At 43.1% G+C, this 72,089-nt stretch overlaps 1 protein-coding gene across 5 annotated transcripts; it reads right to left on the bottom strand.

The window, feature by feature from the left end:
- Window positions 1–18,983: 18,983 nt before the first annotated feature.
- LRRC8C (leucine rich repeat containing 8 VRAC subunit C) lies at window positions 18,984–70,377 on the bottom strand. 5 transcript variants are annotated; one of them, XM_030206111.1, is made up of 4 exons: window positions 70,300–70,377; window positions 38,009–38,138; window positions 29,291–29,432; window positions 18,984–21,248 (listed from the first exon to the last, which is right to left on the bottom strand). In XM_030206111.1, exons 3-4 carry the CDS (start codon window positions 29,426–29,428, stop codon window positions 18,984–18,986), a joined length of 2,403 nt encoding a protein of 800 aa, XP_030061971.1. In that variant the 5' UTR covers window positions 29,429–29,432; window positions 38,009–38,138; window positions 70,300–70,377. The 5 variants fall into 5 exon arrangements, with proteins under 5 accessions (XP_030061971.1, XP_030061973.1, XP_030061972.1 ...); XM_030206113.1 differs by lacking the exon at window positions 70,300–70,377 and adding an exon at window positions 69,736–69,864; XM_030206112.1 differs by lacking the exon at window positions 70,300–70,377 and adding an exon at window positions 69,637–69,714.
- Window positions 70,378–72,089: the final 1,712 nt, after the last annotated feature.

Here is a 72,089-nt window from a genome sequence, read left to right as displayed (position 1 = left end):
GGCATCCAAATGGCAGATGATGTTTAATGTAAGCAAGTGTAAAGTGATGCATATGGGAAAGAGGAACCTGAACTATAGCTACGTAATGCAAAGTTCCACATTAGGAGTCACTGATCAGGAAAGGGATCTAGGTGTCATCGTTGATGATACTTTGAAACCCTCTGCTCAGTGTGCAGCGGCAGCTAAGAAAGCAAATAGAATGTTAGGTATTATTAGGAAAGGAATGGAAAACAAAAATGAGGATGTTACAATGGCTTTGTATCGCTCCATGGTGTGTCTGCACCTCGAGTACCGTGTGCAATTCTGGTCACCGTATCTCAAAAAAGATATAGTGGAATGAGAAAAGGTACAGAGAAGGGTGATGAAAATGATTAAGGGGATGGGATGACTTTTTTTTTTTTTTTACATTTGTACCCTGCACTTTCCCACTCATAGCTTAGCAGGTTCAATGTGGCTTACATATTATATACAGGTGCTTATTTGTACCTGGGGCAATGGAGAGTTAAGTGACTTGCCCAGAGTCACAAGGTGCTGTCTGTGCCTGCAGTGGGAATTGAACCCAATTCCCCAGGACCAAAGTCCACCACACTAACCACTAGGCCACTCCTCTATGAGGAAAGGCTAAAGCGGCTAGGGCTCTTCAGCTTGGAGAAAAGACGGCTGAGGGGAGATATGATAAAAGTCTATAAAATAATGAGTGGCGTGGAACGGGTAGATGTGAATCGCTTGTTTACTCTTTCCAAAAATACTAGGACTAGGGAGCACACAATGAAGCTACAAAGTAGTAAATTTAAAACGAATCGTAGAAAATATTTCTTCACTCAACATGTAATTAAACTCTGGAATTCATTGTCAGAGAATGTGGTAAAAGCAATTAACTTAGAAGGGTTTAAAAAAGGTTTGGATAGCTTCCTAAATGAAAAGTCCATAAGCCATTATTAAAATGGACTTGGGAAAAATCCACTAATTATTTCTAGGATAAGCAGTATAAAATGTATTGTACTGTTTTGGGATCTTGCCATGAACTTCTAACCTGGATTGGCCACTGTTGGAAACAGGATGCTGGGCTTGATGGATCTTCAGTCTGTCCCAGTATGGCAATACTTATGTTCTTATATTTTTATACTCTTAGTGCTTCTTTTACAAAGCCACACTACCAATTCTCAGTGCGGCAAATGAGAGGAAGCCCATTCAATTCCAATGGCTTCCTCTCATTTGCAGCATGGGAATCACTAGCGCAGCTTTGTGAAAGAAGCCCTGAGTTTTTTTAAAGCTATTGGGATCGCTGATATATTAGGTATGATTACATAAGGCAGTATGACATCTGGTGAAATCGAGTGGAGGCGTAGCCTAGTGGTTAGAGTAGCAGGCTGAGAACCAGGCAAGCCTGGTTAAAATCCCACTGCAGCTCCTTGTGACCTTGGGCAAGTCAGTTAACCCTCCATTGCCTGAGGTGCAAACTCAAATTGTGAGCCCTCCAGTAACAGAAAAATACCTACTGTACCCAAGTGTACACTACTTTGATAGCTTTTGGGCGTGTAGGTGGTATAAATGTCATGATCATTGCAGCCGTCCGGGCTGTGCCACATCCAGGTAAAAGGATGAAGATCCCACCTGGTATGGTGAAGACATCCACGGCATTATGGCTGAAACATTGATTCCACTTACCTGGATACAGCCCAACCCGGACAGCTACAATGATCTTTCCAGGAACTTCACCAGTAGCCCTCCTATGCATTTATAGCGTTCCTATACATTTATAGTCCCTGGGGTAGCCAAGTGGCTGGCTGTTTTAGCTTTATGTAGTTCTTTGGGACTAAAAAGGGCCACCATTAGCCATGGCCTGCTGACATCAACACTGCATGAACATGTGGTCTTAGACTGCTCCCAGAATCCCCTTGCCCTGTTGGCTTTTCCTGCCAGTATCACAGCCTAGTGCTGTACCTAGGGTTGTGCAAGTGGTGCACAAAAATTGCTTTCAGTCTCACTGTATGCTCTCATTAGCAGTGTTGAAGTCGGTAGGGCGGGAGGACTCCAGTGGGTGAGTTGCACAAGGCACGATTATAGCTCAGTATGGTCCTGTCGCAGTCACATATGCAGTTTCAGTCCTAGTGGTTGTCTCATTTCTCCACAGCTGTTGTCAGTGTGGCTTCTGCCTCCTTCACAGCCTGATGGGCCTGGCGCTATGGCTTCTCCTGCCACTGTGGCTGAAGCTGCCGGGAACTAATAGGAATGCTGGCTGATCTCCCAGAAATAATTATGGTCCTAATTTTAAATGATTTCACTGTGTAAAGGGGTCATCCACAGATCCTGATTCTCTGGCTTTGTAGTACTGTCTGGAATGGAATTGTAACACTCAAAGCCTTCACTGTACTACTTATTTTACCAAAGTGATATGACCCAAACAAAGAAGGTCTAGATGGAAGAATCCCAACCACTGACTGCCTTTACTCCTAATACAATTCATAGGGAGAACTATCAAGTAATGTACTGTAATGGGAAATGTGCTACCTTCAACAGTTCTAGCAGTTCAGAGGGCAAATATGAAAGCCGGTCCCATGTGTAAAACAGCATTTTAAACACAGAAATGGAATGTGTACTTTTAAGTTTGAAGGAAGGCCCCCAAATGTATTCCCAGAGGCTTGTAATATATGTACATTTATATTTTTAAAGATACTTTTATTTGAGCAAATCCATGTGTGCACTTGCAGAAAATGGATGTCCACACATTTATATGCACTTTTTCTTTAGTTTTCAAATTACTACTACTACTACTACTTAACATTTCTAAAGCGCTACTAGGGTTACGCAGCGCTGTACAATTTACATAGCGGGACAGTCCCTGCTCAAAGTCAAGTGAACGGTCAAATTGGGGCAGTCTGGATTTACTGAATGGTAAGAGTTAGGTGCCGAACGCAGCAATGAAGAGGTGGGTTTTAAGCAGAGACTTGAAAATTTAAAACAGGTGCAAAATCTGGGGATAAAAGGTACCAATAAAAGTTTGCACATAAGTGGGCAGGATGAAAATTGCCCTCTAAGGGGGGCAATTCTATAAGTGGGCACCTTCATTTAGGTGCTCCTATGCTATGTGATGAGATCCTACTATATAATGGCATCTGGGTGTCTGGATTCCATTATAGAATACCAGTGTAACCCAGTATCGATCTGTTTTACATTTACATGCCCAGAGTTACACCAGCCATAGACCTGGCATAACCGTGGACTCCTAAATGCAGCAACAGCATGAATAATTAATGTATTCTGTAAGTTGTGCACTGAACTGGCAGCCATACTCATGCCCCTCCCATATGAATGCCCCTCTGCATTTATATGCTATGCCACTTACACATGCCCTTTCAGAATAACAATTAGTCACTTTGCTGCCACTTAATGTAGACTTACCACAAACATGCCGGTATTGTGTACATCTGTGTGTGCAAGTAGCATATAAATGAAGGCATCCAGTTACAGAACTGCTCTTTAAGTGGGTAATTTTATTTATTAGGTTTTATTTACTGCCTTTTTTGAAGAAATTCACTCAAAGTGGTGTACAGCAAGAATAAGTCAAACATAAGCAATAGACAATTACAGCAGTAAAAATATTCAAATAACAGTACATGTATGGCATAATATACTACATTAACAAAAACCTAAGAACAATTCCTCATGCAAAGCTTAGCTTTAAACAAAAAAAAAAAATTGTGGACCTCTAATTCACCTATAGAAATACTACAATAGCAACATTCAATTCTTTCCTTTTCAATGTTGTAGTGCACAATTTTTAATTCCTAAATATCAATGCTAATGGGAGGAGAAAAGCCTCAGCAGTCATAAGTTCATGCTGTGGAAATCAGGCATTGTCCAATCAACTCTGCCATTGCGACAAGGGTACCACAGCTGCCAACTGACCAACACTAATCATTGGCAAAAACCTCCCCCCAAAATTTTTTTCAGTTCTAATTACTTATTTCACGATACTTGCAGCAAACTACTAAATCTCCTGTGCATAACTGATGTCCAATAGCACAGTAAAACAGCACTTAGCTTTCAACGTGCTCTGTCTCTGACCCGATCCCAATGGGGACCTGTTTCACCAATGCAGGCTTCTTCAGGGGAAACTGAAGGTCATATAAATCATCCTGCTGTCAAAAACTCCATGTTCAGTGCCGGCACTATGTTTTGTAGTGTACTTGAAAATGACAGAATTCACCATGTAAACACTGAAGTACCTGCCTGCAGTAAAGATTGGTAAACAACTACCTGCAGTATCTTGTGCACCAGTAAACATTAATGCCCCACTTACTTACTTCTCCTACATAATTCTTCACTACCACCTTTTCTCCACTCACTTTCTACTCTTCCTTTTGTTCTCTGCAAGTTCCCTCTGGTCTGCTTTTACTTTTCTTGTGTCATTCTCTACAAAGGGCCACAGCTATCCTTCCCTGTGCCCCTCTGACCTTGCTTTTTGTATCTAATTTTTTGTGTCTTTGTCTGCCCTTCCCCTCAGTATACGTATTCCTCTGTCCTCCCTCCCTTAGGCCCCTGATTTTCTTCTTTTCTTTCTTCTGCACCTGTATCCATCCCCTCCTGTGTTCCACTGTCCTCCCTTATGCCATGTGTCTTTTCCTTTCGCTCTCCTAGATCCCCTGCATCCGTCTCCCAATTTCCATATATACCTCTGCTGTTTTCTCCATCTCTTTAAAAATTAAAGTTGTGGTTTGTGCTTCAGAAGCACCACATGGAAGCATTATCAAAGGCAGTCATCTCTCTGCTGTCTGACCCATGCTTCAGTGTGCTGCTCTGACTGGCAGCGGGAAGGATAAGAACATAAGAAAAGTGATGTGGAGTCAGACCAAGGTCCATTGAGCCCAATATCCTGTCTCCATCTTAAGTATCTGGCTGGTTTCAAAATATAGATCTATTTCTCATAGCTCGTAAAGAGTATTGACCATAGTATGACATACATGAGGAAGGTGGCTGTTTTCCCCTGAAGCTTTTAAAAGTGATAGAACACTTCTGTTATCTTTTTGAAGTCCCAAGGAACCCAGGAGCTCTCTCTAAGAGCCAAAGTTTGAACTCAACAACTTGAGGACTTCTCAAACATGGAAAATTCCCAGGTATGTACAAAGAACCCCCTACCATCAAATTGAAAACAGCTCTCAAGAATTTTTCTACAATAAATACAAACAGGTTTTGCTTTTCAGCCATGTCTCTTGCACAATTTATGAAGTAATCAAAGTAATCTGCAAGACAGCACCACAGAAATATTTTGTATCTGTTGTAATGCAATAAACAAAACTTTATTGTTTTTGTAGTATTGAAGAAATATCAGTAACAAACCTTTGGGCACTGATATATATATATATCAAGTCTCATGAAACAGAATTCATAGATACACTCTTTTAATTCTACTAGTAAAGACAGGAACTACAAAGTTAGTTGCCAAATAAATAAATAAATATAAAATGTATAAATGTATATTTCTTCATTTAAAATTACATATTTATTTTTATTCTTTTGATTGACAGGGGCTCATTTTCAAAGCACTTAAATTTACAAAGTTCTATAGGTTACTACGTAACTTTGTAAGTTTAACTGCTTTGAAAATATGCCATGTTGTACTAAACAGAAGACATGAATGTTAGGAAATACCTTTATCATGAGATCAAATGTTATCCTTTTGCAAAGGCACAGCTGAAGCATAATTCAGAATTTCCATTATATCTTTAGATATGTTAGAAAACAAAGAGAGAAATGGAACTCATGCAAGTGTTTTAAAAATCCCTTGATATAAAACTGGACTGTGTATATTTTGAGAATTAAGAGTCAGGAAACACAACAAATCAGAAACATAAGACATGTACACGTTTTCAAACACTGTATTATTCCTTTTTTTTTTTTTTAGCATCTTCACTACAAGGCACGGACCCGAATGAAACACTGGTCATTTGAATGCCCACTTTTTTTCTGCCTTCCACCAGTAACAACATTTTGCATTTTTGTAATACTAAACAATATTCAGGGTGAAGCAGGCAAAGTGATATCTGTATACAGAAGCTTGCAGCTAGGCAATCAGATTAGCTTGTATGGGGCTTTTCTGCAGACCTGTTATCTGGATCCTTCACATCTTCTTCAATTCAGTTTAATAAATGCTACATCTACATAATACTGTTGATCTTAGTCTACTTCTTTATTTAAACAATACAAGCATTGATAAAAACTGTTTATCCTTGAGTAAAATAGTTTGCAAAAGGTTCTATATTCCAAACTGAAAGCAAATATATATATATATACTGTGTTTGAAATAAGTAGCTGAATAAATATTAGGCGTGTATGTGTACACGTGTATAACTGTTCTAATTGTAACATTATAAAATGAAGACAATCTGTAAGTCTTCTTAGAGTCATTCTGTAATGTGTTTTGCAAATATACCCCACTAAGTAACCATATACTATTACCATATACAATATTTGCTGTTATCAAATGATTCATTTTCTTGATTACATAGAAACACAGAATACAGTGGCAGATAAGGACCATAAAAGCACATCTGGTCTGTCCAATATACTTCCCATTGTAATGTTACAGAGTCCAGCTGATTTCTACTTTTTTTCATTTGAGGTTCAGCAGTTAAAAAAGCATTATCTATATATATATATTTTTTTTTTTTTTTTGAACAACAGAAACCATTCAAACTAGATGTTGGAAAATATAGTGCATGTCTGTTCTGTAGATTCTGTTGATATTAATACTTGAGGGAAACCAATACAACTCTTAAGCACAAATGTTAATACTGGATAAAACAATATGATTTCAGGAGCAAAGAAGTTAAGAGAAGGTGATACGTTTATCACTAACTCTAGGGTATCACCTATCATGTACGTATATGTGTTATTTTACAATGCATCTTATGTCAGTCAACAAATATAATGGTATGCTGACTGCACATCTTAAGGCATTTGACATTCACCAATAATTACAACATTCTTATGTACATAATGACAGGTAAACAAAGGAAGCATATTTGTTTTCCACAGTGTACAGTGTTTTACACAGCAATTAAAATATAGTAGTTCCTCCAGCAACTTCCCGTTTCTTTACTTAGATTTGTTTACCATAATCCTCATCATGATGCCAACTAAAGTGTTTTGCAAGAACTGTACCATGGCTGTACTGATATTTGCTAAGCAGATAGCAGATTTTGTTGTATAACTTGAATGGATGGCATATTTTCATCTTTCCTTAACTTGTAGAGGGTAATGTTACAACATCACCTAGAGGGCAAAACTGTACTTATTTGCAACCTATTTTGTAAAACACATAGGTGTCTTTACAAAATACTAGAACAAATCATGCAGAAATACCAGGTAAAATGCACCCACAGATATTCACACCTGTTCAGAAAGTGTGTAAAATCTGTGTTATCATATAAATCACACATAAAGGGGTGAATCCTATATATGATGCTAAAAAATGATATTTTTAAAACTGTGCTTAAACTTAGGTGAGCATAAGAATATAAGAATAGTCATACTGGGACAGACCAATGGGCCATCTAGCCCAGTATCCTGTTTCCAACAGTGGCCAATCCAGGTCACAAGTACTTGGCAGAAACCCAAACAGTGGCAACATTCCATGCTACCAATCCCAGGGCAAGGAATAGCAGACTATGGACTTTTCCTCCAGGAACACATCCAAAACTTTTTTAAACCCAGATACACTAACCGCTGTTTCTACATCCTCCAGCAAAGCGTTCCAGAGCTTAACTATTCGTCAGTGGCGTACCAAGGGGGGGGGGCGGTGGGGGGCAGTCCGCCCTGGGTGCACGCCGCTGGGGGGGTGCCACGCGCCTGTCGGCTCTGCTTGTTCTCTGCTCCCTCTGCCCCGGAACAGGTTACTTCCTGTTCCGGGGCAGAGGGAGCAGGGAACGAGCGAAGCCAACAGGCGCGCGGTACCCCCCCAGCAGGTAAAAATGCACCCGGGGGGTGTCCTTTCACCGGGGGGAGGTGCCCTTTCGCCAGGGGTGGGCGGGGTTGCGCTGCACCCGTGGGGGGGGGGGGGTGCATCGGCGATCCGCTCCAGGTGTCAGCCACCCTAGGAACACCACTGCTCTTCGTTCCTCCTATTTGTTTTTAAAGTATTTCCATGTAACTTCCTTGAGTGTCCCCTAGTCTTTTTACTTTTGGAATGAGTAAAAAAAATCGATTCATTTCTACTTGTTCTACACCACTCAGGATTTTGAAGACCTCAATCATATCTCCCCTCATCTGTCTCTTTTCCAAATTGAAGAGCCCTAACCTCTTTAGCCTTTCCTCATACAAGAGGAGTTCTATCTCCTTTATCATTCTGGTCGCTCTTCTTTGAAGCTATTCTAATTCAGCTATATCATTTTTGAGATACAACAACCAGAACTGAATAAAGTACTCAACGTGAGGTCAACAAAGGAGCGATACAAAGGCATTATGGTATTTTTGGCCTTATTCACCATCCCTTTCCTAATAATTCCTAGCATGCTGTTTGCTTTTTTGGCCATTGCCACTGCTCACTGAGAAGATTTCAACGTATTATCTACAATGATACCTAGATCTTTTTCTTGGATGCTGACCCCCAAGGTGGACCCTAGCATCAGGTAACTATAATTTGGATTATTCTTTCCAATGTGCATCACCTTGCATTTGTCCACATTAAATTTCATCTGCCATTTGGATGCCCAGTTTCCAATTTCCTAAGGTCTTCCTGTAATTTTTTACAGTCCGCATGTTCTTTAACAACCTTAAATAGTTTTGCGTCATCTGCAAATTTAATCACCTCATCGTTCTGATTTCCATATAATTTGTAAATATGTTAAACAGAACTGGTCCCAGTACAGATCCCTGAAGCACTACCCTCTGTTTTCTGTCCAATAACCAATTCCTAATCTATAACAGCACATTGCCTTCTATTCTATGACTCTTTAATTTTCTCAGGAGTCTCTTATGAGGAACTTTGTCAAAAGCTTTCTGAAAATCTAGATACTCCACATCGACCGGTTCACCTTTATCCACATGTTTATTCACACCTTCAAAGAAATGAAGCAAATTGGTGAGGCAAGACTTCTCTTGGCTAAACCCATGCTGACTCCGTCCCATTAAAACATGCTTATTTATGTGTTCTGTAATTTTATTCTTTATAATAGTTTCCACTGTTTTACCCGGCACTACACTGCTTATGCCCAGGAACTGCATCTAACTTTATGTGCGACCATTTGCACCAACTGAAATGTGGTGCAAATCTTCACAGCTAAATTAGGTATCTATCCCCATCTCTCTATATAAAAGGCAACACCAACGTTCTATGAAGCCTCCAGCCGGAAGTGTGAAGGGGGCGAGATATCCGGTTTCCATATGAGTGTCTGCCCTGCCCTCTCTGTAACACAGTCAGTGAAGGAAAACAGCAGAGCACGAAATCAAATCGCTGGCTCTGTAACAGTGAAGGACTCAGAGGGGGGAGGGGAGAGAGGCCAGAGGGCAGGGACACACACACTCCCACATGCACTCAGAAGAAAACATTGCTAGCCCCCGTTTCATTTGCATCAGAAACGGGGCTTTTTTACTAGTTATTCTATAATTACCCACATAAATTTTAGGAATGTTCTCATTCCGACCATGTCCCTCCCATTTCTGTGCCTCCTTTTTGAACTTGTGCATAAAATTTAGGTGCAAATCCCACAGCTAAAGTTACATGTGTATATTTTAATTAAATCTAATTAGTGCCAATAATTGTTAAACAAGCCAATTAGCAATTTTTAGCAACATTTATAGAATTCAGAGGAAATTGTGCATCTGCCCATGCTCCACTCCATAACACACCTACCCCAAATGTGTGTACATTTACACATTGGTGTAATTGTTTATGAGGCTTACCTAGTACAGTAGAGATAATAGAATTGCCCATTTACTGTTGGTTAAGTCCAAGGCAGGTGGGGGGCAATTCTATAAATGTGCACCTATTCTAGAAAGGAAAATAGACACTTACTTTCCTTTTTAGAATACTAGCCTAACCGGGTATATATGTGCGTAGGCATTAGCTCTTACTCAGCCATAATGCATATGTGTGTGTGCCTAAATGCAGTATTATATAAGCTAGCCCCCAGATTCTATATATATGGAACCCAGATTTACGCACCTAAGATGCGCACACAATTTAACTGAGTAACGAGCCCTTAACTATCAATAATTGGGTGGTAACAAATTATCACACTATTCTATAAGGCATAGCACCTAACTGTACTAGGCCATAACTTAAATCGGTGCATGGCCAGGGGCGTTCTGAAAAATTGCATGGTTAGTTATAGAATATGGACTCAGCACGCCTAGTGTTGGCACCAGGATTTACATCAGGTTTCAGCAGTAGTAAGTCTGATGCCCAAAGTTATACACAGAAATCAGCGCTAAGCATGATTCTATAAAGGGTGCATGCTCTTTATAGAATCATGCTTAGTGCCGATTTTTGGGCACGCAATTTTGAGCGCCATTTACTGAATCTAGCTCTATCTGTCTAAATGTGAGTCCTGCCCATGCTCCATCCAGAATCCACTTATATGTACACCTATACCTTATAACTCTCCTATATTGTAGTTAAGCCCCACCCAGTGCATCCCAGGATGCACCATGTGGGGCAGGGCGATGCCATTTTGAAGGTGTGGTGCCCGGAGAAGCAGGAACAAATGGGTGTTGCTCCTGTTTTCTACACGATATGAGGGTCTGGGGGGCTTCTACTAGACCACTAGAACACTAGGCCAAAAATGACTGGAGGGGCACAATAACATGCGTGCAAACCCAGTGCTATCCTCCTTTTAGTGCTGGTATTAGATTTCAGCATCGGCCCCAGAGTGCCAAAAAAAAAAAAACCCATTCTCTCTTTCTCACCAAATCCAAGGCAATAGTTATGAGACAGAGAAACTAATATGACAACAGATAGATTGTATAGCCATCCAGTCTACCCAATTTGCTTCCTGGTAGAGTACCATAAACCCTAATTGATCTCTCTTTTCCCCTATGTATTTATGCTTTTTGGTCCTGATATTCAAAGAAGTTATGCGCATAAATTGGCCTCTGAAAATTTTCTAGGGATGAGTGAATAACTTTATACTCAAAATTGTACTAAACTCATAAATTTAGGGGTTATTTTACCATAAGTTGTGTTATTTTAGCACAGGGTCTCATTGCATAAAAGGTGACCCTGTGCTAAAATTAGCATAACTTGTGATAAAATAATCCATCGTCACTGTAGCCCACATTGATACTCCCACCCTTAGAAGTATAAAAGGGAGTGCCACCGGGGAGGATTTAGGGTGAAGAAAAAAGTTGGCAGTTTAGTACTACTTTTCAGGATTAGATTCAAAAATTGGAATCCTAAATGTAGGCACATGAATGGCAGACCTGAAGTTATAAGCATAACTTTTTAAACTCCTAAATTAAGATGAATTTTCAGCTAGAAACTTAGGCTCATAAATGTGGCTGAAAATAGGGCACAAATTTAGGAGCACAAACTAGGACCTCAGCAATTTTGAATACTGGGCCTTTTATTGACTGGACTGACACGGAGACGGTTAAAACTGAAAACTGAACTAATTTTTGTGACACGTTTCCAAATAATGACACGTCAAGGACATTAAAAGGCACACAAACTTGTATGAAAATAATATGCATACCGAATCTGATAGCATCTTCAGGAAGACATTGGGGTGGGGGGGAGGGGAAATACCTCTAAGCAATAAGCTAACAGATTCCCTTAACTTCTGCAGTACAAGTTGTACAACTATCATCCACTGAACAGGGAAATATGATTATACTTCACCAAATTTTAATACTACAAGAAACAGCTATTCTAGTACATGATGAGATCAGTACACTAAGCAGGATTCAATTATTAAAAACCAGGCTTTCAGTATCATGACTTCCAATTCAATTACCATACATGCACAGGGTAAATTAATATTTAAGAAGACTGGCTAAGGTTTTGACTGAATTCTTTGTATTTTTAGAACTCAAGTAGCTGTGCTGAGCTACAAAACCTCCTAATGCCTCACTGCTAGTTTCCAGGTCTTTTTGTTTTCATAAATTAATGATGACCATGGCAATATACATAGAATTAAAAGTATAGTACCCTTTCAAGAACTTGTAATAGTCTGACTTTAGGAATAAAAGCTAGGTTATAGGTATGACCACTTCAGAAAAAAATCAGCAACAACATTAAGGAACTTATTTTTGAAGCATATGAACATCTCAAAATGTCCATTTGGATATCCATGTGATTGAAATGTCCAAATCCTGATTTTGCAAAGACAGAAAAGGAACATCCAACACTGCAGTACATCTAAATAGGAGGAGGGCTTATTTTAGGTATGTTTTGGGCAGGACTAGGGAAGGCCCAAAATCAGGGTGTCCAATAGCGATTACCGAATGGGAAGAAACGTTCAAACCTAAAAAGGATGTCCTAAATTAGGGGCGATGCACAAGGCTTACAGTGCTTCCAACATTTGCTTTAGGCAGGTTGTAGCCTGTCTAAAGCAAACATTATTTTGCATCTAATGCACAAAGGGGTTCTGTGCCCCTTTTACTGTTCCCCGTACAACCTACCACCAACCCTATACAAATTACAACAAGCTCATTAGTATTAAAATGAGCATTCCGAGCAATGCACACATTTCTGTGCACTGAGCGCCTACCTTTACCATGCAAACTTTTACAGCAGGTCTGGAGCTGTCCTTATGGAAAGCAGTCTGCTTGTACTATATAGTGCAAGCAGACTTCTCCCCATAAGGTAGACCTCAGTGCACAGACCCAGCACCCCCCACTGCCCCTAAAAATTTAAGGTATCACTGGTGGTCCAGCGGATTCCAACCCGCCCTCCCCCCAAAGCCTTAAAACCCCCCTCCCAACCCCATCCTTGGTGGTCTGTGGACTTCTTGACCCCCGCACCACCTGGCATCCCTGGTGGTCCAGTGGACCTCCCCCACAAAAAAAGAAACTGGTAGACAACCCCTCCTAACGGGTCCTGGGCTGGACCCCTTGGTGGCCACTAATAGCCTTGGTGGTCTATTGGGATATCCCTCTACCCCTCAGACCCTTCCACCTACTTTGACATAGGAGGCAGGAGGTCCACCCACTTCCAAAATGGCAGTGCCCAATCCCTGCCCGGTACATCCTGAGATGCACTGGGAAAGCCTAAGCACCATATAAGGAAAAAACTCCTTAAATGGTGCTTAGACCCCTCCCAGTGCATCCCAGGATGCATCGGGCAGGGCTTGGGTGCTGCTATTGTCAAAGCGGGCAAGCCCAAGGTAGGAGGCTAATGGTGGCCACCAGGGATCTGTCCAATGTCCTTAGGGGGTGGGGGTTCAGTAGGGGGTCAACTGGATTGCCAGGGATTTTATTTTTTTTTTAGGTTGGGAGTCAGGAGGGGTCCACTGGACAATCAGGGAGCTGCTCCAGGAAACCGGGGGTCAGGAGAGATCCAAACATCCCCGGGCATAAGCACCAGAGCTGTGCCTACCGCACAGCTTTTGTGGGCATGTGCCAGAAACACTCGGACCCCTTTACCAACTGACCGATGCACAACACTAACAGCTTGCATATAATTTGCATGCTGCTAGTGTTACACATCAGTTGGTAATTCCGACTCATAAATGATCTGGTGTTTTTCCAGCGCTGTTCCTTACAGCACCGGAGTTCTGTGTATCAGCCACTCAGACCTGTTTCAGTCAAGTGTAGGGTACAAGAGGGTGATCTGATTGAGAAGTTGACCACTAGAGGGATTACGGCATGACACCTCCATAATCCCCTAGAGGCTGCCGTCCCTTTCCCTCTCCCCTAAAAGTGAAACTGAAAGGGGATACCAGGCTCAATGGAATTACCACATATTAAATGCGAGAAAGCCCATTTTATACCTATAGGCTTGGAGGAGTGGAGTGAATGGAGGAGTAGCCTAATGGTTAGTGCAGTGGCCTGAGAAGCAGGGGAACTAGGTTGACTCTAGGCAAGTCACTCAACCCTCCATTGCCTCAAAATAAGTACCTGTATATAATATAAAAACCATTTTAATTCTAACCATAGAAAGGCAGCTTATTTCATAAGAACAGTGAAACATTTAGGTCAATTTTCAACCAAATCGCAAACTGTGATAATTTAAGTGCCTGTGATAGTGCTTAAATTAACACATATATTCAGCGCTACCATCTGTATAGGTAGTGGAACTGAATATAAGAATAGTGCAGTGACCAAACTGACATGATTCATTTAACTGAGGCCTGCTGTTCAGCATGCCTGATCTAAATCTGTATCTTGTCCATTTAGGGGCTGAATAGCACTGCTAAAATAGATATTGATGCTGACCACCTTATCTGGATATTCAGTTCCAGACACTATCTGGATAGTGGTACTGAATATTCAGATTTGTTTGACTGCTGCAGCCTGTGTTAAAAATAAAATGCTGACCGCAGTGGTTGAATATTGACCTGATCGATTTTACTGCTGCCTCTGCCCCACCCCCTAATTTGGTCACTATTTATATAGATACAATTTGGCTACATAGTCATTTTGGCCCCTTTTTATCCATACACATTTTGAGAATTCTACAGGTGAGCAAGCTTATGAATACATTGCTTGCCTTGGAATATTGACTTGATCAAAAATAGCAACAGCTCTTTGACACTTCAGCAACACTAAAATATTTATAAAGTTTGATTCTGGTCCTTAAGGGGAGGAAACTACTAGTAAAGCTCTAAAAACTGTTTTCTAGAGTATTTATTTTTTTTTTACCACAATGATGAATTCAGGATTAATTTAAAGGAAGGGGTCTTACAGAGTGCAAAGTATAAAAATAAAATCTTTACCCATTGATTTAAGTCCACCAGGTACACTAATACTTTCTGAGAATGAGAGGGAGAACCCAGGAAGAGGGAGGAATAGGTGAAGGGGACTGGGGAAGAGAAAGGGAGGTTTATGGATTGATGTAGATGAAGATGGGGGAGGCAGTAGTAGAAAGGAGAACAGGCCCATGGATAACAGTCAATTTGGTAGAGAAGGAAAGGGACAAGTTCCTGGAGGAAAAGTTCATAGTCTGCTGTTAAGATAGACGGGGGGGAAGCCACTGCTTGCCCTGGGATTGGTAGCATGGAATGTTGCTACTATTTGAGATTCCACATAGAATGTTGCTGCTATTTGAGATTCTACACGGAATGTTGCTGCTATTTGAGATTCTTTATGGAATGTTACTACTATTTGGGTTTCTGCCAAGTACTTGTGATCTGGATTGGCCATGGTTATTCTTATACTCTTATGATGCCTCAGTACAGCAAACAAATTTCAGTTCTCCGATATTCTGCCTGCAGTGGTCAGCAATTTTGAAAGTGCAGACTTGGTCCTTGATATTTGGTGCCAGGCCTAATCTGGGTTCCAGCACTGAATATCTAGGACTTTTTGTATCCACTGGAAATTATCTGGGTCTGACCGATATTCAGTGCTGGTACTCAGAACTATCCAGGCAAGTTAGGATTGCTATTTCTGTTGCCCTATTTGCCCAGAGAGCTATCCGGGCACTGGCACCAAATATATACAAAATATTTTTTTTTAAAGGTGTAAATCTGTGCATGTACTTGTGTATTTTATAAAATATGCATGTACATTGCAACTTCACCCCTGCTCTGCCCAAACTATGCTCCCTAGAATGCCAATGCACAGCACACATATTTCAGGCCATCTTACCACATGTGTATTTACATGCACATATTTGACCATGCAATTTTATTCAACTCATTTTCTGTTTGTAAAACATGCTTTACACACGGCAAATGCTTTATAAGATTATCCCACATGCCTTCATTCGCAACTACCCAGGGGCTTTCTCTATGTTCTAACCTCTCTTTCCCTCCCACCCCTCCTGTACAGTGGCAAGGGCCATGGACTGTGATTTCAAAATCCTGTAGATATTTGATCTAGGTTTGGCCACTAGGTGTTGTCATATGACTAGCACTGCCTCTCTCTGCATCTGTGACCACTGCTTCTGCAGTGTCTTCCGCCCCAGCCAAACCAAGGAACAGAAGCTATGCATAGGAACTGAATCTGTGTACATGACCACACAATGCACAGCCACTGGCCCCCTCCCTATGCCTCTGCTAAAGGCCTATGAAATGGGGACAGACATGCACTTTCTCAAATACCAAGGGCCCGATGCACTAAACTTAACGAGCCAGCAACGTAGTTTTTAAACCAGTTCTAGCCAGTCTAGCGAGCAAGTAGTAAAACAAGACACGCACAAAAGGGTTCTCCGAGTCATTTCCTGTCACGGTAGCAACTAACGAAAACAGAATGCAAATGATCTAAAAGTTATTATAATGAGATCATTAGTATAATAATGTGCATGCAAGGCAGATGCACAGCTGTTTTCCGACCCCATGCACCGTGGAAAACCTAATGGGAGGTCTGCACCTCTTGTTAATGCCTGGCTGGGGCTGCTGTGAGCGGGACCCATGCAAAGATCAAGGGAAACCAGAGAGAAGAGGAGGATGCCCATCACAAAATCGGAAGAAAAAAAACGTCCAAGTGCTCGTCAGGGACGTCCTTTCAAGTGCCTAACACTTGGATGTCCTTCACTCAAAAAAAAAGGACGTCCCTGACGAGCACTTGGACATTTTTTTTCTTCCGATTTTGTGATGGGCGTCCTCCTCTTGGACATGATTTTCTTACGACTAAGGTGCCCAAAATGACCTCCGCATGCAGCAGAAAGAGAGAGCGGGACCAAAGAAAGAGAGAATCGGGTATCAGGACATGCGAGGATGCCCAAATCAAAACTATTTGGATGTCCCTTTCGATTATGCCCCTCCAGGTCTCTCTAAGCCAATCACAGCGCATTTAGCTGTCACTGGTGTCAGCTAAATGCACTGTGATTGGCTGAGAGAGACCTGGAGGGGCATAATCAAAAGGGATGTCCAAATAGTTTTGATTTGGATGTCCTCGCATGTCCTGATACCCGATTCTCTCTTTCTTTGGTCCCGCTCTCTCCTTCTGCTGCACAATGCCCGGCAATTTATTGGTTGTAGACAGCTATTATACACGCAGCTAGTCTGCATGTATGAAGCTGACTTTGATATGCGCAGAGCAGCCAGCATAATGCCTGGCTGCTCTGCACATGCTCAGCTGGCCGACTGGCTTCCCCTCCTTAGGAAGGAAATCGCGTGCAAATGAGCTAACAGCAAACAGCTCATTTGCATGCGATTTCCTTCATGCATGCCCGCTTTTTCCCAATTCGCTAGGGGATCGGTAAGGGAAGGGCTCCTTCCGTGGAGTTAGTACATCTGGCTCCAAGAGTCTTGAACAGGTATTAAGCAATGAGCATGAGTAGTTAGAGAAGATTGAATGTCATATATGGAAAAGACAGTACGGTACTGAATGAAGGTATGAAAATGAATGATTGCCACTGTCTCATGCAAAGGAAATAGTCTGTAGAGTTGAGATGGGCTCCGATATTCCTGTGAGATTCCTCTCTTGCTCATGAGGATAGCTGTAAACTATGTCTACCTGCCCCTAAACAAATCCACTTTGAAACTATAAAAATTACTCAGGTACAATGACATTACATGATTAAAGGCAAATGAATTATTAATACAGAGTTGCCAAGAGGGAGCAAAGTTTTAGTGGGAGATTTTCAGTACATGCTCCTTGTCCTATCCAAAGCTTGCCCCAAATCTGCCCTTGCCCACCCCCCACCCCAACCATACATCCCTGGAACAACGCAAACCTCACCACCTTCAGATTTGTCACCCACTTACAGGCCTTCTCTCCTCAACTGTAAAGACTGTTCTGCAGCAGTCTACACTCCGTTTTTCTCTGCCAACACTGTGAACACTTCATATCTCATGGGTCGACATTTTCCTGCCATTGGTTTTGCAAGATCTGAAGTTTAAACATTTTTTTTTTTTGTGGTGCCAGCATGAGCTACTATCTGCTGTGTCTCCCACACCTATTACATTGGGTAATAGCTCCTTGCTCTTGCACCAGAAAACAGGAAGTGGACTTCCAAAATGGGAGACCCCCCTCCCCCATCCAATGTGGGAAACTTGGCAGGTATATAAATGGGGAAAAACATGAGTTAGGAGCACACCAACACAAAACAGCAAGACAATGCAAGAAAAAGCATAACAAACAATTTAGGGCCTGATATTCAGCTCGTGGCAGTTGCCATTTGTTAAGCCACTTAACAGTCCCAGGCTAAATTAAGCCAGGATAGTCAATGCCGAGCTATGTCTGGGCTCTGGAATTGAATATCCAGGTACGTGCGGCCAACTGAAAGTTAAACAGGCACCAGCTGATATTCAGACCAGTGTCTGGTTAGCTCGTCAGATAAACTTCGGACAGTTTTTGTTTTTGCTTCCTAACTTTATGCATTTATTTAACTGATTAGTGGCCTGAATATCACCGCTAGTTGGTTAAGTGCTGGCACCACCCAAGCTACATCCCAGACCACTCCAGCTCTAACCCGGAAAGTGCTGCAGTGGTCACAGGCAATATTCAGCTCAGTGGAATTTAACTAGGCAGGAGCCTTTCCTCCCTGGTTAAACCCTTTGTAAATATTGTGCCTTTAGATTCAATCCGTAGAATGTAAGTCGGAAAGAAAGTATTATTGTGAGATGATTCCGTCAACTGAAAAAGGCTGCTTCTTGTAATAATTCTATTCCACTTCCATCTGCTATCTGACATACTAATGATTTTCTGGAGTCCTTGTTAAAAAGATGAGATAAAGTCAGTGCACTCTTCCGTCATCATGGCTGGCACCCCCACACAGGAAACCGAAAATGCCGATGAGACTAGTAAAGTTGCACATTGCAAGGCAAATTTTTGTTAATCCAAAAGATGTATAGCCCCGTTTGCCTCGACCATGTAAGCATATTGACTGTTTAAAAAACCAAAAGCATCTTGTATGTTAGTAGTGATGCAACATTAAACTACTCTAATTTCATTTGCTCCCGGACATCAGAAGGCAGTGTTTCAAACAAGGCGTCCTCTACAATAAATCCATTTTTCTTTAATGCCCTACACTCACCAAGTTCAGGTGGCAGAGTTTCAAAGTGATTACCTTTAACATCCAAATATGAGAGAAAAACCAAATTCCCAATTTTTGGTGAAAGAGCACACAAGTTATTTTTTCCAATTTTCAGTGTCTTCAGTTTCTTGCAAAAATAAAGTTCATCTGGTACACTCTCCACCTTGTTACAAGCGATAGAGAAATATTGTAAACTCTGGAGCACACCTATTTCAGGAGGAATGAATCGAATATCATTATAGGATAAGTCTAAATATCGGAGTTTGTTGCATAGAAACAGGTGGGAGGGAAGAACCTCTATTTTATTGTGGCTAAAATAAAGTCGTTCCAGACTACTTAGTTTTTTGATATGCTCTGGGATATATGTTATGCTGTTATACCACAACTTTAGGACTGTGAGCTTCCGCAGGTGCTGAAAGCTAACTATTTCTTCTATTGATTTAAGATTATTTTCTTTTAAATCCAGTTCTTGCAGAGTAAGAAGGCTGAAAACGGCATGAGGTATACGTTCCAAATCACAATGAACAAGTTCTAGATCTGTAAGGTTACCCATTTTCTTCAAGTTATTTAACATGACCAGCTTGGTGCCATCATTATGGACACACAGCTTCTGGAGGTGACTGGAAACATCTACAACAGGTTGTGGAATTTTGGCTAAGTTGCTTTTAATATACAGAATTTTAAGGCTTTTAAGTTCTCGAAAAGACTCAAGTGTAATATTCTTGGAAATATCAGGGCTTGAACAGCCAATTAAGTATAGCTCTTCCAAATTTCGGAGTCCATACATCCAGGGAGGAAGCTCTCTAATGTCGTCAAATTTGACTCTTAAGATCTTCAGATTCTCCTTCAGAAAAGCCAGAGCTGCACTATGAATTTTCACCGAACACTGATACAAAGAGAGCTCTTGAAGATTGTCAAGCTGGGCAATTGTTGCTGGTATCATAACATTGTTTATAATTTCAAGTTTTAAAGACTGGAGTTCTGTGATCTCAAAAACTGTATCTGGAAGTCCAGACAACATAAAAAGTTGTATTTCAAGTCTATTGTGCGCATTTGTTTGCAGTCTTTGTCTCAGTTTGTCTGTAGTCCATTCGTTGTTTAAGTTTAGTTGCTTCAATTTGTTTTCACTGACCTCAGACAGGAATACAGCAAATCTTTTGGAATACAAGGGGTCATATTGGTCTATCATATGAAACATAAATGCAAAGTCATTTTTGACATCTGGGATATCATCAATTCCTGTTTCCTGCCGAACATATTCAAAAGAATACTCTTTTAGAGAGCGATAAAAAAGCCAGTATAAAGTGTAAAGGCACGTTAGACCATAGACACTTACAAAGCACAAATAACAGATGGATAGTTTGGAGAACAAATGTGCCATGGTATGATTACAGGAAAAATTTTTATAGCCTGTCATGTCTTGTATATCAACATTGCAATCTACAGTAAACTGTACTTCTGAGACTAGTGCGCTATTGTAACCAATTATAATCAGAAATTTTATTACTTTTAAAATAGTTTGACGAACATACATGGCATACAGTAGATCACCTTCTTCAACATGGAGTCTAAATTTTTTCACCTTCTCAAACAATGCTTTTGCTTGCTCCCCTTCTTTTTTATCCAGAGCACCTGCCGTTGTCTTATCAACAACAAATTTTTCAGGTATTGATTTCAAAGACTGGGTCTTTACCAAGTTGCCTTCCGAAGTACATGGATTTGTATTCACTTTAGTTAAATTGTTCTTCCTATTATCTTTTTCTTCAGGTTCTTCACCGGATACTTCAGATAAAGCTCTTGTTGTCCAAGGGGAATCAAAACACTTGCCCAGTATTGAAATGAAATGTTCTATTTTTGAACTTGATCCTGGGAATTTGAACCAAAAGTTACTACAAAGCATGAAAAACAATGTGTGAATGAGGACAAGGTAAGGAAAGTACTTTGCATACCAATGTAGAGCACGCTCATAACACATCTGGTTTATAAAGCTATATTGCTGAAGGTCTAAATCAGTCTTTAATCCCTTCATTTCTGTTGTTGCAGGAGTAACAGGTGGTTTGGGTGGAGGAAGCGGTGTAGTAACTGTGTTAGAAAGATTGAGAAAAGACGTGTGATTCTGTATAGAGTACACTCTTTTTGGCAGGCATATTATCTTGTCTTGCATCACCTGAAACAAGAGACAGGCATCCTGATTATACTGTAATAAGGATTGTTGTAATTGTGTTATATATATATATTTTAAGATTGTTTTATTATAATTTTTTAATTCCAATATACCATAATGCTAATTGCAAATAACAGGATAATAAATTTAGGTAATTGACAACTGGCAAAAATTCTAATCATGCTATGAGTACTATCTAAGGGAATATTTCTTTAAGGAAAGGGTGGTGGATACATGGAATACCCTCCCAGCAGAGGTGGTGAAGACAAAGTCAAGAAAACATGGGACAAGCACAGAGGATCTCTGAGGGAGAGGGAGAGAAAGAGACTGTACAGCTGAGCAGTTGATATGGATGGTCAGATGACAGGCCATATAGGCTCATTTTCAAAGCACTTAGCCTCCCAAAGTTCCATAGAAACCTATGGAACTTAGCCTCCCAAAGTGCTTTGAAAATATGCCTCACCGTCTTTATCTGCCATCACTTTCTATGTTTTTACAGCATTTTTGCATCCTCAGGTGTTTTTATGTATTTACTTTTTTTTATTGCAAACCTCAAGTTCATATATTAAGTGGTTCAATATTCGAAAAAGGCTGAGCTCCTAAATTAAGGATCTGAAAGGGCCCTTTTACTAACCAGTGCTTAAAAAATGGCCTGTACTGTCCCCAGCGTAGGTCTTTCCCATGCACTGAGGCTACTTTTAGTCCTGCCGGGAAACAGACGATTTTCCTATTTCTACAATAATGGTCACATGCTAATTTTCTACTTATCCAGGATGTTTTAGGATACAGTTTTGTTTTCAAATAATATTTAGTTGTGTCTTTTTATTTTTAATGTTTTTATTCTCCTGCTTTGGCAATGGTTGTAATGTAATTATTTGCAGGTGAGTGGCAGGGTTTTAACCACTTCTTCCTCACCAATACTGTACAAATCCTTAATTGCAATCAAAAGGCCAAGAAGAGGCCAACCTCAGGTCACAGTTCTGATCCCACAAGTGATTCTTAGCCTATAGGCTGAGATCAAATTGCACATATGGGGGATAATTTTGTAAGATGCATTATAAGTGCATATACTATCATATACATGTAAAAATGCCTTTATAAAATTATCCCATGCATGAATGCATATACTTTTGTGCAACAGGGGTTTAGGCAGTTTTGGGATGGAGTGTGGGTGAAGCTGTGATTTAGTTTGTAAGTTAAAAAATACACACAAATATTTACACTTACCCCCAAACAGGCAAATATATCCATGACACCATTTTAGCCATGATTCGTGCAGCTTTTCTGGGCAATTTAATAAAGACATATAGATGTCACTCTCTATCTTACTCCCAGATGTTCATATGTCTCAATAAAAATGACTAAAAACAGGCACCTGCTTGACCTCCAAACCTAGGCAGCCTTTTATAAAATTACCTTTGAATTCAGCCAAAACCAAAGCTGAAACTAGCTGCTACTGCCTTTCCTGCCCCCAAACAGGAGTAACTCCCCTCCTGAACCCTTCCTCCCCCCCCCCCCCATAGACCTCCCCTCTGGGCCTACTTTACAAGTCCTGATGGTCTAGTGGCATAGTTAGGGCAGGGGAATCCACAGTTGCTCCTGCCCATGCCGTCTTTTCTGTCAAAATGGCTGCTGCAACCTACAGTGAGAGTCTCACAAGACTGCCACTAGAGGTCACAGCAATGATTTTCAGATTGGAGCCAGCGCAGGCAGGAGTGACTGGGGATCACCGCTACCCCAATTATGCCACTAGATCACCAGTGCTTGTAAAGTGCACCCAAGAAGGGGGAGGGAAATACCTCTGTTACAGCGGAAGGGAGAGAAGGATGTTCCTGTTTGGGGACAGGGAGGGAGGGAAAGCTGCTTCTTTTTGAGGGTGGGGTTGAGGCAGGGCCTGCTCCTGTTTAGAGGGAAGGGGTGCACTAAGGGGACACAGCACAAAGGTTTCAGCCAAAAACACACTGGCATTTTCAAGTAAAACTGAAACAAAGCTGAATACCAATTTCAGGCCAATTTTGGGACCAAAACCAAAGCCAAAATTCAGTTGGCCTCTGTGTGGCAAAATCGTAATTTTACAATGTAAACCACATTTCTATAGGTTAGGAATTACCAGCACAAACGTAAGTTCTGCTCCCTTCTTGAGGATTCAAACCTTATACCTGTTTTTCAGTGCAGTTAGAAAATGAGATCTTCATAACGACAACTAAGGAAATCAGTTGGCTGAAAGAAAATCTGGAAACCCGCAGAAGAGAATATTCCACAGAATTAAATCCTTGTTCTCTATGGATAGAGAGATAGGCCACTATCTGTATATATGGATTCTGATGCCTCTGTGATAGTGGCATAACAAAAGCTGGAAAGTTTTAAAGTAATCATACTATCACTTTACTTAATTAGACAGTACTTTCAAATACAAAAATGACAGAAGTGAAAATTACTTTATCATTGATAGAAACACTCTGAAAATGATTTCTTTCCATAGACTTTTTGGTCTTTTAGTAAAGTGCAATACATTTTTACAGAGTGAAAAAAAAGAGGCAAATCTCCACAAGACTTTAATAAAAAAATCTGATTTATTCACCACTAAAATCATAAATAATTAAAAGCCTGACATGTCCGTGGTTTTACCCTCACAAAGGGCTGCGTCAGGGGCTTGAGATCATAACCCAGTAATACACCACATATTGCTGCTGTTACTGCTGCTACTTTTCAGGAGAGCAGCTGTTTTAAGTCCAGTAGGTTAATTTTTTTTTGACTGCACTACTGGGTTGTGATTTCAAGCTCCTGATGCAGCCCTTTGTGAGGGCAAAATGCGGCTGCATCGGGCTTGTAATTATTCAATTATTTATGATTTTAATGGTGATTAAATCAGATTTTTTATGAAAGTCATGTGATGATGTGCTTCTTTATTTACTCCTTGCTAGATTTTGTAAGTTGCCTGCTTACTTGTTTTCTTGGACTTTAAATTTTGGCACTTAATATATCCTAATAGCAAAAATCAGCACACATTAAGAACAAAGGCTGCGTGCTAATTGTTGGAGGCGTACCCAGCATGTTCTCTACAATTAACACAAGGACATCTGCAATAGTGAGCACAGAACTGAGGGCTAGATGCACTAAACCTTAACGACCCTCTAACAACCCTTTAACGAAGGAAATTCCTAACCGTTGCATGCATTAAAGGCCTTTTTCCTACGAAGCAAGCAGCTAACGAAAACGGAATGCAAAGGAGAAACTACCATTGAAATGTGGACAATTCGGAATGCACTAACCATACCGACGATTGCAACGAATCATTTACCGTCAGAAATTTTACGTGCGCTCAGACCTGTCGTTAAGGCCTGAGCTATCATCTCCCCCGCTGCCCCCTGCATCATAAAAATCCAAGCCAGCATGTTTAAAAAGAAAAGTGAGATACAAACACAAACACGCGGCTCTCCGCTTTCCCCTGCATCATTACAAAACAAAACATACTGCTTCTCCCTGCAGCTTAAAAATCCTGTCTCTCCCCTTCTCCCACAGCTTTGAAAATTAACACTCTCTGCTATCCCCTAAAGCCAATTTTCCCAGTACTGTAAACAAGCTGCAAAGAGGTCTTTTGTTAAAAAAGGGGATTTACGAGGGTCGTTCTTTTTAGAGTTATCTTCAACTGCACTCTTCTGCTAGATCAGACAACTAAAAGGCTTACAGGTCGGGATCCCCCCCCTCGCACGCCCCAGTCTGACGTAAGCAACCTACGTAGGTTTAATACGTTTGTGGCTGCTCTGTGCATGCTTAAGGGGCAAATTAACGACGGGGATTACGAACGCTTGATACATTTTACTTTTCAATACCGCACCGAACATTTCTGAGCTGTTTTTTTTGTGCATTCTTCATTGTTTCAAATTCGTTAAGCACTTTTACGATTTAGATTTTTTAACATTTGGTTGATGCATCTAGCCCCTAGTCACAATTAGTATGACTGCACTTAGCACTTCCTCTTTAGGATGCACTCAGGAATCTTTTTACGAAGCTGCAGTTTTTGACGCCAACTGAAGCCCCCTTTTACCACAGCAGGTAAAAGGCAGGTTTTTTTTTTTTAAAGAAATGGACATGTGGCAAGTGAACCACCATTTCGGGTGGGTGTACTTACCGCGACACATTGTAAAAGGGCCCCTAAGCGAAGTTATGCTAACTGCACAACTGGCTGTATGCTATCTATGCCCATTCTCTGTTCATACCCCACTTAGTTCCCCCGTTCCCTAACATAAAAAGCACTTGACATGTGAATTAGAGCACGCAAACTGGAAACTCACCACAGTCATAGTTGGCATGCTTGTGGGATAGCAGTTAACATCCCCATATTCTATAAAGGTCGCCCAAATTTGCATAAGATCCTGAGTTGCGCACACAGCTAAGTTAGTTAATGAGGCACTAACACTCAATAATTGGCGCTAATAAGCAATTTTTGGCGTTAATTGGCACTAATATGTAGTTGCGTGCACAACTGCCTATACGTGGTTCTAGAAAAAAAAACTGCACCTAAATTCTGTCTTGTGCAATCCAAAAGGGGGCATGGGTGGGTCATGGGCATTCCCAAAAGTTACGCACAGAGTTACAGAATTGGTGGGATATGCGCCCAACTTGTGTGCCAGGATTTACACCTGGTTTCACCAGGCGTTAAGTCCTTGCGCCTAATTTTATTGTGGGAATTGGCACTACATGCTATTCTATAAAGGGTGCTTATCCCAGAGAGTCCTTTATAGAATAGTGTTGAGCGCTGATTTTTCCTGGGCAACATTTACTGAATGTAGTCCTAAGCACTTAACACACTTTTAGAAACAGGCTCCTTTGTATTATTGTGAGAAATCCTGCTAGAGTTCTACATTAGTATTACAGCACAGTAAATTACAGTGCATACGGCATCTCCCCTTCCCAATTTTACCATTTTAGGGGCCCTTTTACTAAAGTGCAGTAAAATCTGGGCGTAATGCAAAATAACGTGGGATTTTACCACGTGCTAAGCCCAGATTTACAGTAGCGCCTTATTAGCGATCTTCTTTTTTTGTTACTTGCAGGTCATGTGCTAATGTTACCATTAGTGTGTGGTGCCTGCGGAAGGTTTACACAGGAGCACTTACCACTGCATTAACTAGTTAGCGCACATTAATCATAACGTGAAAACTGGTTAACGCTTCCATGACTTATTTTTTTTTAAATGGTAGCATGCAGAATAGATCATGCAAACAGGCAAAATACTGCAAAATACATTAACACATTTCTGCAGCAGCCTGTTTGTGTACCCTAACCATGTTAAGGACTTAACCCCCTTTAGTAAAAGAGCCCCTTAAGATCCTTATATCTTTGTCCTGGAACTGCAAGTTAACAAAATAATCCCAAAGAATATTCATACTATAAACAATTGCGGGGTGGTTATCAATGTGAGCTACTGTGAAGACGGGTTACTTTACCACTCACTAGTACTATTTTAGCACAGGTCCCATTTTATGCAATGAGACCTAGTTATTAAGAACATAAGTACTGCTATACTGGGACGGACCAGAGGTCTACCAAGCCCAGTATTCTGTTTCCAACAGTGACCAACCCAGTCCAAGCACCTGGCAAGATCCCAGAAGAGTAAAACAGATTTTATACTGCTCATCCTAGAAATACAAAAATACAAAAACAATGGCACAGTTTTGTCCAAAAATAAATTGTAAAAATACACAACGTTAACCGGACAAAACAAATTTATTGCAACATTAGAATGTTGACTGGTGAGGGTATCTCATAACATCGAAGACATCTGTATTTACCACCTTATAATGTGGCTCACAGGTCTATAAAAACTTATAATCATAGATCACCCCCAGCCAACCAGTAGTACCTTGTATTATTCATGTATCAAAACCTAAATATCGAATTGTCTTTCATTCATTGATAAACAGGCATAAAAAACCTTAAGTGTACTACTGCTCAAAAAATAAACATTATTGCAATAAAGTAGCAAATAATGCACAAAATCAACTTAGCTTGAGAGCTCCAAACTTTGTACAACGTCTTCTGAGGCTGGAGCTCATCAGGTTATAACGGTGCTCTACGACACCATATTAGCAACTCCGATAACGCTGTAAGCCCGACAGGACCCTGTTTCGCGGTCTCTTGCTTTATCAAGGGCATAAACTTCTGTAACATAAAAAATAAGTTTTAGTGTTATGAACTCAATGATTTTAGCTTACTTGTTCTGTAAAACTGACGTCTGAACTCACAGCAACAGCACTTGATGTCAGTAAATCGCCTATCCAAAATGGCGTCGGCGTTTTAGTTATAGTAATTTCAGGCTCCACCCCTTACGGCATTACGGAACTTCAATGGAACTGTTCCTTTAAAATCAACAGCTGATCATGACGTAATGCCGTAAGGGGTGGAGCCTGAAATTACTATAACTAAAACGCCGACGCCATTTTGGATAGGCGATTTACTGACATCAAGTGCTGTTGCTGTGAGTTCAGACGTCAGTTTTACAGAACAAGTAAGCTAAAATCATTGAGTTCATAACACTAAAACTTATTTTTTATGTTACAGAAGTTTATGCCCTTGATAAAGCAAGAGACCGCGAAACAGGGTCCTGTCGGGCTTACAGCGTTATCGGAGTTGCTAATATGGTGTCGTAGAGCACCGTTATAACCTGATGAGCTCCAGCCTCAGAAGACGTTGTACAAAGTTTGGAGCTCTCAAGCTAAGTTGATTTTGTGCATTATTTGCTACTTTATTGCAATAATGTTTATTTTTTGAGCAGTAGTACACTTAAGGTTTTTTATGCCTGTTTATCAATGAATGAAAGACAATTCGATATTTAGGTTTTGATACATGAATAATACAAGGTACTACTGGTTGGCTGGGGGTGATCTATGATTATAAGTTTTTATAGACCTGTGAGCCACATTATAAGGTGGTAAATACAGATGTCTTCGATGTTATGAGATACCCTCACCAGTCAACATTCTAATGTTGCAATAAATTTGTTTCATCCTAGAAATAAGCAGTGGATTTCCCCACATCAATCTCAATAATGGCTTATAGACGTTTCTTTTAGGAAATTACTCAAACCTTTTTTAAACCCTTCTAAGTTAGCTACTTTTACCACATTCTCTGGCAACGAATTCCAGAGTTTAATTATATGTTGACTGAGAAAATATTTTCTCCAATTTGTTTTAAATTTACTATTTAGCAGCTTCATTGTACACTCCCTAGTTCTTGTATTTTGGAAAGTGTAAATAAGTGATTCATGTCTACCTGTTCCGCTCCACTCAGTATTTTACAGACCTCTATCATATCTCCTCTTAGTCATCTGTAATAACCCAGGTTAACGGTAAAACAACCCATTCTAACTGTAGCCCACATTCATAATGTCCTGCCTTACTTTCAATATTATGGTTAATTATTATTATTAATCAATAGGAACAGTCACAAATTTCACTAAGGGCCCTGTTTATTAAGCAGCGCTACGGGTACATTAACGTTTTTAGCACGTGCTAATAATTAGGACGCCTTAAATGCTAAGTTGCCCATAGGAACATATGGGCGACTCTAGCATTTAGTGTGTGATAAAAATGCTAGCGCAGCTTAGTAAACAGGGCCCTAAACGTAATTATACAATTACAAATTTGACATGAAGTATGGAAAACAACCCTTAGCCTGGGTACGACCTGTCTGGAAATTTCTATAGGTATACTTAATGGAAACTTCTAATAGGTTTTCAGCTCCATATTCATCAATTTGATAGATGCATTACTGTCAGGTCTACTTAGCTATAATAATCCTGACAATGGCATAATTGTTTCAATGCACTACCAGCCTAGATGCATCCATACGGTTTGCTCTAAAGTCCCACTGCAATGAGGCATGTATCTATAATAGTTCTTTGGTTGCAAAGGCTTTTCTGAAGGATTGCTGTATACAGTTTTTACTGTTCAACAAAGTTCATCAGAGCTAGACTGAAACACATGCATCCCACTTAGTTAATTAGCAATAATTTATTTCTGTTCGTAGAGCTGCTCCCTTACCTGCAACGTACATCCAAACACCCCAATCATCAGCATAGCTACAGAGAGGTAATCCGTAAACACATCCCACCATGGCTTCAGTACTCTAAATGCTGGTTGCTGTTCAGAAAACTGACGAAATTCAGTGATAGGAATCATGTTTCTGGGGGGAAAAAATGTAAATAACTGGATAAAATCTGTGTGCCACATTTTCTTTTTACATTACATCATACTGTATTTCTATACCGCTAATACCGTAACATTCAAAGCGTTTTTGAAAACTAAAAAGAGTAACCAAGTCATACACTTGGGAATCACGGCATTTCTAACACAATATCTATAAAAAGTACCAAGTGATCCAGATAAAAATATAATAATAGGCAATAAGGTTCTAAAACACATCAGGTCTGCCAGATCTCTGATCTCCAAGAGAACTTATTCAAAAAGAACAGAAACGGCTAAGGAAAACCACTGATGAGACAGAATCACAGATATCATTTGCTTAGCAGAAGGGCAACTCTTCAAGATCTGAGGACTGATATTCAAATGAAGTTATATATTCATTGTTACTTTGCTATTCGTGTACTTTTGAAACTTATATGCACAGTGTTGGGCTGAAAATATGACCTAATTGCCCAATACTATTTGTATAACAACAAGGGATTGGGTTCAGGGTAGGATGAAAGAAAGCCAAAAAATTATCCAGGTAGGTCGTGCAGAATACAGAGGCATGAATAATCACTGGAGTTTCTAGATCAACACATATTACCCCCACCATGAATCCTAATTAGGTACCCCAGTATGTCAGTGAAACGTTGTACTTTATAACATGTTCTTGCTTAAATAGGCAAAAAAAATTATTTGATGAACAAAAAATGGGATGAAAATCCTCATACAACAACTGTGGCTGCACACGGTTCCTCAGAACCAAAGTGTACATAAAGCACATCAGGGGCACACAGTTCAAAAAGTAATCATGGGTAAAAAAAACCTCCCTTGTGAGCACACTTAATCAAACATTTTTTTTTAAATTTTTTCAGTTATAAATAATGAAACACTTATCTGGAGCTCTGCTCTCTTGCTGGCAATTAGTCTCCAAACAGTGAGGTCCCGACGGACCTGTTTCGCCAACACTTCTTCTAGAGACCAAAACTGTAGTTTAAATCTAGAATCAGAATATCACTGCAGGACAGCCAGCGAGGAAGCAGTGATATTCTGATTCGAGATGTTGGATAACTTCATTCATTGTGTTTGTTTTTAAATGTTATTTTATTAGACTGTTTGCCTTGTAACCTAACTTGGTTGAAGGCGAGATATAAATGTGAAAAATAAATAATAAATAAATAAATTTCAATCAAAACAAGGAAGTGAAGTTACTTATCTGTAACAGATGTTCTCCATAGATAGCAGGATAAATCAACCTTCCAAGTGGGATCATGTCGTTGGATGACAGCCAAAATGGAATAATTTTCTTAGAGATCAGAAAGTACCAGAAAAGCTTTCTGAACATGCAAGAGAGTTCCTGCTCGTAAATGTCCTTGTGTTAGTATGTTAGTTGACAAACAACATAGCTTCATCTCTAGGGTAGGTGGGAAGAGTTGTGTGGCTGATTTATCCTACTGTTTACAGAAAAACCTGGTACAGGAAAAGCAACTTTCCTCTCTCCATTGACAGGAAAGATGAATTAGCCGCACAAGTAGGGACTCCCAAATAAGTATTGCTCTCAAATCATAAAAAAATGAACTCCAGTGAGTGATCAGAAATGATAAGGAAGGGACTGAAAAACAGAGAATAACTGCTGGGAATGAATTCTACCTGGCTGCCTGCTGGATGAGGAGCCCAGATGCTGGCAATCTGACCTACTCTCTTGTCTTCCCTATTTTTGATGTATTTCTTTTCGTATCTCTGGTGTGAATTGTTAGTAATATTGAAAACTGCCCTGAAGGACTTTTCATTGGGCGGTATATTAACTCTAATAAAACTTGAGAGTGATTAGGGAGAATGGGTGATTAAGAGAGAGAGAGCAATCGCTAAAGAAATGGGGAATTGAGAAAGAAAGATGTGACTGCTGGGAAAAACAGGGGGTTGAGAGAGAGAGAGAGAGAGAGAGAGAGAGAGAGAGAGAGAGAGAAGCAAGAGAGATTACTGTTGCTGATTGTTGATAGTGCTCCATTCTCTTTATATACAATGCAAGAATTCATTTGTAATGTGCATTCTGATGCACACATGGTCTAGGACAAAGGTTTGGAAGAACTGTGGACTAGTCAAGTTGAAATATTACCAACACTTTGGGTAGGAACTTAGGGTGAGCGCTGAACATTTCCCTATTGTAAAAAAATTCCAGTGTTTGCAATTCTCTTACTCTTTTTTGCTAAAGTAACCACCAAGGGGAATGCCACTTTCAACAAAAAATGCTTTCAAGATCAGGAATCTATGGATTCAAAATTAACTTCATTAAGACCATTCAAGCCCCACTACACTGGCAGATTTTGAAGGGAGGGCTTTATGTGAAAGAAGCTTCTCATGAACAAGAAAACAATGAGAGAGAGCACAGACATCATGATAAGCTGGAATAGCCTGTTGTAAACTGCTGAGAATTTCATTATCAGCAGTATGTATCAATTTTTAAATAAATAAATAGCACTAAGGCACACTTTCATTGAAGATGTTTTTAGACATCTTTAGGATAGCTGTAAAAGGTACTGTAGAAAGCAGACAATCTAGGTCTAACTTCTTACCACACACCTTGTAGAGGATCTTTTTCTTTTAAATCCATACAATTTCCCTGTAAAAGGTTTTCTGGTGTAAATCAATACTTGTTGAATTTGCTGCTGTAAGGGGACTGGTGCTCAATATCTAAGCTATTACAATTAGAGGCTGAAATGTAACAAAATGACCCTGATTTTGAGGGGACTATTAAGGAAGATATAACAACTGCACAGGATGGGGTTCTTACTTTGGGGCCCATTAGAACCTGGGCTAAGAAGGAGAGAGTGCTAGGGTTGGATCTACACCACTGCTGTCCCCTGGGGCTTAGAAAGAGAGGTCTGTTCCCACATATCTTTGGTTTTATAAGTTCTTGTATAGGTAGTTCGAGGAAAAGAATTTGTCTGATCCAGTATGGGACTATGAGCATCAAGGAGTTTCCTTCCTTTCTGAACTTGACAATGGACCTGGAGATTAGCAGAAGCAGGAGGTATTTATATATGAGCTCCCCCTTGCACAAGATAGCAAAAAAAGATAGAAAAAGTGTCACAAAAAAAAGATAGCAAAAGTGTCACAGGTAATTATGTCTTTTGCTGGTCTAAGGTGTGAAAAAAATCTAAATAAATAAAAAACATCACAACCTTATTTCTTAGATTTGAGACAAAAAGATTCACTTATGGAGTTCCCCATCGGTGGAATAGCCATTCAACTACCATTATGCTCATGAGGATGCAAGCCTCTCTTGAGTTTGTCTGCTAGCTGATTTTGGTTGCCTGTTGAAAGAAGATTTGGATTTTTATTGCCAAGTTCCAGATCTTGGCTACTGCTTGACAGAGAGACAATAATCTCATACTCTTTATTTGTTGATATAGTACATGGCTATTTGATTGTTTCAACAAGGATAGCTTTGTTCTGAAGAAGATGAGCAAACATAACTCCAGCTGACTGATATAAATAGACTCTTCTTTTTTGATCAATACCAGCCAAGCCAGGATTCAATTCCCACTGCTGTTCCTTGTGATCTTGAACAAGTCACTTAACCTTCCATTGCCTCAGATACAAACTTAGGGGCCCGTTTACGAAAGGGTTACCGCAAGGCAACCCAGAACTACTGTTGGCCCAACATGGCTGCCAGCAGTAGTTCCAGCTCAAGAATGTGCCATTTCTGGCGTGCTAGAAAATATTCCAATTTCTAGTGCGGCACTAACCCGGCAATAATCACTACCCGTTACTGCTAGGTTACCATGGGAGAACTTACCACCACCACCACCTCAACAGGTGGCGGTAAGTGCTCCCCCCTGCATGGCCATGCGGTAAGGATAATCTTACTGCATGGCCATGTCTTTTTGGGGGGGCTTTTTACTCGCTGCAGTAAAAAGGGCCCAACAAAAACAGCCCCGCCACTACCGCAGTTTGGTAAAAGGACCCCTTAGATTGTAAACCCTCTGATACTAAACCTGAATACAACGTGCCTTGAGCTACTATTGAAAAAGGTATGAGCTAAATCCAAAATTTCTACATATGCAGAGAACTAAGATGTACTCAACTCCTTTGTTGTAAGCCTCTATAATAAAAAGGTTGACGAAAGTAAAGACCCTTTAACAAGCTGGGCTGACATATCTACCAGTGGAATGAGTTTATTAAGCATGATGAAGGAGTGATCTTGTAAGAGAGGTTGTGTAAATTGATTCCACTGAAATTTTAGCTTCAGTCTGTCATTTGTAGACAGGCATGGTGAAGTAAATGAACCAGTGAAGTCATGCGGCCTATTATTCATACAAAGACCTATGCTGTTACTTTCTTTGAAGCAGAAACTATCTGAATAACTTTCAGAAATTCTATGCTTTCCTGTTTACTGTGTTCAACACGAACCAGCACAGAGAAGGTTAAGATGCTTTTAATTAAAGTTCCTCAATCTCAATGGATACTACTCTGAAGTATCTGCTTCCAAATGCCCCTTTGGCTTTTGTCCAGTTGTTAGTTTCTGGTATAAATGATTTATTACAATTAGGCTCTCTTCCTTTTGATATGGGCAGAATAATTTTGACACCAATACCTAAAGGTACAGATGTCAATCTTACTTTGCCCTCAAATTTTTGACCAGTTGCCAGTATACCTTTTATAACTAAACTTATTGAGTCATATGTAAGTTCTTTGTGTGCTATTTGGACAAATTTTCATGCTTACATTCGACTCAGTTAGACTTTAGATCAGGCCATAGCACGGAAGCTCTTTTGTTGGTATTGACTACAGTTGTTAAGAAGTATCTGAGTATGGGGAAACAAATGGTGCTGTTACAATTTGATATATCCGCCATGTTTGATGGGGTGGATCACAAACTACTGTTAGAAAGTTTAAGTGGGATAGGGTGCCCTGTCCTGAAATGGTTTGGGGAATTTTTAACTAACAGGAGTTATAGTGTAAAGAAGAATGGTGGTTTTCTCGATTCTGGTCTCTGGGCTGTGATGTGCCCCAGGGCTCTCCCTTGACTCCTCTCCTTTTTAACCTATTAATGGCTTCCTTGGGTAGTATCCAACTTAATTCAAATGAGATATTGTTATCATATGCTGATGATATATTATTACTAGTACCTACATCTGTTCATGAGCAGATGTTAACTTCAAACAGAACATGTTCTGTTATGGAAAAGATTCAGAATCGGGCTTCAGAAAATAAACTGAAGCTCAACTCTAATAAAACTAAAATTCTTTGCTTTTCTAACCCTGGAGTGAGGGTGCCCAAACTGATAGTTTTGTCACAAAGTAAGATCTTTTTGGTAGAGGAGCAAGCAAGAGTCCTGGGAGTAACACTTGATTCTTCTTTATCATTTGAGCCTCAGATTAATCAACACTGGAAGAGGACTATTTTTAAGTTAAGGCAACTAAGAATCATAAGATCATTATTTGAACTGCCTGTTTATGCCCTACTAGTTCAGATGTTAGTGCTTCAACATCTGGATTATTGAAACGCTCTTTATCAGCTAAACTGCTAAAAAGAATTCTAAATACTTCTATCAGACTAATTTTTAACCTGAGGAAATATGATATTTCATTGTATCCTTACATTGGCTCCCAGTGCAGCAAAAAATCTTATTCAAATCTGTATGTATAGTTTTTCAGGCCACTTATGGCTACTCTTCTCTAGTCACTGACCTAGTTATTCCCCTATGGGTAGATTTTCTTTACGATTACATAATCTCTCTATATAATAATTTGTCCATCTGCATCCCTGGATGGATGGCTGTCTAGGTTCGTAACTGTATGCAAATGAGCTTACGTCAGCTCGCCTCCAGCGTTCCCTTCCCTCTCAGTGTCCCACCCTCGCGGAAAAATGAAATGATGTCAGAGGAGGGCGGGACACTGAGAGGGAAGGCTGGAGGCTACGCGAGCCGAGCCTGCTGCCGCTGCGACCTCAGGTATGGAGAGGAGGGGAGAATCGCTGGACATGGATGAGTTGGGATGGGAGAATCGCTGGACAGGGAGGGGAGGGCAGGGGAGAGAGACGAGAACGTGCTTAGACGATACCTTTGCTAGCGCCCGTTTCATTTTTTCACGAAATGGGCTTTTTTCCTTGTATGCTTATATTATGGTCTATAGCCCAAAAGGGGGTCAGATACTCTAAGATAGCCAAGTTCATATTTTTTAGTTTTGTGATTCCATATTGGAATTCTCTTCCTACTACTATCAGAACTAATAGTAATTATCATTTTGTAAGAAACTTAAGACTTTTTGTTTTTGTAAAGTTGATTGGTTCACTATCTTTTTTCCTCTTTAATGTATTTTTAGGCTGTATATGATTGATTGTATGCTGTAAACTGCACTGGACCCTACTGGGGGACCGTAGCAGTATATAAGAAGTGTATTAGATTAGAATACATTATATCCCTATGAAAGGCAAAATTTTGGAAAGACAGAGGTTGGACTTCTGGTAAGTAATTACAAAACCTTCAGGGCAGCCTGAATTAATGTCTTGTTGGAGGGTCCAGTTACTTTCAAGCTGTCTAGGTAGGGAAAGACTTGGATCCCCTGCTTTCAGAGCTGTGCTGCTACTACAGCTAAGCATTTGGTAAAACCTCAGTGCTGCCAAAATAGCAAAGTGGGTGGGGGGGGGAGGGGGGACTAGGCTCTTGTAGTGAGCTGACATTAAAGTGAAGCATTAAACCTCCTGCAGTTTTGGTGGAGCATTATACAAATGTATGCATCCTTTAAGTTGAGAAAGCATAGCTAAGCTCCTATGTTTAAGAAAGGGAATATGGTATTAAGGAAATTAACCTTGAATTTTCCTTTCATTAGGAGTTTGTTGAAGACCCTGAGCTCCAAAATTGGACATAATCCTCCTGATTGTTTTCATAAAAGGTAGTACCTGGAGTAAAAACTCTAGTCTTCCTTTGAAGCAGTAACTAGCTCTATCTCTTCGACATCTAGAGAGACTGAATCGCTGTCTGAAGCTAATCCTTTGCCAGTCTTGAGTTTGCAATATTGGCAGTGAGAGGGGAAATTTTCAAGAGTGTAGGCAGTAGTCCTGTCTTACTGCATTCATTACCCAGTTCTCCATAGTGAAATGGACCCAGTTCTTGAAAAAGCAAATTAAACAACCTTACACAGGAACAATTTGCTGGTCTTGCATGGGAGAAGTGGCTATCTCTGAGCAATACAGTCAAAACGATGCAAGCTGTTTAGGTTATGTCAGCAATTGAAGCTTTGACTACCTCCTGTTTCTTTGCCTAAGCTTAATGACGTACTGCTGACAGACTTGCTGCCTCTGATGTGTGTACTGCTCGTATCTTCTCTACTGAGTACTGCCTTTTCTACTACTGGAAATGACTTTTTCTTTTGTGCAGGAGTGTTCCACTGTAGCTGATGTTAGTTTCTGAAATCTCTAGGCTTTATAACAAATTAGCAGAAGTCCAACCTGCATCCTTTCAAGGTAGCACAGCAGTCTTCTTTAATGAGGTCAATGGCCTCTTTGAGATTCTCCATTAAAAGGCTATTTCCCATACAGGATGCATCTGAAGGTTCTTAATGGACATTCTCTCTGAGACCTAGCAATCAGAGCCTTGCCAATCTATAGGTTCCTATTGCACTAGCCAATATTCTGGAAAATGGCTCAAACGTCCCATGTGGAGCAAATGAGATTATGAAATTCTTCTATTTCAGTCATTCAGGTAAACTTGAAATTTGTCTTTGGTCCCCCATGGGAGGGTGACATATATGTCTTGACACTTTAGTAAACAATAATGCATATACTGTGCCATGTATAGCTGCTGCGCTATGATTCTTGAGTTCAGTATGGCACTGTGAAACACCTCCTAAACCACCTAATTTAATATCCTAGGATCCATTCCAGGAGGAGAATAAGAGTAATCCTTTGACTTTTTCTTCTTCTTTGTTGATTTAACCATACGTTTGATGAGCTAGCTCTACTTTATTGAAACATGGGACTGCTTGAACCTTGTATTTAATATTCAACAGTGTTCTAGTTCACTTTATTGTCACTTGCTGCAAGTGAGGGTACTGTGCAGCTTGGTGGGGGGGGAAGACATCTTGACTGGTAAGTTGAATGCTGTCAGAAATACCTTGGGGTGATATGTGGTTATAACCAAGACTCCATCAGGTTTGGCTGCCTATATGGCTGCCATGGTGGACACTTGACAACCAGTGTTTAAGCATGGGTGGCTGGGGCATGCACAGAGTGGAAGGCGTGGCTCTGGCCATCTTGTTGGGCAACAGCAAAAGAAAGCAGATTGAAACAAGATATCCGTCACTAGAAAACAGCAGGGCATAGAAAGTTGTCCATCACCAGAATTATTTGTTCACCACCTAAATAACAACACACTAAAAGCCTGACATGGCCATGTTACAGCACTTTCTCCAGCACACAGCATGTAGATTTGTATTTCATTGGAACAGTGTGTGTGTGTGTGGGGGGGGGGGGGGGGAATAGAAAAGAGTAAAAAAAATCTGTTTCACATGATATATGATTAGATTTTTACAACCAGCTAATCTGTAGGCCTGGGTTTTCTGTTTTCCTTACCTGGACTTATGCAGTGTTTTCCAGCATTAGACAATGATTTCATTCACTGATGCTCCACTAGAGAATAAAGAATCTCCAAAACAAAACAAAGAGCAACGTGGGACCACGGTCTCTGCTGACTTCATTATACCTGCAGAGCATTCACAAAACATAAGCAAATCTTTTAGGAGTTATGCATCTAAACGGAAACCAATTCCCCTACATATTTTCCTCATTCTACTTTCTCTCTACTACTGCAAAATTTTAATAAAATCTAAATTCATCTGCCCTCTATAGGATTCACTATAGCCCTCCACTCTATAGTACCTACTGGATTCATTTTCTGTTTCCTCATCTGCAAACTGAGCAATTTATTCCTTTAGACTGTACCCAAAAACTGTTAGAATCATAGGAGCCCTTTTACTAAGCTACGTTAAGCGCTAATGTGTGTGTAATGCATGGCCAATAGTGCGTGAGCCCTTACCGACACCTATTTACTAGGTGCAAAGGGCTTACGTGCTAACCATGTGCTAATCAGCAATGTAGCTGTGCTAACCAATTTGCACTGGGCATGAGACATAAATATCCCACAAACAGCTGGAGTCTGAAGTCCAGAAAGAGCCTGACCAAGAAACTCTGAGAGTACCTTTATAAAACTGATGCCCTAGAGCAATTGTGGGTCTTCCTCAGGTAATTCCCACTGAAGTATTAAAGACTTTTCAATATTTGATTCATCTGAAAACATAAACCTCTCAGGGATGCCAGAACCATGCCATTTAAAATTAAGGAAGGAAGAGGGTTGGTTTACCAAAAGTTAAACATCATTATGCTTGTCATATTAGAACAATTCTGAAATGGCACACCTTCCAAGACAAACAAATACTGTGAATTTAGGCAGAACAATTATATGCAGGATAAATTCCACTTAGCACTCTCTCCTCTCTGTCTCTCTCTTCCATTAGCGTTAACAAAAATGAAAACAAGGTGCTCACAAGTTTAGAATAAGGGACAAATTGTTAGAGCTGTCCAGAAAATTATTCCCTTTAATGTCCATTAGAGACAATCCACGGTTTCCACTCGAAATACAATTTCAGACATTTCTAAAAACAGTGAGAGGTACAAAGAGGATGGGTTAGATATATGACCAAGGAAAGGTGCAAGACTTTGAAGAACTGAGCCAACAATTTCAAACACCCTCATCAGACCAATCCACATAGGTTCAAATTAGGCATTTCCTAGTCCAGTACTTCTCCACCCAGACTTTAGGGCACATCCAGTCAGTCAGGTTTTCAATGAATATGCATGACAGAGATTTGAATGCACTGTCTTCCCAGTATGCAAATCTATCTCTTGCATATGCTTTGTGAATATCCTGAAAATGCGACTGGCACACAGTCATTGAGAAAACCTCAGCCTGAGAAGCAATTTTGTTTTATCGTTGTGTTTCTTATTTATTTAGAGGATAATTTCCAACAGTATTTTCATAGGTAAAACAGTGCTTTACCCACAGAAATGGAATTTTATAAAACCGCTCACCTGATATGTGGGTACATGTATGTGAGTAGAACCTGGATGTGTGTAAGTTTACCTGATCTGAGCGTGAGGCATTCCCAAGGGTGGAGTTCAGGAGGGTTTCCACTCAGATGAATACTTTTGAAAATTTGAGCATATGAATGTAAATTAACCCTGAAAATTTCTGCATGCCAAAGAGCAAGTGTAAATGTAAGTAACCAGTTACTTGGGGAATTTTTAAATAGGAGTACTGTATGGACATACTTTTCGATTTTAATTCCAGTCATATCTGCACAGAGAAAACATGCATGTACTTTTTCTTTTTGTAACTTCTAATTTTTATTAAGTTGCAGAGTAACAAACAATCCAATAAACATCATAATTTTTTATGTGTGGGTGTGCAATTATAAAATCACCCCTTTAGTTGGTTAGATTATAGAAAAACACCTACCCCCCCCCAAAAAAAAAAAAATCCACAAAGGGGTATAAGAAATGTAAAACAATACCTTATTAAAATAAGATGTTAAAACCTTAGGCATGCCTCAGCTTGGGAATATGACCTGAGTTACCGGTACTCTATCCAACAAACAATGGACATCTATCAAGAATTCAGAGAATAATTTTACAACAGGCAGCTAGGTTAAACAAACTCCTATATTAATGCATTTTTTTAGAAGCAGGGTATGAAGATTTTTGCAATGCATTGTATATTGTGCCTTTATAAAACTGCCCCAGGGAAAGCAGGCACACTAGATTTATACCCTGCTCTCAGACAGTTGCATAACTGCCCACTTAAATCCCCTGGGCCTCCTAACCCTTGATATTCAATGGCACAAAACTGGGCACTGCCGCTGAATATCGCTACTGACTGCCCATTAAAAAAACAGGCAGGTCAGAGGCAGTACACAGAGTGGCATTAGGAAGGAGCCTGGGGTTATGTAAGTGCTGGCAGTATTCAGTGCCAGCACCCACATAGCTAGGCGTGCGAATTTAGGACAGCTCAAAAGCTTTCCTAATTCTGCCCACTTAGCTATGCAGGTGCCAGCTGAATATTGGCCAGCAGCTACATAACTTTTTTTTGTGTTATAAAGCCCCCCCCCCCCCCCCAAAAACCTCCTCCTGGCCCACCAACACAGCCCTCTCCTTCCCTCCCCCACCCCCAGCCTTCCACCATGAAGAAGCCCTCTGCACCCCCCCAGAACGGTCCCCACCATCTAGGTAGCCCTCCCTGGATGTCCCTGCTGTCCCAGGTGGTCCATGGGCATAGCTAGGGGCAGAAGCAAAGCCCCCTCACTCCTGCACCTTCACTTAGAAAATGGCTGCCACTACCTCTTGCAACAGCTCATGTCAGGAGGTTTGGGGTAGGGGCTCATTCATGGCAGTGGGCTGGGAGAAGGGAAGAGAAGGAGGGGGCTGTCAGGGGGATCAGGGGGGCTTTATAACACAAAAAAGTTATGTGGCTGCTGGCCAATAGTCAGCCAGCACCCACATAAACTGTCTTATGCAAGCCCCAGTATCGTTTAGGACCCACATAAGTTGTGGCGGCCAGCATCAGCCAAATTGATCCTGATATTCAGTGCTGGTGCCCTAACATGGCACAGCACTGAATATCAGGGGCTAATCTAGCCAGTGACAGTTAGGGGAGAAACAGTACAGACTCGGTATGTATTTCTCTGAATAATAGCCTACCAAAAACTAAGGCACCATGAACCGTTAGTCACTATTTGCCATGTCCTTTCCCTTTCAATTTCCTCTCCCCCATATCCCCAATAAGGGCCCAAGCAGTTAAAATTATTGAAGACCCATCTCTTTAACAAGGCATACCACAAAGACCAACAAATGTGAACTCCTTCACATATATCCTGCACTGCCTTGTATATTTGCTTGCTATACTAATATCATGCTTTATTATTATCATGTTACCCAAAATCCTCTGTAATACTAAATGTTTATTTCTTTTACATCTTCACCATTCATGATGTATTGTAAGCCACATTGAGCCTGCAAAGAAGTGGGAAAATGTGGGATACAAATGCAATAAATAAATAAATAAATAAAACTCAAAGTCCCCAAACCTCTGATTCAGCACTTTTGGCAGAAAAGATTGCAACAAAACTCTTGATTCAACTACTGCATCAGCTGAAGCCTTTGGGGATCAGGTATATGGTACCAGTATTTTCTTCTTACCAGCAGGCATCATTGTAAAGCACCATCCCAAATTATTCCCCAGAGTCTATGAGAACCCAGGTCCTACAAGGTAAAATTATGTATAATCATACCTGATAATTTTCTTTCCATTAATCATAGCTGATCAATCCATAGACTGGTGGGTTGTGTCCATCTACCAGCAGGTGGAGATAGAGAGCAAACTTTTGCCTCCCTATATGTGGTCATGTGCTGCCGGAAACTCCTCAGTATGTCGATATCAAAGCTCCATCCGCAGGACTCAGCACTTAGAGAATTACACCCACGAAGGGACACTCTGCCCAGCTCACCACCGCCGAAACGGGGGAGGGGAATTAACCCAGCTCATCCCCACACAAGTGGGGGAGGGGAATCCGTCCAGCTCATCCCCGCGGAGCGGGGGAGGGACACCACACCCGCCGATGCGGGGGGATCTGGCTTATCCTGCAACCGCAACCGCGGGAGGAGCTGACTGACCCTAACACCGCCGAAGCGGGAGGGGTACAAAGCTGCCCTACAGCCGCACGAAGCGGGAGGGAGTGCCGGCAGAATTTATGTCTCAATCCAGCCCCGTAAAACGGAGGGAAGAGGAATGCAGCAGCTCACTGTAACACAAACTCGTCTCAACTCTTGAAGAATCCAAGTGAAAGAAGAACTTGAACACGAAGTCCTCCTGAAGTAACTGAAGGCTAAACTTGAACCTAAATTCAACCAGAATATAAACAGTACAGATATCTGGGAGGGGCTATGGATTGATCAGCTATGATTAATGGAAAGAAAATTATCAGGTATGATTATACATAATTTTACCTTCCATATCATCAAGCTGATCAATCCATAGACTGGTGGGATGTACCGAAGCAGTACTCACCCAGGGCGGGACATAGAAATCCCTGACCTCAACACTGAAGCTCCAAACCGGGCCTCCGCCCGTGCAGCCACAGTCAAACGGTAATGCTTGGAGAATGTATGAGCCGAAGCCCACGTTGCCGCCTTGCATATCTCTTCCAAGGAGACGGATCCGGCCTCTGCCATCGAGGCCGCCTGAGCTCTCGTGGAGTGAGCCTTCAGCTGGATAGGCGGCACCTTCCCCGCGGCCACATAAGCCGCTGCAAAGGCTTCCTTGACCCATCTTGCCACTGTAGGCTTAGCAGCCTGCAGACCCTTACGAGGACCTGCAAACAGGACAAACAGATGATCCGATTTCCGGAAATCATTGGTCACTTCCAAGTATCTAATGATGACTCGTCTCACATCCAGATATTCAAGAGCGGAGTACTCCTCTGGGTAGTCCTCCCTACGAAAGGAAGGGAGACAGAGCTGCTGATTCACATGGAAGCGAGAACCAATCTTGGGCAGGAAGGCAGGCACTGTGCGAATAGTCACTCCTGCCTCAGTGAACTGCAGAAAAGGCTCTCGACATGAGAGCGCCTGGAGCTCGGAAACTCTTCTGGCTGAAGTGATAGCCACCAAAAAGACTGCTTTCAACGTCAGGTCTTTCAGAGATGCCCTCGACAAGGGTTCCAAAGGCGGCTTCTGCAATGCTCTTAGCACCAGGTTGAGATTCCACGCAGGCACCACTGAGTGCAGAGGAGGGCGCAGGTGATTAACTCCCTTGAGAAAGCGCACCACATCTGGCTGCGAAGCCAGGGAAGCACCCTTCAGGTGGCCCCTGAAGCAAGTCAGAGCCGCTACCTGGACTTTAAGGGAACTGAGCGACAGGCCTTTCTCCAGACCTTCTTGCAGGAACGCCAACACTGAAGAAATTGGAGCAGTGAAGGGAGAAAGTGAGCCTGCTTCACACCATGCTGCAAAGATACGCCAAACCCTGGCGTAAGCAGTAGAAGTAGAGCGCTTCCTCGCTCTCAGCATAGTGGCGATGACCTTGTCTGAGAAGCCCTTCTTCCTCAGACGCTGCCGCTCAATAGCCAGGCCGTAAGACCAAAGGGAGAGGGATACTCCATCACCACGGGACCCTGATGTAACAGGCCCTGCTCCACTGACAGCCGCAGAGGATCGTCGACTGAGAGCCTGAACAAGTCCGCATACCAGGGACGTCTGGGCCAATCCGGACCCACCAGGATTACCCTGCCGGGATGCTTTGCCACCCGGTCTAGCACCCTGCCCAACATGGGCCAGGGCGGGAACACATAGAGGAGCTCTTGTGTCGGCCACTGTTGGAGAAGAGCATCTACTCCCAGGGATCGAGGGTCCCGTCCTCTGCTGAAAAAGCGCAGCACTTGGCCATTGGCCGATGACGCCATCAGATCTAGGCTCGGCTGGCCCCAGCGCTTCGTGATGTCCAAGAACGCCTGAGCAGATAGTTGCCACTCTCCGGGCTCCAAGGTATGGCGACTGAGAAAGTCCACCTTGACATTCATGACTCCGGCAATGTGGGCCGCTGAAAGCTGCTCCAGGTTCGCTTCCGCCCACTGGCAAAGACTCATAGCCTCCTGGCTAGAGGGGCGCTCTTGGTACCTCCCTGGCGGTTGATATAGGCCACAGCCGTGGCATTGTCCGACAGGACCCGTACAGGCTTCAACACCAGTACCGGGATGAACTCCAATAACACCAACCGAATGGCTCTGAGTTCCAGGAGGTTGATAGACCACTTGCCTCTGCAGGAGACTAGAGCCCCTGCGCTGTCCTTCCCAAGCAGTGGGCTCCCCAGCCCATCAAAGAGGCGTCTGTCGTGACGACAATCCACTCCGGGGTCACCAGAGGCAATCCTGCAGACAACTTGTCTGTCTGCGTCCACCAGCTCAGCGCCTTGCGCACTGCTGGGTCCACGGGAAGGCGCACAGCATAATCCTCCGACATCGGAGTCCAGCGCAGCAGCAGAGATAGCTGTAGTGGTCTCATATGAGCCCTGGCCCAGGGCACTACTTCCATCGTGGCCGTCATAGAGCCCCAACAGCTGCACGTAGTCCCAAGCCCGAATAGGAGAGGCTACTAGGAACTAGTCCACCTGAGCCTGAAGCTTGACAATCCGATTGTCTGGCAGAAACACTCTGTCCACTTGGGTGTCGAATCGAACTCCCAGATACACCAGGGACTGAGTCGGGCGCAGCTGGCTCTTCTTCCAGTTGATGATCCATCCCAGGGAGCTCAAAAGAGCAACTACCCGGTCCATAGCTTTGCCGCACTCTGCATAAGAGGGGGCTCGGATCAACCAGTCGTCCAGATAAGGATGGACTTGTACTCCTTCCTTTAGCAGGAAGGCCGCTATGACCCCCATTACTTTGGAAAAGGTCCGCGGAGCAGTAGCCAACCCGAAAGGGAGGGCTCTGAACTGGAAGTGTCGTCTCAGGACTGTAAAACGCAGAAAGCGTTGGAGAGGAGGCCAGATGGGAATATGCAGGTACGCTTCCTTGATGTCCAAGGAAGCCAAGAACTCTCCTGCCTTCACTGCCGCTATAACAGAGCGGAGAGTCTCCATGCGAAAGTGTCTCACTTTCCAGGCCCGATTGACCCCTTTGAGGTCGAGGATAGGCCGGACAGAACCTCCTTTCTTTGGAACCACAAAGTAAATGGAGTAACGTCCCTTGCCAATCTGATTTTTTGGCACCGGAACGACCGCACCCAGGTGGATCAGGTTGTCCAAGGTCTGCTGCACTACCACAGCTTGACCGGAGACTTGCAGGGAGAGAGTACAAACCCGTCTCTTAAGGGTTGGCAGAACTCTAGCTTGTAGCCGTCTCTGATGACTTCCAGCACCCACGCGTCTGAAGTTATAGTGGTCCACTCGCCCAGAAACGAGGACAGCCGTCCTCCAATCTGCACTGGGGCGTGGACCAAGGCCCCGTCATTGGGTACGAGACCCTGGGGGAGGACCGGAGGGAGCACCTCCGGGACGGCGGTCTCTGCGAAAGGAATGCTGCTTGGGGGAGAAATTCCTCTTGAAGGAAGAGGGGGCAGAGGAACCCGACTTGCCCGGGCGGTACCGATGGGCTTCCTGCAACCGTCCTCTGGAGGTATCGGGACGAGTACTAACCCGAGCCCTGACCTCTGGTAATTTCTTGCCCTTAGACGTGCCGAGATCGGTCACGATTTTGTCCAGCTCGACCCCAAAGAGCAGCTTGCCTTTAAAAGGCAATCTAGCCAGGCGGGATTTAGAGGCATGGTCAGCAGACCAATGTTTCAGCCAAAGCCACCGCCGCGCAGAGACTGTCTGAGCCATGCCTTTAGCTGAGGCTCTCCAGACATCATACAGCAAGTCTGCCAAATAGGCTAAGCCCGATTCCAGGGCCGGCCAATCAGCCCTCAAGGAATGATCCGAGGGGGAAGCCCGCTGCACCATAGTCCGGCACGCCCTGGCCACATAGGAGCCGCAAACTGAGGCCTGCAAACTTAAAGCAGCTGCCTCAAAGGACGACCTTAAGGCCGCCTCCAATCTTCTGTCTTGGGCGTCCTTTAGGGCCGTGCCACCTTCCACCGGCAACGCCGTTTTCTTAGTCACCGCAGTGATTAAAGAATCCACGGTAGGCCACAGATAGGCCTCACGTTCACTCACAGCCAAAGGATAGAGGCGGGACATAGCCCTAGCCACTTTAAGGCTCGTTTCCGGGACATCCCATTGAGCCGCAATTAAGGTGTGCATGGCATCATGCACGTGGAAGGTTCTAGGCGGGCGCTTCGTCCCCAGCATAATGGCAGAGCCAACAGGGGCTGAGGGAGAGACGTCCTCCGGAGAGGAAATCTTCAAAGTGTCCATGGCCTGTAACAACAGGTTGGGCAAATCCTCTGGGCTAAAAAGCCGCGCTGCAGAGGGGTCATCCGCTCCATCCGAGCGGGGATCTATCTCCTCCAAGGAATCCGCAAAGGATCGTTGGGAGACCTCAGACACGCTGCCCTCATCTACATTGGAGGAGACAAAAGTCCTCCAAGGCCTGGAAATCAACCCGAGGGCGTTTACCTCTGGGAACCTCAACCTCTTTATCCGAAGAGGGAGCAGGGGCAGCGTTTTGCATGAGGAAAGCCTGATGCAGCAGCAAAACAAACTCGGGGGAGAAACCCCCCAGACTGTGCACTTCCGCAGCCTGGGCAACAGCCCTAGACGCACTCTCAACCGGCGCTCGCAATAGCGGGGGAGAGACATGCTGCGCATCCAAAATGGCGTCCGGCGCGAAACTCCGTGAAGGAGCCGCGCGGGAAGAACGGCGCTTAACTTTAGCCGCTTTTGTGCCGTCGCCCAAATTAAGGGCGTTCATGGCATTAATGTCTCCCACCTCAAGGGCGGCCCCGAAGAAGCCGTCCGAGCCGCGTGGCCGGCCAAGATGGCGGAGGCGAGGAGCGGGGGATGGGCGTTTATGGCGGGAAAAAACCGCCACGTCGGAGGAACGACCGGGACATTCATCGGTCACTAAACTATCACCCATCAAGGGCGAATCAGGTTGTAAAACCCCCGCATCCCCTCTAGAAGCGCTCCAGCGATCCGGGGAGCGACCCTTTGCGCCCTCGCCCTCCGACGCCATTGCCACGAGGAGAAGAATCGGGGAACCCCCTGCCCGCTATAAAAAGGTAAAATTACCTGCTTGCCGCTCCGAGCTGTAACGAACTGGTGTCCCAGTGAGTAGCTGCAATGAACGTTTAAAGAAACGTCGAATTAAACGCCTTTAAAGACGTTTAAAATTTTTTTTTTTTTTTTTTAAACGGAGCCAGCGGGAGGGGGGAGAAAAGGAGGGACCTGGCACCACCAGGTTTGCACTTGCTCAAAAGAGCCCTCAACCCCAGGCCTCAACAAAACCTAAGGATTAGGCTTGGAGGCCTAGCCAGAGCTGCTGCTGTGTGTGACCACCACCTGCTGAGATAGAGAACATACTGAGGAGTTTCCGGCAGCACATGACCACATATAGGGAGGCAAAAGTTTGCTCTCTATCTCCACCTGCTGGTAGATGGACACAACCCACCAGTCTATGGATTGATCAGCTTGATGATATGGAAGCATGCATTTGAACAAGGGACTGAACACGGTCTCCCGTGAAACAGCTTTCCTCTGGTTCATTCAGCTAGCCTCAAGTTTAACATTATTGTTCAAGTGTCTGTTCAAAGGCACCAACATGACCAACACATATTTTTTTTTTTAGTTATATTTGTACCCCGCGTTTTCCCACTCTTGGCAGGCTCAATGCGGCTTACATATACAGGTACTTATTTGCACCTGGGGCAATGGAGGGTTAAGTGACTTGCCCAGATCACAAGGAGCTGTGCCTGAAGTGGGAATTGAACTCAGTTCCTCAGTTCCCCAGGACCAGAGTCCACCACCCTAACCACTAGGCAGTTTTTCATTTTTATTTTTAGAGGTTTTTCGTTTATCTCCTTATACTTTTCTTTGTTCTTTTCATTCCAACATCTTTCTAAGCATTATTTCTACCTCTCTGTTGGGCAGTCGAAAGCCCGGCGCTGTTCCAAACAGCGCTCTAAAAACAGCACTGGAACAGTGCGGGGCTTTACCACCCCTATGATCAGAGATAATAGCATGCAAATTTATGCACGTTATTATCTCTGATCATAGGGTAAAGTGCAGGAGGATTGTGCCTGAGCTGTCAAAAATGTGTGGGACAAACAAAAAAGGAATCCTGTTTAGAAGGATCGGATCCAAAGAAACTTAGGGGAGAATAGGTAGGAAAACCTGTGCTAGGATGACTTCCATGGTCTGTGCCCTGATGGAGGCTGAGTAGATTTGGATGGACTGGAGTGGAGCTTTTCGGGTGCTCTGACAACAACTTCAGAAATTTTAGAACAGGGCCAGAGCTGGGCAGACTTCTACAGTCTATGCCCTAAAAATGGCAAGAATAAATCAAGAACATGTGTACATATGATGTATCACTTCATACCATATGTAATGAGTTTATATTGTTGGGCAGACTGGATGGACCGTACAGGTCTTTATCTGCAGCCATCTACTGTGTTACTATGTTAAATACAGTCATCTATAAGTGGAATATGGGTATTTCTTCTATGAAGATTGATCATCAGGAGGATTTGAGAGCTCTTTAAAATTAGATCGTTGTCTTTAACCTGGGTGACAGCATTTTAACTTTGTCACCGAAAAGACTGTCTCCCTGACATGAAGCATCTGCCAGTTGGTCATGGAGATCATCCTGAAGCCTGAAGCATGTAACCATGCATGCGCCTAGCTGCAATAGAGACAGCAGCAATGCGTGAAGTAGTATCATATAGATCATAGGTTTTTTAATAAGATGAAATGTTATATCTTCCAGTGTATGCATAAAAAAGGCTACTTGATCAGGTAATGATGAGAAAGGTGATACCAGAACAAAATACAACTTGTAGTGTTGATAATGGAGAATTTGAAGTTGGTGGGCTGCAATTCAGGAAGACAACATTGCTCCAGAGAAAGTATTTCTCCCAACAGTGTCCAAGGTTTTAGGGTCTTTACCTGGAGAGTATAATGCAGTTGACTTTAAAGTTTTAGATTTATTGAGGACTACCTCCAGGACCACCGATTGATGCGGAAGCTGTGATTTCTCATGACCAGGCACTGGTTGAACTTTATATTTAGCATCCAATCATTTCAAGATAGGCTGCTGAGTATAAGGATTTTGCTTTTTTTTTGCCTGCAGTCCTTGTAAATATGGAATGAATAGGGACTGCTATGGATCCAGTAGGAGAGTCCACAGCCTTTAAGATAGACACAAAATCTTTTCTATTCATTGAAGTTGTTTCAGTAGTCAAAGTAAGATCTTTGAGAATGGTCTGAATAAATTTAGAGTAGTTTATTTATTTATTTATTGCATTTGTATCCCACGTTTTCCCACCTCTTTGCAGGCTCAATGTGGCTTACAATACATCATGGATACTGGAAATAAGAAGAGGATATACGTTTGGTTTTACAGAAGGATTTTGGGTTACATGGTCATGAATATAAGATAGTGGTATTGCAGAAGACATTTACAAACATTAGGAATACAAGATAGTGGTATAGCAGAAGACATTATAAGACATTAGACGCGTTACAACGTTTCTGGGTATATTTGGAGGTTGTTACATGTTTTGATCTTTGTGGTATATCTTTTCAAAGAGATGAGTCTTTAATAATTTACGGAAGTTGGCCAGTTCATTGGTCGCTTTCAAATTGCGTGGTAGCGCGTTCCAGAGTTGCGTGCTCATTTAGGAGAAGGTAGAGGCATGCATTAATTTATACTTCAGACCTTTGCAGTTGGGAAAACAAAGATTAAGGAATGTTCGAGAAGATTTTTTTGCGTTCCTGGGTGGCAGGTCTATTAGGTCTGACATGTAGGCTGGGGCAGCTCCATGGATAATTTTTTTGAACTAGGGTACATACTTTGAACGTGATTCGTTCTTTGAGTGGGAGCCAGTGTAGTTTCTCTCGTATCTTTATATCTTCTGGAGCAGCATCTGCTTTAGAGGTATGAGGGTCAAGATTCCTGAGGTTCTAGATACGAGTCAGGTTCTTCCTCTGAAGGCAGCATCTTAATAGCGGGTGACTGAGGAGTGCTCCAGTGATCAGGTGGCGGAGAAGAGGTCCTAGGTCTCACAGATGGAGCAGGAGAAGATGTAAGTAGCAGAAGTATTTGCACCGGAAGTACACTTCTTAGAAAGAGGTAGTTTCAGTACAGTTGCAGAGTCTGATGAAGTCGGCTTTGAAGAAGTCCCCTGAGGGGTTAAAACAGAGTGGCTGGAGCCCTTTGGTACTGGCAACGAGCCCGCAGGGTTCATAATTGAAAGAACAGATGAGCTGGAGCTACTCACCAATACTTTTACGAGGCCCCTCTGGGATGGCACTTACGGTTTCCGTTTTTTTTTTTTTAATTTAAAGGTCTGAAGAGATGCTTTCCCTTTCTGTGAGGAGCAAACATTTGCCGCACAGCGCAGAAAAAGAAGAACTGACAGGCTGCTGATGTCGGCAAGGCAGGAAGGCACCCAATTGACCTGACTGGCTGAATTCTTATATTATCAAGCTACAGGAGCACGTCTGGACAAGCCGCTTGTGGAGACCTTAATCACGTGTTTCTGCATTATCCTGAGACACGGAGAAACAGCATTTCAAGTTAAGTCAAACTCCTAGTATTGAATATGCCTACTATGCCAAAGCCTTAGGTACCCTGCCAAATTTTAGGTACCCTGTTGACCATGGGGTCCTTTTACTAAGCTACAGCAAAAAGTGGCCTTAGAATGCCATTGTGTGGGTTCCATGTGCTAAGGCCATTTTTGCAACAGCCACAAAGCTCCGGATTCTATATATGCTGACCAAATTTGTGCATGCAATTTGGCCAAGCAGCCAATTTGTGCACGCAGCTTGTTTCACAAGCCAATCAGCACCAATAATTGGCCAACAACAAGCAATTATTGGTACTAATTTCCATTAAGTAGAATTTATGCATGCAGCTTTCTAAGTGAACTCTGTAAGTGGTGCGCATAAATTCTAATGCATGGATCTCAAATGGGGGCATGGCTATAGGAGGGACACGAGTGTTCCTAAAAATTACATGCACTGTTACAGAATATGCCTGATCAGCGAGTAATTTAGGCACAGGCATGTACATCAGGTTTTAACTAGTGTAAATGGTTGCACTTAAATTTTAGTCGTGGGAATGAGTGCTATGTGTATTCTATACACTGCGCCTAACTTAAGGTGAGGTTTATAGAACAGCACTAAGCACTGATTTTTTAGATGCCATATATAGAATTGGCCAGAAAACCCTCTCTTCTGTTCTTTAATTTTCAAACTGCTTCCCATCACTTTTAATCCATTTCCTTATTTAGGATGTGTGCTATTTTTATGATAAAAATAAGGAAATGGATTAAAAGTGATGGGAAGCAGTTTGAAAAATAGAAATATTGTCTGTAGGGTGCGGTATGAAGTATTGCGTACCACAGACTTCTGAGGCCTTTTCCTCTCTTTTTTCTTATAGGGGATCTTTTACTAAGCCATGGTAGCAATTTTAGCATGCATTAAATGCTATAGATGCCCATATACTATGGGGGTCTCTAGATTTAAAATACATCAATCATTAGCGCGTGCTAAAAATGCGCATGCTAACAATGCTACCATGGCTTAGTAAAAGACATCCATAGTGTTTTACTTAGTACCTTGGTGTATGTTATTTTTGTTTGGGTATTAAAATATTTGATTTTTTTAATGGCATTTTTAAGTGACAGCATATTTTGATAGCGAGCTCCTCCAGGATTAGACTCTGAGTGCTCATTTCTCTAATTCTGCCTTAGGGCAAACAGTCTGCCCCTTCCCTCGTTTTGGTATTTCTTTACCCCTCTACTTCCCCTTTTCTCTATATCTTATTCTTCTCAAATGCTTCCTTCTGTCTTTCTTCTTGCTCCCTACATTGCCTCATCTCCTACTCCCTATGCTTCCTGTTATTTCCTCACTATCCTCCCCCATATCTCTTCTAACCTGCTCTCTGTCCTTACAATTGAGTCTACAAGGATTAAATCTACTGCTGTATCATCACAGACAGCCCCATGCTATACTGCCATCTTCAAGGGGACAAGCCCATTGTCACAAATTATACATACTAAAAAATACTTTAACATATATTGTATATCTGTGTTTATCCCATGTAGCTTCTCTGCTGTTGTATAACTCCTAAATAATGGTTATAGCTGCAATATATAGTTCTTATGAGCTGTTTAAGTGACTGTAGTTAATTGAGTTTATTGTATGTGGCACAGATGACTGTAAGAAAAATTAATAAATAAAAATAAAGATTAAAATTGTAACATACAGCTTAATACTTCAAAAGGTCACAGAGACCAACAGCTAAATTGAAAATATTTTTCCTACTCTTGCCATCCCGAGTGGGTTGTTTTTGGCTCACTGTGCTGATCTAATGTCTTCTCTGCTTCCTCGTTTGTCTGCTCTGGTTCCTTTTCCTGGTTCCCAAACTACTTTACTATTCATTCTTTGTGTTTGTTTTCCTTTTAACACCTTTCCCTCCCTTCTCCTATATATTATGTATCTTTCATTTCAGTTCTCTCCATCTACTATTTTCCCTCATCACTGCTTTTTAACTTCTTTCCACCCTTTCAGGGTCTCCCCACACCTTTCATTTATTACCACTCATCTTCCTTTTTCCTACCTTTTCACCTCCCCCTCTCTCACACACTGCTTATTCCAACCCTCCATCTGCTTTTCTCGCTTATCCTCTTTAGTTTCTCACACTCTTTTCCATTCCCATCTCATCTCCTATTTCTTGTTCCCTATAAGCCCCCATTTCTTCTCTGTCTCTTCCCCTCTCCCTGCAAAGTCTCTCTATACCCCACCCTACTACCACCAATCCCAGCACGGTACCTGGTCAAAATAGCCCCGACAAAAAAGCTCCAAACAAAAAAAGCTCCCGACATAATAGTCCCTGACATAACAGCCACTGTCAAAACGGCCTGCCCACAATATAACCCTTGACAAGTTAGCCGCATGACAAAAGGGCCCGATTAGGATGACCAGAATCTAGGACTGCATTTTTTTCCTAATAATCTTACTTTGCCAAACAGGATAAGGTTAGTAAGACTATGAAAATGATGACAATATTGTTTGTTTGTTTTTTAATTACCATGTTGATGGAAGAAAGTTTCTTTAAATGGCAGAACAGATCATGAATACCAATTTGTAGTTATAGAATTTTGTGAGGCCCCACCTGGAGTATTGTGTTCCGTTTTGGAGGCTGTATCTTGTGAAGGATGTTAAAAAAATGGAAGCGGTGCAAAGAAAAGCTACGAGAATGGTATGGGATTTGCGTTGCAAGATGTATGATAGGCTTGTTGACCTGAACATGTATACCCTGGAGAAAAGGAGGAACAGGGGTGATATGATACAGACGTTCAAATATTTGAAAGGTATTAATCTGCAAACGAACCTTTTCCGGAGAGAGGAAGGCGGCAGAACTAGAGGACATGAAATGAGATTGAAGGGGGGCAGACTCAAGAAAAATGTCAGGAAGTATTTTTTCACGGAGAGAGTGGTGGATGCTTGGAATGCCCTCCTGCGGGAGGTGGTGGAGAGGAAAACGGTAACGGAATTCAAACATGCATGGGATAAACATAAAGGAACCCTGCTCAGAAGGAAGGGATCCAAAGAAGCTTAGCCGGTGGTTGGGAGGTGGGGATAGTGCTGGGCAGACTTATACGGTCTGTGCCAGAGCCGGTGGTGGGAGGCGGGGCTGGTGGTTGGGAGGCGGGGATAGTGCTGGGCAGACTTATACGGTCTGTGCCCTGAAAAAGACAGGTACAAATCAAGGTAAGATATACACAAAAAATGGCACAAGTGAGTTTATCTTGGTGGGCAGACTGGGTGGACTGTGCAGGTCTTTTTCTGCTGTCATCTACTATGTTACTATGTTTATTTATATATGCTTTATGCAATTGAATGCTGGTAGGACTCTATCTGTGAACATTTCAGTTGTAGTTTATTTTTTATGTTTTGTTAAGGGGGCTATTTTGTAATGGGTTGTTTTGTGGGAGGGGCCATTTTGTCAAGGGCTATTTTTTAGGGTGTGAAATGTCAAGGGTTATTTTATTACAAGTCTGTTTTGTCAGGGCTATTATGACTGGGTGCCATCCAGCACATCAGGTTATCCTGTCCTCTACACCTCCCCATATTAGGTCTTCCTCCTTCTTGCCCTTCTTTTCATCTTCAGGTTCTTTTATTCCTCTTCTTTCTCGCTTTCTGACGATTCCTCTTTGTCTTTCCCTCATTATAGGTTCCTCTTTTTGCTTTCAGCACATCTTTTCTCCCTCCATTCATGATCTGTAGAACTCAGAGCAGGCTAACAGGAGACAGCAGTGCTATTTAGAATGGTACTGGCAGACGAGGAAGAACCATTGCAGATCTGGGAACAGGCGCATTCATTCCCCCATGAGCCGATGTTCAGAACTCTGCGCTATCTGGAACAGCACTTGATTAATACCGCGGAAGCAGGGCTGAAAATAGTTCCCAATGCTCAACTGTAAAAAGATGCAAATATATGCAGTTTGCCTGAAAAGAACATGCACATGAACACAAGAGTTTTGCGATAAGCACAGCTCTTGTACGCACGTTCCAGGCAAATGTGGAAGCAAAGCCCACATCGGCAGCGTTCTTCTGCACTTTTAAATATAAGGTTTTCAAAAACAAATGTTCACCTGAAAAGCTTATATGTAAGTGGAGAAAATAGGTGCCAATGTGTGCTTTATTTATTTATTGCATTTGTTGTACCCCACATTTTCCCACCTCTTTGCAGGCTCAATGTGGCTTTCACTTTCAGGTTTGCTCTGACTCGCATACATTTGTCTCTCACTATCAACGCTTAAGAGGCTTGTACGGGCTTCCTTCTAGTTTCAAAATAAATAAAAACTGGCAGTTTTTAAAGAAAGAAATTGTGGGAAATCCTCCCTTCAAACACCCCAATGCGTGCTCTGAGCTGGCATTAGGTTTAGGGTGGCTTTGTTTTTTTGTGCTGTTCTCTCAGAATTGGGAGGGAATAGGAAATTACCTCATTAACATCCGTTTAACTACATTTGCATGCGATTTGCGCTGATTTCTGGCACGCACATTATCTCCTGCACTAGAGCCCTCTGAGTATTTTCCGCTCACTAATGTCAGTGCTAGCCCACCGCTAATCGCCTCTAGCACCGGCGGCATTAGGTTTTGAGCATCGGTCCACCCGTGCTACTGCTGGCTCTGCTTTGTGGAAGGGAAGGAGGGAGAGATGTTGTGGCAATAAAAAATTGGGTTCTCTCCAGTGATCAGAAGAGGAGGAATGTGGAAAAATAGCTTTAACTTGTGTATAATGGAAACCTGCACCACAGCACTTCTTTCTGGTAGAAGGCAGAAGGGAATGCCCTGCACCAGCCAAACATCATCTACTCTGCAGACCCAAGAAAACACTTTGCTTTTGGCAGCCTTGAAAGCAACTTTTCATGGAGTGATGCTTCATTTGAGTGCCTCTTCCTCCCACCATCTGCTGTTAGAAACTTAGAATTCTAATCACAGTCCCTGTTGCTTCCAGTCTAGTCTGAAAGTGCTCTGGCTGCAGAGAGGAACAACAGGGGTGTGCAGCACACTGTCACAGGAAGTGTGGTGGCACTAGTTCCTTATCCCTCCTAGCCTCCACCCCCCCCCCCCAAAACATACGAACCTGGCACACTTCCAATCCCCCCCCCCCCCCCACAGCCTCCAACCCCCTTGCAGCTTCTGATCTCCCCGATTCAAAACCCCACCCCAATGACAGGGCCCACCCTTATAACTGTCATCGTCACTTCTCTAAACCTCTCAAAAGATATATTCTTAAACAGCTTGGGCTAGTTATTCAAAGCAATTTAACCAGCCAAAAAACAGCTCCTGGCTGGTTAAATTACTTATACGAGGAGTAACCGGTCATTTTCAGCTACATTTAATCGGTTACTGCTTCTGAAAGTGACCACTTAGCACCTAAGCAAAACCAACTATTTTGGGGGCATTCTGTGGGCGGGGCCAGAATTTTAATTCTTATATTCTGCAACCACCCAAAAGAGTTCAGTGCGGATCACAACAAGAAGCAGCAGGCACATCCTGCGGGTTAACAACTAATCAATTAATACATACTGAAAAAGGAAATCAATCTAATCATAAAACTTCTTAGAAAAGCTTTCGAGACCTTTTGAAAAGTAGATAAATTCTAGTTAAGTGCCAGCATTCAGCACTTAACCAGCCAAGGTCACCGCATAAACAGGGCCACATAAAATCAGTTCTGTCTATATGCGGTGCCCTATAGTTGGTTAAATGCTGAATATCGCACTTAACTTACATTGGGAGAGCAGTTTCCAGCACTCAGAACAGGGAGAAAGCGGCCTCTGTAAAGCAGATACTGGTGGGTGACATCACTAACTGTATTATTATTTGAATGTGTGCTGCCTTCTTAGCAGCATAGGCTAAGATCAGATGACCCTCAGGGGGAGGAATGCTGGCTTCGGCCTAACCCCTGGTAAGCTTTTCCTTGGCTGAGAGGTGCCCAGCTCTAACACTGGCTGCCTTTCAGGTGCTGTGGAGGACTTGCAGCTCAACTGCATAGCCTTACAGCCTTCTCTGGGGTGACTCCCAGGTCCACTCCAATCCACTCAGGGCCTCCGCTCTAGGTGCCGCGCGCCATATTCTCTTTACATTTATTTTTCTCCCAGTTACTACTTATGGCTCCAGTACACTTTCTCTTCTTAGTATTGTCCCTTCCTAATCTGTTTCTCCATCTGAAATCACTGTACACTGCAGGAACACATTATCCACCCTCTGTATTCATCATCTCACCATCTCTTTTTTCCCCTTCCTTCTTTTCAGCTCTCAACCTTCAACATTTCCTTCCTTCCATTCATCCATCTCCTTTCTATCTGAGTACTTCTCGCCTTCGTCGCTGTCATCATACCTCTCCTACAATACTCTGTACTCTCTTGCTCCTTCTCCTGCTCTCCACTGGGGACATTAATCCCAATTCTGGTCCTCCACATCAGCTCTCATCCTATTTGTGCAGGTCACACCGTGATATCTCCAATCTAATTTCTGTTCCTCTCCTCCCCCCTTCTTCCCTGCCTTTCTCTGGTGCTCTGTGGAATGCCCACTCAGTCTGTAACAAGCTTTCCTACATCCATGACCTCTTTATCTCTCGTACTCTCCCATCTGCTTGCCCTAACTGAAACTTGGCTTTACCCTGAAGACTCTGCTTCTGTCGCGGCCCTATGCCGTGGAGGTTATCTTTTCTCTAATACTCCTCACCCGGTTGGCCGCGGAGGTGGTGTCAGGCTACTACTTTTACCCTCTTGTAGATTTCAACCTCTTCTTCCACCTCAGTCTCACTGCTTTTCTTCCTTTGAAGTCCACTCCATCCGTCTATTCGCTCCTCTGCCTCTCTGAGTAGCAGTCATTTATCGACCCCCTGATAAGTCCCTTTCTTCCTTTCTCACTGACTTTGATGCCTGGCTTTCCTTCTTTCTTGAACCTTCATCTCCTTCCCTCATTCTTGGGGATTTTAACATTCATGCTAATGATCCCTCTGACTCTTATGCTTCTCAGTTCTTTGCTTTAACATCCTCTTTCAATCTTCAACTGTGCTCCACTGCCCCCACTCACCAGAATGGCCACTGTCTTGATCTTATCCTCTTCTCAAACTGCTCACTCTCCAGTTTCTGTGCCTCAACTCTTCCCCTCTCTGACCATCATCTGATAACTTTCACACTTAAACACCCTCCTCCCAAGTCCCGTCCAATCTTAACCAATACATTTAGGAATCTTCAGGCTATGGACCTTTCTACTCTGTTCTCCAGTGTTTCAAATCTCCTCTCTACCACTATGTTATCCAAGACTGTCAGTGAGGCTCTCTCTTCCTATAATACTATTCTCTCATCTGCTCTAGATACTCTCGCTCCTCCCATTCCCTGTCCTGTAAAACGTACCAAACCACAGCCTTGGCTGACCTCTAGAATCCGCTACCTACGCTCCTGTGCCCACTCTGTCGAACGCCTTTGGATGAAATCCCGTGCCGATGCTGACTTCATACATTTCACATTTTTGCTGACCTCCTTCCAGTCTGCTCTTTTACTTGCCAAACAGGATTACATCCAGTTGACAAATTCTCTTGGCTCAAACCCTCAACGTCTCTTTGCCACACTGAACTCTCTCCTCAAAGTGCCTTCACCTCCAACTCCCCCTTCACTTTCTCCCCAGACTCTGGCTGAGTACTTTCATGATAAGGTTCACAAGATTAAACTTGAATTCTCAACCAGGTCACCTCCACCTCTCCTTCCCTTAGTCCATTCTCTCAACCCTCCAACCCCTGCCTCCTTTTCTTCCTTTTCTGAAATCACTGAAGAAGAAACTACACATCTTCTTTCCTCCTCGAAACTAACTACCTGTTCCTCTGATCCTATTCTCACCCATCTACTTAACACTATCTCTCCTACTGTCGTCCCTATTATCTGTCATATCCTCAATCTTTCACTTTCCACTGCGACTGTTCCTGATGCCTTCAAACATGCCGTAGTCACACCACTCCTTAAAAAACCTTCATTGGACTCTACCTGTCCTTCCAACTATCGCCCCATCTCCCTCCTCCCTTTCCTATTCAAGATACTTGAACATGCTGTTCACCGCCGTTGCCTTGACTTTCTTTCATCTCAAGCTATTCTTGATCCACTTCAATCTGGCTTTCGCCCCCTTCATTCAACTGAAACAGCACTTGCTAAGGTCTCCAATGACCTGTTCCTGGCCAGATCCAAAGGTATGTATTCTATCCTCATCCTTCTCGATCTATCTGCTGCTTTTGACACTGTTGATCACAGCCTACTCCTTGATACGCTGTCCTCACTTGGATTTCAGGGCTCTGTTCTTTCCTGGTTTTCTTCTTATCTCTCCCAGCGTAATTTTAGTGTATACTCTGGTGGATCCTCCTCTACTTCTATCCCACTGTCCGTTGGTGTACCTCAGGGATCTGTCCTGGGAACTCTTCTTTTCTCCATCTATACTTCTTCCCTTGGTACTCTGATCTCATCCCATGGTTTTCAGTATTATCTTTATGCTGATGATTCCCAGATCTACCTCTCCACACCAGAAATCTCAGCAGGAATCCAGGCCAAAGTATCAGCCTGCCTGTCTGACATTGCTGCCTGGATGTCTTACTGCCATCTGAAACTAAATATGACCAAGACTGAGCTTCTTATCTTTCCCCCTAAACCAACCTATCCTCTTCCCCCATTCTCTATTTCTGTGGATAACACTCTTATCCTTCCTGTCTCATCAGCTCGTAACCTTGAGGTCATCTTCGACTCCTCCCTCTCCTTCTCTGCACATATTCAGCAGACTGCTAAAACCTGTCGTTTCTTTCTCTATAATATCAGCAAAATTCGCCCTTTCCTTTCTGAGCACACTACCAGATCCCTGATCCACACTCTTATCACCTCTCGCTTAGACTATTGCAACTTGCTTCTCACAGGTCTCCCACTTAGCCATCTCTCTCCTCTTCAATCTCTTCAAAATTCTGTTGCACGACTAATATTCCGCCAGTGTCGCTATGCTCATATTAGCCCTCTCCTCAAGTCACTTCACTGGTTCCCTATCCGTTTCCGCATACAGTTCAAACTCCTCTTATTGACTTATAAGCAGTGGCATAGGAAGGGGGGGTGGGGGGGGCGGTCCGCCCTGGGTGCACGCCGCTGGGGGGTGTCGGCTCCGCGCTGGTGCACTGCCCTCTCTGCCCCGGAACAGGTTACTTCCTGTTCTGGGACAGAGAGAGCAGTGAACCAGCGCGGAGCCGACACACCCCAGCAACGTGCAGTCTGGGCGGATCGGCCCTCCCGCCCGTCCCTCACCGCAGGTATGCGCTCTGGAGGGGGGGGGTGCGCTCCAGCGGGAGGAGGGTGCGCCGTGCTGCACCAGGGGGGGTGCGCAGCGGCGACCCACCCCGGGTGTCAGCTCCCCTCGCTACGGCTCTGCTTATAAGTGCATTCACTCTGCAGCTCCTCAGTACCTCGCTACACTCCTCCCAGGGAACTCCGTTCACTGGGTAAATCTCTCTTATCTGCACCCTTCTCCTCTACCAGTAACTCCAGACTCAATTACTTTTATCTTGCTGCACCATATGCCTGGAATAGACTTCCTGAGCCTGTACATCAAGCTCCATCTCTGGCCGTCTTCAAATCTAAGCTAAAAGCTCACCTTTTTGATGCTACTTTTAACTCCTAACCCTTATTCACTTGTTCAAAACCCTTATTTTATCATCCTCACTTTTAATATTCCCTTCTTATTTGTCCTGTTTGTCTATCCTAATTAGATTGTAAGCTCTGTCGAGCAGGGGCTGTCTTTTCATGTTCCAGTGAACAGTGCTGCGTACGTCTAGTAGCGCTATAGAAAGTAGTAGTAGTAGTTAACTGGCTATGGTGTAGCTACCAGAGCCCAGGCACGGCCCCATTGAATTTCCAGCTGAATATTGACCCCACTTGTTTATATATGTGTTAAAATGAAAACTATGGAGATGAGGGGAAAAAGACACAGAAAAACTCAATAGCAAAAACTAGAAAAGTAGAAATCTCACTCAAAAACTGGCCTTATGTTAAAAACAGACCATAAAGAGGCCTGTTTACTGAAGTTTGCTAAATGTTTGCACATACCACATTACATAAATTTTTGCACATATGTTAAGTGGAAAGGCTGTGTACTACTGAACAGGGGCGTAGGCAGACCTGCCATTTTGGGTGGGCCCAGAGTTAACCTGGGTGGGCCCTTCCAACCCCCATCCCTACCCCTGTACATGCATACAATATAGTTTGTTTGTTTTTTTAAATGACCCAGCGTCTGCCCATTTCTCTCTGAACCTCCTCTCCGGTTCTGCCTCAGAGCCATTGGCCATTGCAATTCCTATAGGCAACCTGCACTGCCCTGCAGGCTTCTCTCTACCATGTCCCCGCCAAAGAAACAAGAATTGACATCACTGAGGGCAGGACATGATAGAGAGAAGCCTGCAGGGCTGGCACAGGATGCCTATAGGAATTGCTGCCGGCAGTAGCTCCAAGGTAGACCAGGAGGGGGTGGTTCTAGAGAGAGATGAGCAGATGCTAGGCCACGAGTAGAGAGTAGTGAGGTGCTGCCACTGAAGAGTTTTGGGGGCCTCATGGGCTGTTGACTGGGTGGGCCAGAGGCAAGAATGGGTGGGCCTGTGCCCACCCAGGCCACCCTTGGCTACGCCACTGCTGCTGAAGGGGGGGAGGGGGGATATCCGGCATGTCTCCATGTAGTTACCACACAGAAAAGTTCTTTACCATGCGTTAAGTCAAGTGCATTCACAATTGGTACGTGCACCTGAACTAACCCCCAGATTCTATATAGGGTCCCCAAATCTGGGTGTGCAGAGCAGATGTACTGTGCAAATTAATGAGCTAATGAGGTGTCAATCAATTATCGACATTAATTGACACTAATTTGGATTTACATGCGCACCTGCCTGCTCGCTATTCTATAATGCTGTGGGCCTAAATTGGCTCATGCACAACCCAAGAGGGGGCAAAGCCATAGGAGGGGCAGGGTAAGTCGGGGAGATCCCAAAATTTAGGTGTAGCGTTACAGAATACTAGTGTTATGCGCCCAACTTCCATTCTAGGATTTACACCAGGTTTCAGCAGCTGTAAATCCTTGTGCCCAAAGTTGGGCATGGGAACCTACACTGAGCGCTGTTCTATGAAGGGCGCTCAGCCTGGAGTACCATTTAAAGAATAGCGTTTAGGGCCCCTTTTACAAAGGCGTGTTAGCGCTTTTAGAGTGCACTAAAAATAAGCATGCACTAAATGTTGGAGACGGTTATAAATTTCTATGGACGTCTCTAACATTTAGCATGCCTGTACATTTAGCGAGCCTGTACGTCTAGCCCCGTATTTGGCCGTTTTAAAGTCCAAACTCAAAACCCACCTCACTTGCCCTGTCCTTTATCCTCACCGCTTTATTCCCTTACCCTTAATTGTTCTGTCTTAAGTGTACAGTCTTATCTAGATTGTAAGCTCTTCGAGCAGGGACTGTCTTTGTGTATGGTGTACAGTACTGCGTATGCCTTGTAGTGCTATAGAAATGATAAGTAGTAGTAGTAGTAGTAGTAGCATGCACTAAAAACGCTAGCGCACCTTTGTAAAAGACCCCCCCCCCCCCGTAGTGTGGATTTTTCATGGCACCTAAATTTGACAGTCATTTGCTGAATCTGGCCCTAACTGCACCAGTGATGGCACATAATAAATTTTAGTCCATGCCTACTTTCCACCCATAACCCACCCATTTCCTGTCCCATCCTATAGCATGCAGTTAGATTGCAAATTAATACACAGTGAAGCCATTGCAGTAAAGGCTACCACGCTTGTCTCCTTTTCAATTTCAAACTCTCACACCTCCCAAAAGCATGCACAAAACGTTTTTGGTATAGGACATGAAATGTACCATTTGTAAAAGACTGCACTACTATCACACATTAGCACCAGTCTGGTATAATCATCCATCTCACAGAAAAAATAATATGTGCATACTGACAATCTCTACTTTTAAATTTTGGGATATTTCTATTAAAAACTGTTTGTATAAAGATACTGATTAGCAAGCACAGAAAATAGCAGAAACATTTTGACCAAAACAGCTTGACTTAGGAGGTCTTACTAAAATGTGTTGTTTTGTGCTTAGTGCATTATAACACTGAAAGCCCCTATTACCAAGCTGCGGCAAAAGGGGGCCTGCACTGGCATCGGTGCATGTTTTTCATGCACACAGAGCCTTTTACTACAGCGGGTAAAAGGGAAGTCTCTCTTTCCTGCAGGAAACGGCCATGCGGCAAGTAAAGCACTTGCTGCATGGCCATGTCGGGGGAGCCCTTACTGCCACCCATTGAGGTGGCGGTAAGTGCTCTCATGCTAACTTGGCAGTAACAGGGCAGCACGCGGCACTGTCCGATTACTGCCGGGTACACACCGGCGCTACAAAACTAAATATATATTTGTAGAACCGGATATGACGGTGCACTAGGGGTGGGAAGTACAACTGGGTTGCTGCGGTAGCCCAGCGGTACTTCTTGTTTAGCAAGCGGTAAGCCCATGTTGGGCTTACTGCTGCTTAGTAAAAGGGGCCTTGAATTTTAATGTACAGCATGCCCAAAACTAACACTAAATGAAGAAGGAAGAGTGTTCCCACAATTTTTTATTGCAGGTTGTGTGTTAACGTTTGGATCAATGTGCGCTACCTGCTCCGAGTTAATGCGGGAGCACTTACTGCTTCCTATTTAGGAGGCACTAAGGGGGCCTTTTAAAAAGCTGCGGAAGCATTTTTAGCTCATGGTAAAAATCAGCTGTCGGTAAATTCTGAGATGCCCATAGGAATATAAATGTATTTGCTAGGCATACATAACTATTTAATGGTGAAGGGTTTCACCGAGTCTCCAGTATGAACTCTACTAAAGTTAGAAAGCTAAGTACTCAATTGAAGACTAATAATAACGATGCAATCTCTACATAATCTATAAATAGTGAGATTATATATAAAAGAAAAAAGGAAAAATAGATAAAAAAGAAAAATAAAAACTTTGAAAAAAACTTACATTCAAATTAATGAGGATTGCAGTGTTGCCCCTTGAATCATGCTTGGCTCAGTTTAGCCATTACGGAAGCACTCACGCTGATCTGACGATCCTATTGAAAAAAATCGCCTAACTAGACCACAATGTTTTGATTAGTGTTTATCTGATGTGAAGCTGAGTATAATGAAGTAGTTCATAGGAATATAATGGGCATCTCAGCGTTTACCGCCAGCTAATTTTTACCATGAGCTAAAAATGCTAGCGAGGCTTTGTAAAAGACCCCCTAAGTGCTCCCGTGTTAACAGTGCTTAGCCAGTTTGCGCATGGTAAGTATAGCCTGCTAGCTGGCTAACGCTTTCATGCCCACACTCCACCCATGCTTCACCTCGAGTGAAAAATTCACCAACACATGCTTTCATGCATAGAAACAGGCAAACTACCACAAAGCCCTGTTTCTGCATGTTAACCCGGTGTTAACAGCTTAACATCCTTTAGTAAAAGGACCCCTTAATATTATATAATGTGTGCTTAGTGGTGCACATATCAGGGAGTAGGAAAGGTAGGCTCCTCCAAGAAACCGGGGTAGACGTATGTTGAAAAACAGTGAAAAACTCGACTCGACACAGCTGTGCTTCGGCACAAAATGCGCCTTCCTCAGGAGTCGTACAGTGTGTAGCTGATTTTGTGTATTCGATTATCTGTAAAGTATCGGTGTTATGTAATATCAATGAAGTGATTTGCTGGAGCGATTCGCACACAACGGAGATCCCTTTTGGCAGAGACATTGGATAATATCCATATCTGATATTACATAACACCGATACTTTACAGATAATTGAATACACAAAATCAGCTACACACTATAAAACTCCTGAGGAAGGCGCATTTTGCTCCGAAACATAGCTGTGTCGAGTTTTTCACTGTTTTTCTTGGAATAAAGGTTTGATTTTCAACATACGTCTACCCCGGTTTCTTGGAGGAGCCTATCTTTCCTACTCCCTGCTTTGTGCTTTTCCTTGCGTAGGATTTTAGCGTACCTCCAACTTCTTGGTGGCATTTTTCCTAGTGGTGCACATAGCCACTTTTAGTGGTTTAGTGTAGCTCGGTCAGAGAAAGCTCTATTAGTCACACGTTTTTTTATTCTCATGGTGGTCACTCTTTCTGGTTAATAAAATAGATGGTGAAAGAAGATACATATGTGTGAGTGTGTATATATCGTATATATTGCGGCTGTAAGCGGCTCTCACCCACGAACTGAAGTAACCCTGGATATTCAATGCCAGGGCATGTGTAGCTCCTGGCACTAAATATCAAGGTATGAGTGCTGACCTGGAAGTTAACTGGATACTATTCAGACTGGTGCCTGGTTAACAGCGCATAAAGTTAGGACAGCCTTTTTCCTGTCCTAACCTTACGCACTTGCTTAGCTGCTTAGCAGATTAAATATCACTGCCTAAGTGCTGGCTCCGCCCTAGCTCTGCCTACAGACTGCTCCTAGCCTAACTGGTTAGGGAATGGCTGGTTAGTGAGGATATTAAATGGTACTATCTGGTTACGGGCTTCTGAATACTGGCAGGTGGACAACTCAGGCAGGCTCCTGCATGGTTAAACCCTTTTGAGTATCAACCCCTTTTGATCTTTCAAATATTTTTTTTTAAGTTGCCAAGAAAAACAACAAAACAATACCTAAAAATTTACATTCAAATACATCAAAGCGACTCCTTTGTTTATAGTTTGGACTTACAGTGGAACCCCGTTATAACGCACCCCACAATAATGTGAATCCGCTTATAACTCGACTCATGTCTTGGCTCCCTTTTTTTTTTAACCAACATTTCCTCTGTTGGCAATGCCCTCTCCCCGCACCTGCTTGAAAACCACTCCAGCCAGTGTCTAGCTATGCCAGGGTGGATCCCACCCCCTTTCCTGCATGAAAACCATTCCTGCCAACCTCTAGCTATGATGGGGTGGGCCTGGGCTCACCTCCGGATGAACTCTGCCTGTGCCAGTGTAAAAACAAATTCAGGTGGACTCTTTCAATGCAGCTTAAGTTGCTTCTGGTGCCAGTGTAAAAACAACCTCAGGTGCAGTGGCGTACCAAAGGGGGGGGGGCGGTGGGGGCGGTCCGCCCCAGGTGCACGCCGCTGGGGGGTGCCGTGGCACGCGCCTGCTCCTCCGAGTTCGCTAAACTTTGTTCGTTTGCTGCAGCTCCCTCTGCCCCGGAACAGGTTACTTCCTGGGGCAGAGGGAGCTGCAGCGAACGAACGAAGTTTAGCAAACTCAGAGGAGCAGACACGCGCCGTGGCACCCCCCCCCAGCGGCTTGCACCCGGGGGGGGTGTCATTTCGCCGGAGGGGGGAGGTGTCATCTAGTGGGGGGGGGGGGGCGCATCGGCGCTCCGCCCCGGGTGCCATCCAGGCCAGGAACGCCACTGCTCAGGTGCACTCTTTCAATGCGGATTAGGCCGTACCCAGTGCCAGTGTGAAAACAACCACTGGTGGACTCTGTATACGCACCTTAGGCTGCTCCCAGTGCCGGTGTGAAAATAAGTTTGGGTGAACTCTGTCTACAACTTGGGGTGAGCACTGTCCACAGAGAAACTCTCTCGTAAGCGGAAGTCTTTCATTACTCAAGAAAAGTTATCTGCTCTCGATCAATTGAAGTCTGGTAAGCAACAAACTCAGCTGGCCAATGAGCTAGGCATTAATGAATCTACTCTAAGAGGGAGAAGAAAAAAGAAGAAAAACTGAGAGGTTTGTCCTGTATTCTGGTAGAGGAAGCAGAATTATATAGGAAAAATGTTAAGTGGCTGGTGATGAAAACTTGGATTCAGCGAAATATCAATGGTTCATTCAAGCTCGAGCACAGGAAGTCCCTATTTTTGGCCCCATCATGAAAATGAAAGTGGAAAAAACTGACTGACAGCTAAATGGCTAAGAGTCAATGTTCAAAGCTAGTTACCAATGACTTGACAGATTTAAGAAAAGACATCAGTCAAGTCCTTGTCTGAGGTGACATCCGATTGGCTGACAAGAATTCAGCACATTCGTACCCAAGAGAACTTTAAAAACTGCTGGATGGAGGGTACAGTGAGGATCAAGTGTACAGTTGTGATGAAACAGGACTGTGTTTCAAAATGTTACCAGATCGTGCACTAGCAGCCAAAGATGATGTACACAAACAGGAAGGCTTTAAACAAAGAAGGGACAGAAAAGTGACCATTCCTTTTTGTGTGAATAAATCTGTCAGTCATAAAGTGAATCTCAATACTATTCTTATACTGCAGAAGCTAAAACAAAACAGTCACCAAATCATCCAAAAGAATGTTTTAAATTTTTGAAAATGTGCTCACGTGTCCTCTGATGGACTATCACAGACCTCTGGCCTTTAATTATGTCCTCAGGCATCTAATCGTTGCACATTCCACAATTATTTATGGAGCCAACTCATACATTGTGCTTTTTGAATTAAGAAAAAAGTAATTAACTTGATGAAGTGTAGAGTATTGGGTCATAAAGTAAAACCAGTCATGGGCTTGATGGACCTTCGATCTGTCCCAGTATGGCAACACTTATGTTCTTATTGTTCTTTGTGTGAGTATGAAATATTTGCCTTTTGAATACACAAACAGCAGGAATGCTTGGGTGAACTCTTCAATCTTTACAGACTGGTTTAATAAATCCTTTGTTCCAGCTGTTAGAGCTCATCTACATAAACAAACAAGAGAAAAAGGCCCTTCTTCTTCTGGATAACTGCCCAGCAGAAGAGCATGTGAGCCATGATGGTAAAATAAAAGTGTCTTATCTACCAAAGAATACAAGTTCGGAGATCCAACCCCTGGACCAGGGCAGATAAAGGGGTTTGGATCCATATTCCTTTCATTGACAATTAATGAGGATAATGATGCCCAAGAGGACAATTTTTTGGCTTTTCTCCAGAGGATGTACATTTAAAAAATTTGAACATGTGCATAATAATATCCTAAACTGGGTTTCATTTGATAATGAGTGCCCCACTTACAAGCATAAGAATATAACTGAAGAAGTTGTGGCAAATGTGCAGCGAAAAGTCATAGCCACACCACTGGACAACACTGACAATGAGGAAATGGTGATGATGTTCCTCCTGCTCCTCCATCAGAAGTGTCAGAGGCTATAGAACATCTTGAGGCAAGTATGAGATGGCTAGAAACTCAGAATGTGGACAGCATCAAAATTTTACAGCTACAAAACACTCTTGATTTTGCAAGAAGCCAACAGTTTGCATTAAGAAAACAGACCACACTAGATAGGTTGCTGTACTAGTTCCAGGGGCGTAGCTACGTGGGGCCATGGGGGAATGGGCCCCCCCCAAGATTTGGCCCTGGCCCCCCCTTCCGCCACCAACCCTCACCCTCCCCCGCTGCCGTCAGGTACCTGTGCTGGCGGGGGTCCCCAACCCCCGCCAGCTGAAGTCCTCTTCAGTGGCGGTCTCTGGGCCGGTGCGTTGCTGCTGCAGCTGATGTGGAAGGATTCTGTTTCTGTGTGAGTCGTCCTGACATCCTGCACGCTACAGCCAGGAGACCGCGACTGAAGAGGACTTCGGCTGGCGGGGGTTGGGGACCCCCACCAGCACAGGTACCTGACGGCGGCGGTGGGAAGGGGGGTCGAAAGGGGAGGGTCGCCGAGGGGGAGGGTCAAAAAAGTGGTGGTGGTGGCGGGGGTCAAAGGTGGTGGTGGGGGGTCAGCGGCGCGGGGGGGGGGGCTAAAATGTGCCCCCTCACCTCGGGCTCTGGACCCCCCTCCCGCCGAAGTCTGGCTACGCCCCTGACTAGTACAGTACTGTGCAGTATTGTATGTTTTAATAATGTTGTATATATACAGTAGTTCAGCCATAATGCTCAATGCTGTGTGAATGCCTTGGTTTCTAGCAAATAAATCTTTTGCAACTGATCAAGTTTTGCTTCATTTGTGTTACTGTTCCATTGACCCCGATATAACACGACCCTGCATTTAACGAAATTATGTTTTATGGATCCCAAACATCGCATTATAACGAGGTTCCACTGTAATTGGTTTATGAGCAGCAACTTTAATAGCTGGCAAAAAAATAAAAATGAAATTTAGATAAAAGCAAACAATAATCCCATTTCTTGATTCTCCTCCTGAGTTCCAATCTGCAAAAAAGAACCCTTCCCAATCCTATGGCACCACTATACCCAAAACTTCACTTACGTTTGATACCCTGTCTGATATTCTAATATACAAAAATCAACTTCTTTCTGCTTTGATATAGTCAAAACCACATCAGCAATAAACAACTTTAATGGGCCACCCCAAAAGATTCATAATACCCAGCTAACATCCTTATCTACAGTTGGCCTGCTATGCTCTGGCTCTACCTATCAGAGGGCCTTGAACTTCATATTGGAAAGTTAGGAGGCTATGAGAGGGTGACAGGCCTACTGTTTTTGCTGATTAGGGTGGGAGCCCGGATATAAGACAGGCTGTGTGTGTTTTGCAGATCAAGTTGCAAGGGACAGGATCAGAGATATGAAGTGTGTGCGTTTTTTTGTTTGTTGCTGATCAGAGCAGAAGGATGGAATAAAGAAAAAAACATCAGGGGGTAGGGGTGTGTGTGTGTGTGTATGTATATATATATATATATGCAAATTTGTGCATGCCTTCTATATAAGTACACCCCTGTTTTATATAACACTCATGTACATCGCTGCTCCACCCTAGTTCACCCAACCTATATACACTCAGGTCACATAAAAGTAAGCATCTTACAACGTGCCTACTTTCTGCGCGTATAAAAATTTACAAAAGCCTGTTTCCACATGCAAAACATGCTTTTAGGTGAAAATGCATTACCACCAAATTGCCTTCCGAATTCGTGGTAACCTTTGAAAGCACCACAATCGCATAGCCCGTGTACCTTTGATGTTTCTGTTCAATCCTCTTACTCGTTTCCCTCTGCTCTGTGAAGGGCCCCCTGGAGCGACAGCTCTCTTCCCCTGTCCCACAGAGCGCATACCTCTAGTCCGCCAGGCTGATAGTAACTACGGACCATCTGTTGTCTAACGAATGAATGACTCGTGCGAGTCTGCCACCCCCAGACCAAAAGAAAAACAAAGCCCGAAAACCTCTTTTCAACGGGGCCAAAAAGTCCATGTCCTCGCTCCAAGCAGCATCCTCCTGTCCGTCTCCCTGTGTCTCCCCATACGGGATGGGCTAAACCTCTTCGTCCATGCCTGCAGTTAACGGGACGGGACGAGTTCCTTCATCCCTGCCTGCAGTTAACGGGACGAGACGAACCCGTCCATACTTCCTCCCCGTACCCGGGACAGAGTCCCTCCACCCCGTACACGGGAACGACCGCGCCCCGCAGCCCCTCCCTTGTCTGTATCCCGAACCGAGACCCTTCGTCCTTCCGTCCCAGAACTCGGCACAGACGAAAGGACCAACTTCTCCCATCGTTCCCTTTCTCCTCCCTCGCCACAGACTAGACTGAATTCCTCCTTCCCCCCCCCCCCCCCATCCCATCCCGCGTGGCTCCCAGAAAGCCGGTCCCGCTCTTCTTGCCAGCTTCCGCGCTCACCTTGACGCTGTGCCGCTGTAATGTTGCGCGCGCTGGGCCGAGCACATTCGTGTCCCCGGGGAGGAACGCGGCCGCGGGCTTCTCTCAGCTCGCGCCAGGCCTCGGCTCGGCCGGAGGTAAGTGACGCACGCTTTGCCCTCGCGCCTCTCTCCCAGGGCCCGGCTCGAGGCGGGGGCTCTTCCTCGGGACGTGAGAAATCAGTGGAGCACGAGAGGAAAAGTTCCTCGGGCTCGCGGCTGATTAAAATAGATAACAATGCGAGGAAAGAGCGAGGGGCGCATCTGTTTATGCAATCGCGCCGAGATTCACCCCTCCGTTCCTTAGTTGGGAATTCGAGATGAGGGCTTTTTGTTTGATATAAATCAGTTTTATCTGAAGACAACAGAGCTAGATAAAAAAAAAAGAAAGAAATATAAATAGAGATGGTAATCGGCTCTGAGTCTGAACTAGACTAATCCTGGGTAGTTTCTGGGAACATAATGGCTCTATTTAGGATACTGGTGTACCGGACATCAGAAAACAATCCGCCTGTCAGAACAAAAATATACACCATAAGTTCCTGTACACAATTCAGGAATTTTGTATGCCACTCTGATGCACACACCCTTCTTTCTGTATTAAATCTCACCGTTTTCTCAATATTTTTAACAAGAAAATTTGTTGGCTCCCTTCTTTGGGACACTCAGATGTCGTCCAGTTGCTTTTCTTTATCATAGGGCTGTATGCAGTGTCTTCACTTTTGAGGAAAATAGTGTGGCTGTCTGGACTATCTCGTCCTTTATTGCCAAATCTCTACTGTGGGGTTTTCACCTTGCTGTGCGGATTACCTGCACACAGCCTTCTTGAACATACCCAAGACTCAAATCCAACCTGAAGACTCAGCTCTTTCAGACCACTTTTAAGACTCATGCCTGAATTCTTCCTGTCTGTGGTTGCCTTTAGGGGCTCAACTGAATCTGAAACAGAGTTGGGATGTGGCACCATCAAATTAGCAACAGATCTGCACTTTGGCACCTACCAGAACCTTGTAACATGGACTCTAAATCTGGCCATTAGGTGTCACCCTTAATCAATGGCCACAATATCTTCTCCCCACTTTCCCTCGAGCCTCGGAACATTGCTTCCTCAACATCCCCAGCCATCCCGGTATGCAGAAGACAACATCCAGTAATTAAATCAGGGGCTTTCTGCATGTAAGCATGCAACACTTGCCTCCAAGTCATCAACAAATATTTGCTCTGAAGGAGGTCCCCTGATAAAGGAGAGTGGCAAGAGAAACAACCAGGAGCAAATGCAGGTTTTGTCTTCCTTTCTCGGGAAGGTTGACCTGGCAGATGCAGGTAGGGTTTTCTAAACCTGCTCTAGGGATCTCACAGGCACTTAACTTTTTAAGATATCTCCACCTGAGATAAATATGCATTTACTGAACCTCCAGTGTGCACATATTTATCTTACTATTAATGTTCATCATAGATATCTTGCAACCTGACTGGCTATGGATCCCCAAGACAGATTTAGACAGCCCTAGTCTAAAGTCTTCCTCAGTAGGAGAACAGAGCAGTATGTATACAGATTATGTCAGGAGGGGGAGCAGCTCCCATGCTTCCTTCTGTCCATAGGAGCCAACTTTTCAAAATGATAGGGGGTGCTAAACCCATTGGAAATTACCCCTCCCTGGACAAAGTCAATGAGTTTGCTCAATATTGGGGGTACTCAAGTACCCACAGAGCTAGCTCCTATGCTTCTGTCTGTCTCTGTCTTTAAGTGAGATGGGTCTGGTGCATCATGAC

This window comes from Microcaecilia unicolor, chromosome 6, assembly GCF_901765095.1.
Source record: "Microcaecilia unicolor chromosome 6, aMicUni1.1, whole genome shotgun sequence".
Taxonomy (NCBI): Eukaryota; Metazoa; Chordata; class Amphibia; order Gymnophiona; family Siphonopidae; genus Microcaecilia; species Microcaecilia unicolor.
Note: the sequence above shows the minus strand (reverse complement) of the source record. Positions and strands in the feature narration are given on the sequence as shown.

Bases quoted from the DNA above. Each gene is read 5' to 3' on its own strand.
- LRRC8C (XM_030206111.1), bottom strand. From the start codon at position 29,428: ATGATTCCTATCACTGAATTTCGTCAGTTTTCTGAACAGCAACCAGCA. The intron at 21,249-29,290 runs GTAAGGGAGCAG...CTCTTGTTTCAG, and splicing joins TGTTTGGATGTACGTTGCAG to GTGATGCAAGACAAGATAAT.